The sequence below is a fragment of the Anopheles moucheti genome, chromosome 3 (assembly GCF_943734755.1).
Source record: "Anopheles moucheti chromosome 3, idAnoMoucSN_F20_07, whole genome shotgun sequence".
NCBI lineage: Eukaryota > Metazoa > Arthropoda > Insecta > Diptera > Culicidae > Anopheles > Anopheles moucheti.
This window is the reverse complement of record NC_069141.1, coordinates 51,081,113-51,146,143: the sequence shown is the minus strand read 5'-3', so window position 1 is coordinate 51,146,143 and position 65,031 is coordinate 51,081,113. Positions and strand designations below refer to the sequence as shown.

Genomic DNA, 65,031 nt, shown 5'->3' with positions numbered 1-65,031 from the left:
CCTCCATATACGACCTAAGAGAGGTCGGCTAAAAAATTTTCGTCAACTTTAAGCAAAGCTCACGTCTAGCTGGTGTATGCGAGAACTACTGAAACTATAAATGCTTTGAATAGTTCCAGTCTCGACCGGTGCGACTAGTTGTTTTGAGTGAATAAGTTTCCCCTACACCGTAATTTGGCCTCCTGCAGGCAATCAACCTGAACCTGAACAGTGGAAAAATACCATCGAGAACTCGTCCTGTAAATCGGATAACAAACCATTCCATTCCAGTCCACTGGAGAACTTTCCGCTGCAGCCATTAAAGAACATACTTACTCGTGCAGGAACAATAGCCATTGGGTAACATTGTCCCTAACTCTTTCTTTCGCTGCTAAAAAGGACAACACATTTCGGACTCACATACATTACCCGGTTTTTTTTTCCGCATCCTTTCAATTCCAGCCTGGCACAGTGGAACAATTGTACACTCTTTTAATTATCCTAATGCAACATACTTCGCTGAAAACAAATTCCCTCATCAACGCGTAAAAACAACCCCGGCAAGTTCCGGGGCTGTTGTGCTTTGGCAAACTTAAACCGAAAGGAAAAACAAATTTCTCATTGTGAACAAAACCCCAAACACGGACGCAGGTTGCAACACACACACAGAAGTTCAGTTGACGGCGCGTGAACTGATCGTCACACGCGATTTCTTATTTTATTTTCGGTACATGTCTCACACACCGTTCCCTTCTGTTTCGCCACCTGCTGCCACCTGGCTAGGCTTTTTACACCGCGAAACGTACGTACGGGTCAGTGCAACAGGGGGCGGGGGGCACAACGTCTGTCTGCGCCTTTGTCTTTCTAATTCTCGCGCGTCACCATTTTTCGTGCGTATTAGCACCCGCAACTAATCGTCACCAGCTATCCTCCCTTTCCTCTCGCTGCTCAACAATCTCACCTTTGCCCCCCAGGCGATCGCGATGCACGATTTTTCGCGTTTCCTTTTAACTCACACACGCGTACCGTTTACGCGCTAACCCGCGGGGGGATCGAACGATTTTAATAAAACTAATTTAATTATGCACGATCTGTTGCATGATGTGTGTGTGGGTGTGTGTCTGTGGGTGTGGGTGCACACCTACTGCCTGTGTGAGCTCTCGTGTGTTTGTGTGCGTGTGAGAGAGTATGTGTGTGTGTGTGTGCATCGCTCAATAATTACAATATTAATGATTGGTTTCCAAAAAAAATTATACAAAGTGCAAACCAAATCCCCATCCGCGCTTTCCCTACTATTCGATTTTTGTTTGCGATTAGCTCACATTTCTTTGAAAATCCTACATCACTAACTTTGCTCCGGTTCCGCTTGTCGGCCAACTTCGGCATCCTTGCATACATTATATGCGGGCATCTCGCTTGTGCCGATTACACCGCTCAGCATTGCTGTTTAATTTCGTGCATATCTTGCGTGACCTTGGCAGCTGCTGGTTACGTGTACCAGCGCCTTCCCCCCTTAAACGGATCGCTGTTGCCACTCCTAGGTACCTCTAGTTCTTGCTACAACTTGCTGCTCCTTAAGTTCAACATACACCTGCCGGACTTCCTTTATGCGTCCGGTACACATTGAAATATTTATCAAAATTACACAGTTTATTTGCTACTTCATAGTTTTTCAACCTTATGTTTTGTTTTCTTTAACTCACTATATGCTGTTGTTTTTTTTTTGTTTCTTTGTTTGTTGTTGTATAAATTACTTAATTGTTCTTATTCCTTTTTTTTCGTACCTTTTTCGTCAATGTCGCTTTCTAGTGATTAACACAAACATTTCCTTCCTCCCTCCCGGTTATGGTGACATTATGGGGATGATAAGTGGTGCCGGTAAACGGTGTATTGGCACGGAAAACACATGCAGTAAACATTACTAGCTCACAATAAATTAAACCTAATTTGCGTGTACCTTTTTTATACAAACATATACGTGTGTGTGTGTTGTTTTTTAAATCCCTTCTTCTACAGACCAATTACAGTTTCTATTGCAAATAGTGTATTTTTTTTTCAACGGGCAACGGAGAATTTTTGATCAAAGAAGGCTCTTACAAACCCCTACACCCATGGGATGATACTGAATATATTTGTGTGTTTTTTGCAATACGTAATGATTAACGTCCTGGTTTTGCTGGACGCCAAGCTTTATTGTGAAATCTATGGTCAACGGTTATCGGGAGTTTTCCACCACTAATCATTTGCGCACAGTTTACACATCGACAAAAATTGTATATTGTAGTAGAGCTCACAGTAGTACCTTCGGCTGGCTAATCGGCGCTTTTATTTGGTCATACATGGAGGGGAGGGAAGGGGGGAGGGGGAGGAGGGTAAGTTTTAACGATGATGATGATGTTGATTTTATATTGTTTAACGATTTTAATGCGGATGCGGATTTGATGCGTAATGCGGGCGGGCGCTGGCTGTAGTTGCTTTTCGACATGGTACAATGCATTCGTTTAGCTTTTGCTTGCCAGGTTACATTTTCGCAACGAATTGTAAATAATGCATTATTTGCGCTTCGAAATGAATGTGTTTCCTTTCCTTCTTACCAATGGGACATATAAAAAGCAAATTACCTGGTACATTTTCCTTCAAGAAATGAGGGCTGAGATTCCTTCAAATACAAGACCAAACTAACGAATTGTGTGCCTTTATGCTGAGCAGAACATTGGATGGTTCAAGACAGGAGGCCTTTCAAGAAGGCAAACGTAACTTCACTATTTTGCAAGTTAGGTGCACAACCGATACACGATAGGAGCAGTACAAAACCCCATCTGACCCGTTCTCTCCCGTATAGAAAGATAGAAATTCAATGCCAAAACTCTACCACCTCTAGAGGAAGTTAAGTGTAAACAGAACAATAAGATGATGCACGTTACAGAATTTTACATGCCAATTCAAATGGAAAGAAAAATGCAACAACTCAGAAATTAACTGTGAATTAAAATCTGAAGATTAGAAATAGGCTACGAAAAAAAAATAACCAAGATTTGCACCGGATAACATGGACAACCTGCAGAATAAACCAATCGAAGATACTAATAATCAAAAGTGGACGTTAGCTGGGACGTTGTTCACCTAGAAATGATCGCATCTTTTAGGTCGTCCAAAGCTTTTCCTACCTCAAATCAGCAATAAACATCGGTGTCACACAACAAGGTGCGAACTGGCTGTACTACAGATTGAGAACAAAGGCATATCACCTTATCCAACAGTTAATACACAATAAATTTATAGCGTGTGATAAGTAATTAAGTGTATTTTACATTTTAAATAATATGAAAATTTGCAATAAACTTTGCACATTGATTCTATATACAAACTGATGTTTCGCAAATGTTTAACTCAAGGATCAACATTCAGAAACGAAAACATATTCATAATTGAGCAATCTAGAATTCGTCCATGGCAGGATATTGGAATTCTGAAATTATATTTTATTCCTACACACCTGACGACGATACACTACTCAACAAAACTTAGTGTGTTTTTTTTCTTACAAATTCCCCAATGTATGTTGAAAAAAAGAAATAATTTTTAGATAACGAACGATCAGTTCTTCCTTTTTATTTGGGAGCTCAGCTAACCGTTGTTGGTTTTGGTCTGTGCTATTGTTTCATGACAGATTAGTCAGAACCCATGAAGAGTGCATGAAGAGTATTGTACAGCTTAGACTCAAGTCTAGGATTCAGCTCTCATAGCACATCGTCGTTGTGTCGTTTCGATGCCGACACCAACAGCTGATCGATCCGGTTGATATCGCAGCTCTGAAGCTTAATAACGGCCTCAATAAATGATGAAAATATATAAACAGGCCTTTACCCATCATGAAATCATCGTTTCTCCTATGTTTTACCGCTATGAAACTCACTATGTGTGGTTGTTTTGTGACATGATCGATTGAATGTCTACTGCAAAAAACCTAATAGTCGATATTATAATATATATCAACTACTAAAATTAGTGGGTTCTATCCTAATCCTGATTATGCACAAAAAATCGAGAACAATGGCATTTGATAATAGCTACAGGTTGAAGTCATTTGTCCAGCGTATTATACACCTCTGTATGCAATTAGCTCATCTGAATTTCCTGCCATAGCCGACGAACGATAATGAATAAAGAAAATCTCCCGCATGATGTCATAATTTTTATTCAATCAAATACTTCTATCATAAATGTGTATGCATGTGTACGCAGACACTTCCACTGAGTAATCGAGCACAGGGGGGAGAGAAAAAAAACTGAAATCAATTGCATCCACATGGGAATGATAGTTGGATGGTCTTTATAACAACAGGGTGGTGGTAGGCGGTTGGTGATGGCGTTTGTTTTAAACCAACAGATGCATTCGTTCTTTACACTTGCCTAGTGGAACGAGCACAGTGAAGGTGATACATGAACGTTTCCATATTCTATATTCCTTATGATGATGCTGGTTACTGGAAACTGCTTTTCTAGGATGCTGCATTTCATTCCACCACAAACACTAACATTTTCCTCGTGTTGTCCATCATATGATTGTTGCGGTTTGTTAAGTTTTCTAAAAAAATCACACTCTATAGATTGGCAGTAGGAATGCACAACCCATACTGGAAGAGTTACAAAACGAAAAGACCCAAATGACAATATTTACTCTATCTATATTTCTAGAGCTACCAGCCTGTTGAATGCTGTTCTATTCCAGCAATCATCAATGTTACTTGGGCTTAATATTAATTTTGAATTCCTGTCTTCAACGCTCAAAGTTGAGAAGCTCACAAGTCGCCTCAACATAACTCAAATAAATGAAATATACACACAAAACAAATCACTTTTTACGCTCATCGAGTGAGTGTGCAAGCGATATGACCGGATGCAAGCAGATTTTTCTTTGTCCTAAGCAGTTCTTTGTCCGATGTCTGATTTGGAAGATTATGATTATGTAGAATGTGCGGAAAGATTGATTATCGTGAAGAGAAAAATAGTCTCTACTGTCACCTAACGTCACATATGTGTTGCCACTAAAGCCAAAAAAGTTCGTACTGTTGGTTTATACGATGCACAATCTTAAAGATCATCGATGTTTTCCGTAAAACTACGGCTCCGTTTGATATACATTTCTATCAAAAAGGGTTTGAACTCACCGACCCATAAATCACAGCCAGTGAAACAATATTTATTTGGATTTCCCACTCTTTTTGCAACGAAACAACAGGAATCAGGTGTAATGATTCCTTCCTTTTGGCGTAACGACCTACTAGCTCAAGGCTACCATAGCTGGCTTACTAGACTTAATTTTACCACACGATGCCAGAGAGTCAGTCCTTGCTACAGGGGACCTTTTTTTGGATTTGAAACTGGTTCTGACGTGTGATAACACTGGGCAAACCACTGAGAGCTGCAGTTATTATTATTATTATTATCATTATTATTATTATTATTATTATTATTTCAACCTACGTGATTTCATTAAAAAATATGCTCCTTTCTCGTTTCTGTTCACACTCACGTTCACACGTCCCAAAACGGTGCGTTGGTGATTGAACCGATCGACTGCACGATCGGTCCACTTTTGACGGAAATATTGACAAATCTTCAAGAATGCACATCATGTAAACCAGCAGTTAAGTGTACTGCACCATGCACTCGTATCCCATGCATCTGTATAACGCAACAATCCGCAGATCGACACACCAGGAACACCATTCGGTGAGGTAAGAAGTTGGAAGAAAAGAAACAAACATTTCCTGTCATACAGCTGATCGTCATCGCAAGACCTTCTTTTCTAGTACGATCATTCCAATCGCGTGAGATCAATGCGAAAGTCCTGCAGAGTAGTCAGCAGCTTTACATGGGGCTTCCTGTTTAATTGCGTGCTTTCGTCTTTCGTATTTCCTCCAGGCAGGACGGACTACGTCAGTTGAACTTCTTCTGCGTGTGTAAACGGTAAAAAATGCCGATGGTTTTGCTCCCGTAATTCTTTTGCTGCTATGTGTGCACTCTATATAGTAACTGCAGTTTTCGGGACAGGGAGGTTACTGTTGGTTATACGTAATGAAATGAAAACGGTACGGCACCGAACGAACATGTCGAAAAAGGGCCGCGAAAATTTTGGTTTTTTTCTTCGTTCCAGCTAAACCGTCGGCTACAGGTTTCGCATATTAGTGTGCTGGTGTATTTAAGGGATGTTTAATATACGCGTAACATAATATTTATAATAATAATATTTATGTATAAGATACTACTACACCTGCTCTTCTTCGTAACTTCGCCTCTCTTAGCATCCATATTATCTATTTTCTATAATTCCCTTAAAAATGTTGCTACCTGGTTCTGTTTGTTTAATTATGTAGCGTTCAATTGCTAGTAACGAAAGTTTGTTGCCTGCCCTACTGCTGCATCGAATTTGCTTTTGATCAGTGCGGTGGTGCCACACTTCCACACACCATTTGCGTTTGCACCGTTGTCTTTGCTTCCATCGCTTTCTGTGCTGCTCCGAAATTCTATTGCTGATTGTGATGATACTAGAGGTTCCCATTCCGGTCGTTTGTCTTGCTTCGTTTGAATATGTGAGACAGTTATTTTAATATTCACATTTCATTCGTTCCAATTCCGCTTCTAGTTTGTTAACCAGGGCACACACGGCACATTGATGTTTTAGATTTTCCTTAATTTCCTGCAAAATTAAACTAACATTAGAATGCATGTAAACCCATCGTCAAAATTAGTATTGTGCTTAATGAATCGTTTGAAAAGTGTCGTTCATATGAAGCTTTAGTGAGGAGTCATTCAAATCGGGAATCGACTCGTGTATAAAAAGTTTTGTTATGTCTATTTTTACCAAATGTTAAAAATAATTATTATAAAATTTCGTTATTAAGATTACAATCCTGATTATTTTTTTTCATTTCGTCCGACACCGATGTTTTTAAGCACATTACCAATCTTGCAATCGTCAATGTTGTCATCCTCGATAAATTGCGTTATCCTCAGTGCCAGAAACGAAAAGTTACTACCTGAGTACAACTTATTCTGACTTTTGTCATTTTCGAACTTAGCAAAGAATAAAATGATTCAACATTATACAGTCCGCAACATAATTATAAGGCTACTAGTTTTACGCCAAGCAAAATAAAATGAATAGGTAGATAAAAAGAATGTTCTACAATATAATCCTGTTTTTATATTTTACACATTTTACCACGGATTGTCAGCTAAGCGGTGTCGTGATGGAACAAAACACTTCTTCTGTTGGCCTATTCTGGCCATTTCTGATCAATCGTTCGTTTCAAATAATCTTATTATTGATAGTAGTATTCTAAAAGAGTATGTCCGGGATAAGACAAATTGCAGTGAGGAAGTGCCTTGAAAAAATTGTAAAAAACTAAACGACGACGTTAAAAATACGGCGTATGCCGCCATCATTAATTAAACAAATAGGATAGCAGTGTTCTGCATTTAGTGGTCAACCATAGAGAAGCAACTCATAATAAAGATCTCCTTCTAAACTCGCCAAATAAACAATAGACGTCGTTAATCCTAATGCCGTCCTGATCGTTAGTAGAGGTTTAGCCACCCTTTAATCACGATTGTTTTTCCACAACATTGTAATGTAATATTGTAATATTTTTCACCATCACCTTCCGTGAAAAATTAGTCTTATTGACCCCTTTTAGCTTGTACTTCATATTTAAAAACTCGATCCATGGTCAAGCTAATGATAAATGTTCAACTTTGGTTAAATGGATTAAAACAGTTTTATGGTCGAATTTAACTTAGAAGATGCTAGGACTACTGACATGTCGGTCTCGACATCGACATTTAAGACGAACATTTCTTTTCCCCCAACATAATACGATTTCATACAATTTGTGGGCATTAATCTCCGATACAAAAAGGTTCTATTATCCCTTTACTTTAAGCATTATTGAACGAAATTTTGAATGATGATATATAACAAAAACAACGTTTGTTCGTAGGTGGCCCTTCAGTTACATGGAGCAATTTGTATCCTAACATAGACAAATGTAACAGTATGCGTAGAACATTATTTTTATGTAACTCGTCATCTTTGTCGAATGTTCTTAAAACACGCCATGCCTTGTAGTTATGTTGCAGACTGTACTAGCACATTACACATTTCTCTATGGCCGATTGCATATTTCAGCGCTGTGTGCAAAACATAACCGCTCCCTTGCGGGGTAACAATACGCCAACTAGATTATTTTTAAAAACGGAAAAGCAGCAAGGATGACATTTTAATATACACACAGAATTACGTATACATGCGTACTCACCATCTATTGTTCTAATTTGTAAAGCTGATCGTTTGATGCGGGGATATTGGGATATTATTCCTACACAAACTGCATTAAGAATTTCGGTCTCCACCACTTGTACGTTACATGCTTCTGCTACCATCGCATACCCACTATAAAAACGTTCACACACTGTTACAACTGGGCAACTGCAGCTGTGCACAAGGCGCTGCGGAGCAATTTTCTTCTGCGCAAACACCACCGACGTTAGCAATCATTCCGCACCACGCTGCTTTAACAAACACCAACCATTCGATTGTTCCTGACTGACGAATAACTGAATTTCTGGCGTGATAACGAAGAAAGTGATTGCCGGTAAGAGATGCACCGGTCGGCCCAGTTGTCTGGTGCGAGTGTGTGGGTTGCTTTGTTGTTGTTGTTGTTGTTGTTGTTGAGTTGCATTGTGCTATTTTCTACCGGAAACAGTATTCCAATAATGCTATGACCAACACTCCGTATGTTACCCACCATGATGCTCTTCTTGCATTCCAGTCAAACACTGTTGGCAGTACGCACTTTACTACCACACAACGTATTTTGAGCATCTCATTTCATCCACACTTTCGATTCTTGTTTGCATTTGCTTTTATACTATCACTCGGCTGATGTTTGCTTAGCAATTACGCACACTTCCTTTCTTTGTTTTCACTACTAAACCCACCGCTTGCACAACGCACGTCTAGCTGCATCCTGCACTGCACCATTTCCCACACCGCGTGTCAAGCGTTGCCATGACAACACACACGCAAGCACACATCACATCCGCAATCACACCATCTGCACTGACCGTCCATTAATTTTTTACACTCAATATAAATCATGTCAGCTAGCCGACAGTTAGCAACTAATATCCACACACGCACACGCACGAGAAAAAGCTCTTGCACTCCTCACATAACGCACCTCGTTCTCAACTCATACGCGCTGCCCACTTCATGATACTGATCGGGTGTTTACTGAGGTGCATCTTGCTTGCCACAGCCCGTCATGCTGGTCGGGGCTCAGTGATTCAGCCACGAATGACGCAGACAGTCGGCGGCTGTGGCACGCGTTCGCGGATCATAATCCAGCATCGGTTTGAGGAAATCACTAAACTCGAACGCATCTTCCTCCGGCCACTCGTACTTCTCGATCAGCACATCCACCAGCCCCCAAGGCTTCAGGCCGGAGATGTTTTTCAGCAAACCCTTCGAGTTGAAGGCATGGCTCGAGTTCTTACCCGACAGGGCGATACGTTTGGGGATTGGTCCTAACAGCTCGATAATGTGCGCGATGTGGTCATCGTCCCGGCAGTAATCTTTCCCGGAGAACGGTTCGAACAGATAGTCACCGGTTGCGAGCTCGAACGCCATGCAGGCGGTACTCCAGATATCTGCCGACGTGTCGAACCCGGCACCGATGATGACTTCCAGCGAACGGTACTGGCGCGTCTGGATGTCGTCGGTGAAATGCTTATCGACCCAGCACGCATTGCCGAGATCCGCAATCTTCACATCAATGTCACACACTTCAAACGCCGGATCTTTGCTTTCCTGCACCGACGAGAGTATTTTGCGCACCGATTCACTGATGTCGAGCTTGGACGCTGACGTACCCGAATGCACCGAGGAGGAGGAAGGCTTGTCCGGCGATTTCGGATCGTGCTCCCTGTCACCGTCTATTTCTTTCTCCGTGTCGGGGCCGCCGCTTCTGGCGGGTGATTTCCGGTCGCTGGAGATATCGTCATTATTGTTCGAAGACGTTGCCTCGCTACTCGATGGACTGGAAAGCGTTGACGCACACGGCGTCAGGGTTGGCCGATCTTCTTCCCCGGACGATGGTGTACCGGCGTCACCGGCACTCTCCTTACTACCACCACCGGCTGTTCCGTTCACTAACAGCCGTCTCGTTTCGGTCGCCTCTTTCCTTTCCAGCGGAGAGTTGAGGGTTGTGCCGGCGGTCGTCGTTGTGGTGCTAGTGGCAGTTGTAGAGGTATTGCAAAGTGTCGTTACGTTGCGACCACCCTTCATTCCCGCGCTACCACCAACATCGTCCACATTTCCACCAACGGTCGTTGCGGCCTTACCCGACTCGGTCCCATCGGTTCCGTTTTCCAGCAGCCCCAACGTGGAGGACGACATTCCGACCGTATTGCCGAACTCCAGCTGCTGAATGTGCTCCATTTGCAGCCGAATTAGCTCCGACTGCATTTTCGCCTTGCGCTTCATCTTCTTTTTCTTCGCTTTGCTCATGTTCTGGCTCATCGGTTGCTCCTGGAACTGTGGTGGCGCGGCAGAGATGAGCGAAATTGGTAGCTTGCAACCCATTGCGTGCATCTCCGTAGCCTCGCAGGCCAATTTACGCACGTAACTTTCGTTTACACACACCAACACATTCTCCGGCTTGATGTCCGTGTGGATGATCTTGCATTTCGTGTGCAGATAGTCCAACCCCTCGAGCACCTGCCGGATGATGGACTTCACGTTCGCCAGCGGGATGCCGCGATAGTTTGACTTCATGATGAGCTTCAGTAGATTATGCCCGAGCACCTCGAACACCATGCATATGTGCGTACCGTTCACGCCCGTTATCCGGAAGTCGTTCAGCAGCTGTACCACCTTGTTACGCTTTGTATCGGTCGGATCGGCGTCCAGGATCGTCTTGAGAATGTGTATTTCGTCCTTGGCCGTCTCGCTAAAGTGCTGTGCCGATTTGACGATCTTGAGCGCCACGTACCGTTTTTCCTCGAGGTCCCAACTGAGCCACACGGTCGAAAAGTGACCCCAGCCAAGCTTCCGGATCACATGGTACCGCTGCAGAAATAGGTCACCCAGCTTCACCGGATGATAACCGCCCCGGCAGTAATCTTCGCGGCACTCTTGTTCCTCCTCCTCGCTCGTGTACCCATCGGCATCCCGATCCTGCTCGATCGTCTCGTTCGATGAGCTGGTGGTCGCGTCCAGCGCTGCCACCGTATGCACTGCTGACTTTGAACCACGGCGTACCGTATCCACCGCCACAGCTGACACCGAATGCTGACTGTCGTTCATCGCAACACCAACACCAACACTACCACCGACCACCACCGCGCCACCACCCGACGTCGTGCCCAGGATCATATCGTCATGTTCGTCGTCGTCCTCGTGGAGTTCTGACCCGCCGCCCACGAAAGCACCACCGCCAATGGATGCCGCCGTTGCAGGCGACTGGTGATTCTGGCCGCTCCTGTAACTATTGCTGTTCTGCGCCGCTGCTTGCGCCGCCGCCGCCGCCGCCACTGCTGCCGTCGCCTGCTGTTTCGCCTTCTTTTTCGCCGTCTTATGACGTTTCTTCTTCGCCTGTATCGTCAGTACGTGTCGGTTCGTATCGGGTTTTATGTTCATTGCTTTTTTTGCTGTAACGCCCGCCTCTTCCGGAATCTTCTCACTTGCTACTCCAAAACACCGCGGCGCTGCACACGCACCCCTTTTGCGTTGCCTACACGGCTACCGTATTATTGCTCTCGCCCGTTCTAGCACAAGCGCGCACGTCAACTGCACGCCACAACCGTATCGTGAGGCGCTCTTCTCGCACAGCTGCTCCTGTCAGTCTTCCGTCTCTTTTGGTCGCGCACTATTGTTTTCGTCTTGCCGACGGATTTTTTTTTTTCTTCTGTTCTTTCTTTTCTTTGCCTATTACTTTCTTTCGCGCACTCGCACCGTTCCCGATTTTTCTGCAACTCCGTATGACAGCAGTACTCCGTTCTTCTGAACAACAATAATATTCTTCTCCACTGGGATTACTGCAACGAGCGCACACGAGCCCATGCACAAAGAACCCTCACTGTCCTCGCTTATGCAATTGCTAGTGTTGCTTTGGTTCGGCTTTACAGTTGTTGGCCTGTACTATTCACAGGTCGCCACACACACGGAAGAAATGTTCAAGCCCTTCCTCAATGTACAATACACTATCCTGCGATGGACAGTGGCGTTTTCGAAACGACCCGCGTACGTAATGATGAAGCGCACGGAACAAACGCGGTACGGAGCAGGGAGCAAACGTTCAATCACCGATAGAATGCTTGGTTTCAACGCCGGGACTTCGGGAGGCAACGAAAACAGACTAACTAAAAAAGAATGGAAAAGAAGGAAACGAATCAATCACTTTTTCTGGCTCATTGATTGCAGCCAGGCAGGACAATGTTCCCAAGCAAAAGAACTTAAAAGAAGACTACTACGATCGAACGGGGTGAAGTTTGCTCTGGGAAACTAAACAAGTGGCTATACACTGCCCAAGCAAAAAGGGAAGCTGTCACAGAATCAAAAAGTTGCCGAGCACCGCCGCCGTGCTTTCACTACGCCACCGTTGACCGTATCTGCTACTGCTTCCGCCCTAACCCGTGCAGAATACATCCGGAATGTTCTGCACGCTCGGAAAGTAGCGAAAAATTTTACGACCACACACCACACGCACGTTTTTCACGCCGCTGTTCTCGCTCGTTGCTGTTGCTTGTCGCAGCTGCTTCTTCGCACAATCCAAGATGATGCGCACCGCGAACAATGCGCATCTGTCAAGATGCTTTGCTAGTTTTCCCGTTTTTCTTACGCCGTGGTTCGATTTCTTTGAGAATCTGCAACTACTTACAACGTAAGGGAAGGAAAGCAGGTGCCTCCTTAACTCGCATCAAAATTTACCTTTTTTATCACAAGCACTCTATCGAGAAAATTTGCTTCATAATCGATCAAACCTGCCCAATCGATGTAATGAGGCAAACTCGAGTAAATGGAAGCTCGACGAAAAGAATATTTTGATGCCGTAAACATCGATTGCGCTAGCTCGATAAAATTCAGTGTCGCCGACAAATTGAATGCTCCGATTTCCTGTAGTGGACGCTTGTTATAGCAATACCAAATCATGAATTTAATCAATTATGCCTTTATGAGGAATAATAAAATATAATGGACAAATTTTTGAAATAATTCGTGCAATTCAATTCAGCAAACAATAATTCGTTTTGTTATGCTGTTGTCATCATTTGAAGGGCTCTGTAAATCATGAAGCACTCAACTATTCTAGATAAACCGACCGCACGACGTAAACAAACGTCCCTCCATCGACGCAAACTTTCGTCGATTATGTACAGGAATGCAATTCCTGCGCATCACCAGCCAAGTGCAGTTTCAAATTGGAGGGAAAATCAACTGACAGAACACCATCTTTGCGTGCAAAAGTGGGTGCTGACGCGTGCTGATATCAATTTTCTTCTGCCGAAAGTGGTCCAGTGAAAACAGTGATATCATTAAATAGATTGGAATTCCCCCATCTCCTACAGAATGTCGCAGCCAACGGTAGCGTCTTACTTTAACACCCGCAAACGTGCGGCGTATGATGCACTTGGCGGTGGTTTGGGAAGAAATAAGGTACTGGTACTGGAAAACTCAATAGCGCATAACATTGGCAACTTGACGAACAGTTCGCAGAACTCGGATCACGAAGAGCTACGCTTCGTACTTGCTAACGATAATAACTTTACTTTGAAGAACATCGACACCGCCGGAAAAGACAATGACGGCGACGCCAGCGCAAACCCCAATCCGGCAGAGATGGGACGCCGTATTACGAGGGCATCAAGGGCCATCAAAAGGATTGGTCCGGTCGAGCTGGATGAGAAAACCAAAACCCTTCTATCGTCGGCCCAACCGAAGCTGGTGTCTTTCATAAAGAAGGGCAATTTGTCGCCCCAAAAACGCGTCCACACGGCCAGCCCCTCAAAGCATCCCGTGATACCGGAGAAGAAGCAAGCGTCACCGAAAAAGGTCGACAAGGATGGTACTCCCAGTAGCACTTCTGCTGCGGTCGAGTTTTCTCCCAGAAACAGCTTAAATAACGTGGCCAAAGCACCCACAAAGGCCACCGTCACAAAAACGCTCCAGCTGGGAAAGGGCAAGGATTCCATGTCACTTGCTGATATTCGTAGCAAGCTGCTTCAACATCCCCGCCTGCCGGAGCTAAAAACGAAGCTTAACAGCATTCAAAGCGGCTTGGATAAAATAGACCGTCGGCGAATGGAGCGTCTGGAAGAGAAAAAGCCTGCTGTCTCGCCGATTGTGGCGGCGAAAAATCTACAGCAATTTTCAACCCTTGATTTGGAGGTGATGGTGAGGTAAATATGTCGCCTGTAATTAGCCCATAATGATTTGGCTGTACGCTTCCGTCAGACGTTGCTAATGAGTTTCTACGTATGTTTTTTACAGCCCAAAGAAAACTACTATCTCGCCTTCGAAGTTGCTGCGCACCCCGACGAAAGATGCATCCAACTCTTTGTCCCCATCGAAGAATGTGACACCCAAGCGTATATCGGCACTCATGAGCCCGATAAAGGATCCGTCGGTGGGTACACCCATTTCGGCTAGTCCGAAAAAGTTACCAGCATATCAGCGCTTCCACAACCTGGTTGAAGCGGGCACTCCCTCATTGCACTTGCCGTTCAAGTACCGATCACTGTTGGAGCTGTTCAAGTGCACCGACACGGTCTGCTCCATGTTTCACAATCGCAAGGAGCAGATCACTTTCAAAAAGCTCAAACCAGCCGTTCAGCGGATGGCACGGAAGAACTTTCACGAATCACACCTCGCTCAAATACAATCTCTCTTCCCGAAAGCATTTACCTTGAGTCAGGAAATGACAAAGAACTACGGATCGGCTACAAAATACGAAACGTATCAGCTAGTGATAAGACCCAATATAGAGGAAGCTGCGGTAGATCAAACGAAGAAGTCCCCGGAAGACGATTTCCTACGTACCATCCCGAAGCAGTCCGTGAATCCGCAGGTGTTGATGGAACGTTCGCAACATTTTCGCCATCTGCTGTTAGAGAAAACGAAGGACGCTCATGAAGCATTTTTGCAAACTTTGGATCCACCGTTGAACATTGAGCGCAACAAGATCGTCCGCTGGCATGTTGATTTTGATCTGGAAAGCTGTCCCGACATAGAGAAAGCGGAGCTACCGCAGCCACCAAATGTGGAGAAGTTTTCCTCCGCCAAGGACGTGCTTTCGACGGCAAGAAACCTTTTCAGCTGTGGTACCCCAATGGAGCGTGCGCTAGCCCGTTTGGAGCAGAAAAAGAAGCAAGATACAGCGGCAAAAGCATCATCTGGAGAAACGACGCATGCTATTATTGACAATAAAAACCTAGTTGCAGTCAAAGAAGAGAACACCAGCAGCAGCAACACCCCTACTGTTCCTACAGCAAACACTAAAGATCCTGCGGAGCATCTTCTTAAAAACGTCCCTAAAGCATTGTTAGAAAAGATACGCGCAAAGCAAGCGGCCAAAGCGCTGGATCAGATGACTAGACGTCCGTCACAGGAAAAGGAAGCGTTGAAGTACAGCCGTTTGCCAGAAATAGCTCGGCACTTGCGGAACGTGTTTGTGACTGAACGGAAGAACGTGCTACATCTCGAAACGCCAGTAGTGAAAATCGAAAACAGTTACCGTGGTAAACTAACACTGCAGGAACTGGAAGAGCATATCCGAATGATAGCCCAGTTGGTTCCGTTTTGGTTAACGCTACCGGAGGTTCGAAAGGTGAAATACGCTAAAATTGCTAAAGACTGCGATATGTCCAAAGTTCTGGGAGTGCTGGAGCGAAAGGCTAATGAAGTGGTACAGTAGTGGCACTTCACCCAAATGAATTGACCTCCCGCAGTTATACACTTTTACGGATACAAGTTTTGGTATGTTTGTTTAATATTTTGCAGTATTTTTTCTGCTTTGCAATTTTGTTTTACATATTTTTAGAATTATTTTTTCATCTATTTTCAATCCTATTCTTATACCTCCTTAAGCCCGCGGTTGCAATACCTTTTACTAGCAATCGGGGCTGTTGACAATTGATATTTTGCAAAAGTTAGATAATTTCTTAGCTATCGTAATGGTTTTATTCCTACATAAATCACTGCCGTTTTCGTTAAACCGTTAATATTGAATGTATTAAGACAATCTGTGTGTGCGAATGAAAAATAAACTTAAAATGTAAAACATGTTTTAGATACTATAACATTGAAAGAATCACGGCATTGAATTTACCACAGGAAACTTTTTCTTAATAAAACAATTTATGTCACTTGTCTGTCTTAGTATACTGCAGGAGTTCCGTATGCCGCTGACAGTCTAACGCCAATCCCGTATCCCGTACTTTCAAGTGGATACATCAATGCCATCACTCTATCTTAATTTAGGTCTACCACGGCTCTGACCTAAGAGGACTTGACGAGCTGAGGCGTCCGGTGTCATTCTTATGACATGACCAACCCAACGAAGTTTGACGAGTCTAATTCACTGTACGACAGTGATTTCCAATAACGAGAGTGAAATGACATAGCGACACCTCCATTGTCATTCCACACCCGCAGAATCAAAAATCCGTATGATTTTCTTCATAAGAGGGTACCGTCAGATTTGGACAAAGTCCATGAAAACTATTAAAACTTCTTTCCGGAAATCTTTTTATTACGTAATTTTATAATTCTATTGACAGCGGAATCAGTAGGACCCGATTCTTAATGTTTCGTAGCGTCCACCAACGCCCTAATCTATGTTCCTGTCCAACGGCCACAACCAAAAACCGACCGTCGCTAGTAAATTCGATCGCATTCACGAATCCTTCTACGGGAACTTGGAGCAATGGCTGGATGGTATGTCGTTTGTTTGTAAGCTTCCAAATGCGAACGGTGCCATCGCATGAACCGGACGCAACAATGTCCGAGTTGACCAATACGCCCACCGCGCTTATCCAATTCGGATGACCAGCGTCCTGCTGCCCATGGGCCAGCTTAACGCGATGTAGTGGTTTCTTTTTGCCGCTGCTCCACAGCGAGAACGAACCCTCCACCGAACCGGACACAAACAGATCGTTACTAACAAACTTTACGGCGGAAAAGTCTTCAGTGATTGAGTTGAACACAAGCTGCGACTCTTCTGCCACCTTCCAGATGCGTATTGTTTGATCCATTCCACCCGACGTAACGATACGTTCTAGCGAGAGCGCATCAATGCCCGATATCTGGCTTTGGTGTCCGTACAGCGTTTCGATGTACACCATCTCATCTAAACTCCACACCTTCACCGTTCGGTCAGCACTGCACGAGAACAGTTGATATGAGTTTTGCCGGAACACTACTCCCGTGACGGGTTTCGAGTGTCCTTTGAGGGTGTTTAGCTGTACCAAGCTAATACCATCAAGAACCTTAATCTCTTCCGTTCCGTCCGCCACCACCAGATACTTCATATCGTGTGACACAGCAATCGAGTGTATTACACTATTTTTTGCCTGAAAGTATGCTGTACGTTGTTTCGACTTTATATCCCAACGGACGACCCAACCGCTCTTGCAGCCAACGTACAGGAACGCATCGTCTTCGGACAGTGCACAACAGGTCGGCGAAAGACGTTGCTTTTTCCAGTGAAACGAAACCACATTGTCGAGATCGTATCCTGTGTACTTGCCGCCGAGTGTACGGTGAGATTTGCCCGTTGCACTGAGGAAAGACTCTTTGAGTGTACGGGCCATGCCACTGGCAAGTTCACTCTCGCCGGCGTAATCATCCCGGTCTTGTTCCTCTTCCTGCACCTGTCGCAAATACTGCTTGGCCAAACGGATGCGCTTGTCCTGTGTGGTTTCGAGCGTTGCCACTTCATCGTCAATTTCGGGATGTTTCTGTTGTTCTTTCTCTAGCTCTTCGTCACTATCAATATCTTCATCATCGTAGTCTCGCCGGGATGTTTTGCTCGGTATGATGGAGCCTTTCGGACCGCTCTTGGATCGCTAAAAAATGAGACTGCCCATTGGTACACACGTATTTTTTTTCAGGACGATAGCATTACACAATTACCTTACGGTTTAACTTTTCGTTTTTCTTGCGGCCAGCTTTAAACAACGACATTTTGTTGGTGATGATGAGTGTTTCTTAATTAAAAATCGAATAATTCTGTTGCTTTGCGAGAGAAACAACAAACCGCATGGTACGGCGAAGTGCGCACATTGACAGCTGATTTGTTTGGTTTTGGTCGATATTAGCCAGTGGTTAAGCGTCACTGGCTGTAAACATCAATGTCGGATCTTTTTTGTCGGATCAACGGAAGCATCTAGCTGTTTTGAAAATTACAAACGATTGTAATGAACTACAAAAAATTACAAAAGAAATGCATAATCGGTTTTACTCATTCATATACATGTTAAGCGCGTTTGGCTTCATAAAACCAATTACACAATACAATTGGAACACATTTTTCATTGTCGTAACACAAATATCTGAATTCAATTCATTTTACATATTTCCTCTCCGAAACAGTTCGTTACATTCCACGTGATCGATGGAACAATCGTGTAGTACAGTATGACAGCTAAAATACATGTTGAAGGCTAAAAGTTTTTTATTTGTAGTTCTTCGTAGTCCATTAGTATTCAGACACATGTGATCGCTTTTTTAAAGAATAGATTTATCCGTTGGCGGGATTACCCATGGTTTCCAATGGGTAGAAAATTCGGGTGAGACCTCAATTGAAACCATTGTTCCCATGAATATGTATAACAAAAACTTTTCAGTTCATTTCCGCTGTTTATTTTTATAAAACGATTTAATGTTTTGCTTTTGTGAACTATCTAAAAACATAAAAACGGACACATCCGCATTGTGCTACCTTTTACACACACATACACACACACATCCGCCACTTTTAACTATCCAAACATGGAATACTTACTTACACATCACATTTGCAAAACATGACGTACATTAACTATTATTTATTGGCATGACTAGGAACATTCCGCGGACGACACATGGCGCATTTAGCACGTTCACGTTTTTCACGTTAAGATTTCGCTATCTGGTGTAAACAACGGATCAACTTGTGCTTTTCTTCGTTTACGCAGCAACACCGCAATGACTCTACGAGATAGAAAACGAATTAAATTGGAACAATCACACTTAGACGCTCGTAATAGTGCATCGTAATACTTACCCGACCAGCACGACGTTGAGAGAAAATATTCCCGAAGACACAAAATTAAATACCTGCGGGGCCGTCGCAACGGTCGCATTGTAGATGTACGTAAATAATGGGGCCGACGCTAGGGAAACGGTGTTCGTCATAGCCATCGCTATCGAGTAGAATTTCGCTATTTCACTAGAAGGTATGATGGTCGAACAGATGGCCATCAGTGCCGCACCTTCGGTTGCTTTCAGCGGTGTAATGCCAGTGGCCAGATACAGTTCCCAGCCCTGTCGGGCGAGTCCCTTGATGAGGGCATCGAGCGAATAGTTGAGCACGGATAGAAGGGCCAACCATATGTCCGGTAGCTTCAGCAGCGTTTTAAGCACCGATATACCGATCACATTGCCCGCCACGATCGACAGTAGCTCCACCGCCTGCCAGATGGTAAACTCCTGTATCGTCCAGCCAAAGCGGCGTCGGGTGTAAAGGAAAAACACTGTCCCTCCACCAGCTCCCAGCACCGTGATCACACCGATCGAGATCGTTAACCACACGATGCCACGATCGTACGAGGATCGTTTCTTGAAGAACGTTCTGAGCAGCTCGCACAAATGGCTTAACCGAAAGATTTCCCGAACCTGCCGGTGCACCATGCTTGCGTCCGGCTTGATGCTATCCTCGAGACAGAAGTACAGGAAGGCACTGCTGGCGGCCACGGTACCGGCCGACAGGAAGAACATGGTGGGCACGTTAGTCCACTGCAGGATGAAGCTGCTCGACAATAGTCCGATGAAGGCACCGAGCATGGTACAGGCCTGCAGGATGCCTATCCGCACCGTGCGATTATCTTCCGTCGTCGTGTCGGTGAGGTAGCTGAATATGGCGGCCATCAGTACGGTGCTACCGCCCAATACGGCGGCCGGTATATGTGCCACCACGTAACACCAAGGATCCACCAGGAAGTGTTTGGATAGTAGCGACAGCAAGCCGATCATGAGGTACGTCGTGATAAATCCAACCGACGGTACGATCATTGCCGGCTTGCGGCCATATTTGTCCGACCATGGTCCCATGAACAATGCACAGAGCGCAGGCAGTACGGACATCAGGATCGTGTTCATCATTGAGATCTTGGCCGCGTACGGTTGCACGATCGTTTCCAGTTGGGCGACATCGGTGGAGTTGCTTTTGGTGCCCAGCTGGGCACAAAGCGCTCGATCATATCCCAGCGTAACGACGCACGATTGATAGATTATTTGGTCCGCCAACACCACGCCTAGTGGGAAAAGAATAAAGGTAACGACGAACGTAGGGGATACATTTTGCAAGTCATATTTCGTGCCATTTTAGTAGCACAGCGATAAAAGCAATCAACACAAACGGAATGCGCACTTGCCTACCTGACACACTGAGCCCGAAGCAGAGCAGTACCAGAATCGGTTCGAATGTGCAGAATCGATCTGATATGCTGGACACTCGCGTGCCGGATGATGATGCGGCTGCTGCTGGTTGCGCTGACGTTGAGCCTGCCATCGATGTTATGCTGGGAGCTGCCAACAGCGGAGTGTCTTCGTCGCTATCGCGACTGGGTCGGCGCATATCGCTTCTCATTGTCACACTAATCCCACCTGCCTTTGCCTTACCTCACCTTGCAAAATCCGCACCAAAACTACCGCGGTGCACTCTTTTGGATACCCACTCACACACACGCGCTCGTGCAGCCAAACGTTTGGGTTTGGAGACGCGTGGACACTCGTTTATCGCGCTAATACCTTAGTTATCTTTGCACAAGCGTGAAAGCTTCACCATGCAGGTGCTTCAAGACAGCCAGACAGACAGGGTGGTTGAATTATGACTCACACTACTGCACAGCAGCGTACTGTGAACACCACTGGCAACGCATAGGGCTGCAGGTACGCCCTTTTCACATCAAACACTGCTCCCACTGTGTACGCTCGGTACCGTGCCCGGAGTGTGGTGGTTCTAGTACGAAATAGAAAGCATCCCATTGATCAGCATCTCAGTTCAAATCGACGACGGACGGCGACACACTGAGCATTGCAGGATGCTGCTGCCGACGGTGCCTACATACCTTGTGCAGTCGTTATCGATATCGGAAACTATTTCCCGTACCAAGCGAACCGTACACTGTTTGTGTAAACTTATGTGGCCAAGCACGTCGTCGCACGCCACACAATGTTGCCGGAAAAGTACAGAACCACCGCGATGCTGATGAGATAATGCGTGATTGCGCAGCGGGCTAGTGGCGCGAGTTTTTCTTGTTGATGTGCGCGCCTGTACGTCCAGCGCGATCGTGTGCTGAACCGTGTCTAAGGTAACCGGGTCATAATTGTACTATCATACTCGAAATGCTCCAAAACAAAGCAAAAAAAAACGGTGCTCTCGTACGATATCGATGACGGGTTGTCAGATGTTTGTGCTACGATTTTAGTGCCTGCCACCAGCGCTGGTGAATCACTGCCGCGATACGAGCGTTGCGAGGTTTGCGACCAATCATACACAATTACCTGCCCCCACCAAGATGAGCTTTGGGGCGATAACGGTGCACAGGTATTGTACGTTGATTAGAACACCATCCATACTCCAGCGTGACCGAACTGCTGTAATAGCGATAGGCTGAACCGCTTCCCTATTGCTTGTTTACGAGCTAATGAAGGGGACTTGAGAAATCCGGCGTTAATTTAGTTTGTGTTCATTAGACCTTTGATGGGAAACACCGTCGCGCTGTATGGCATGCATCTTATCTGCTCCCTGTGGTCGCATTTCAAACATCTACAGGGTGCAATTTGTAATCCTTTGATAAACTAACCATCCCAACAGTCAAACAAAGGAATGGACCATTTATATGGTACGCCTACTGGGTACGACTTATAAAACAAAATGCATGAGTATTGTCCATTTGTATCGTTTTATGTTGGTTGATGATTTGTTGATTAACTCAGTGACATTACTCGTTTGCATGTTGTTCATCTACTTAAAAACTTTATCAGGAATCCTCTTCACTTGTGATTTAGGAAAGATGGAAAGGAACTCCCGACGAGTTTGTAACGGTGCTCCAGATGGACTGTTTCTCCATTTTCTAAACTAAAGGGAGCAACAAGTATCTCTTTACTTTTCCTCTGACATCTGGTTCTGGTATATCTTTAGGGCACTTAGCGTGCACTTTTGGGCGTACTACAAGGATGTCTCCAGAGAAATTGGTACGTGGAAACTTCGTAGCAGTTGCCTAGGTTCGAGAAGGTTCGAGCTGGCGGCGTAAAACCTCGGGTTGAAGATTAACGAGGCAAAAACCAAATTGATGGTGTCATCGTCGGCGGCCCTGCTAACAAATCTTAACCTACGCAGGGTTGACGTATAGATCCAATCGTCCAAAATCTTAAGTCAGGAGTTAGCACTGACAACATCATTGATGTTGAGATACGCGACAGGGACGTGGCTGCCAACCGGTCTTTCAACAGTCTGAAGAAACTTCTCTACTCAAACTGGAACTACTCGAGAACTCATATAGGTCCAGTAGTCACATACGCTGCTCACACATGGGATTTGTCTAAATCTAGCAAAACCCTTTTATGAAGAAGCGCCAGAAAAACCGGGAAGCGGTTTTAGCACCAAATAAGCAATTAAGTAAGCAAGTGGAGAAAAGTCCGGAAGTCCGCCGAGGTGAATACGGGTCAGGTCACGAGGAACGCGATGTGACTGGGCGCCTCCATTGCGTCGTGTCGAAAACACAAAACAGAGGCTCACGAGTTGCCATATCGATTTGAAAGTTTAGGGGTTGACTAACGCTTGGCATACGTTTAAGCCTATCTATCTCATCACCAGCTCCAAGCGACACAGCGTACCGTAATGCAAACGTGTGTCAGCAAAAATGAGGCTCATTACTTTTGGGTTATGTCCTGTATATCGTAGACTATTGAGGAAGTCGATATGGTATTTCCGATATATCTCGAGGTTCTGCCACAAAAAACCCTGATATCGTTGGACAACATCTGCAGAAGAGTCGTCGAGATCGGATCCTATAGTGTATTTCTTCCAGAAATCGCTTTGAGGTTTACATTCAACAACCTATTAGCAAATAATTAGACGAGTTCCCGCATCATTTACCATAGAACAGAGCCACCGAGTCATGCTTCTCATCGGCTTTTTATAAGGCAATAGCGTAATACACTCCAGGCGCTAACGATATGGGATTGCTGGAAACAGCTGGAGGTACTGTAGCAGAAACACATGAAGGGAGTGACCTTCGGTAGGCCACATTAAGGAGGGTCCGATTGGGGCAACACACCCGATGGCTGAATCCCTCACATATAATGCCATCAGGGAGGTTAATGATTTAAGATTAATGCTTTGCAAAAGAAGGAAATCTTATAAATAAAACTCTACGTAGTGTTGAGAAAAAAAGGTATGAAACGATCTTTGCACATGAGCCAAAGCACCCAATGAATCTTGGGATTGTTTTGTTCTCAGACGATATTAAAAGAAACAAACAAAAATCAATCGAATACAGTATGTGTGGTAAGAGTTTGATAACAGCACCTCTCGAACAGCACATGCAATGCAATTCTGATTTCTTTTCGACACCGGAATCAGTGGTACAGTGATCACCATGGAAGAAGGACGCTCCGATAGTGTGTACTCCAGTGGGGAAGAGGACCAATTCGCCAAACAGAGCCTGGCGAGGTTGCGAAATTCAGCCCGTTGGCGTGAGCAGGCTCAGTACATTAGCTTCGAGCCGGCACTGTTGATGCTCTGCTTTGCCATGAGTATATCAGGTGTGATTTCATGATGCGATCTTGTGGAACACCGTGGTGTGTAATTGTGTCCTGTATTCGGCAGAGATCGTGCTGGCGAATCATATCATCCTGCAGACTTGCATCGTGGAAGGATTCGATAATAGCGACTGCCAACTGCTTAACATGGATTCGAATTCGTCCCAGCGGGCGATAATCGAAACGAAGGTGCAACCCATAGCCGCCAATGTAACGATGGTGATAGTGATCATAAAATCGGTCCTGCCCGCACTGAGCGCCCTGTTGCTCGGTGCATGGTCCGATCGATATGGTCGGAAGCCTACGATGCTGATCGCGAGTGGTGGTGCGTTTTTTTAGCAACTGCTGTACCGATAGGCAGCCGTGATTGCAAGGACACGTTCAATATCGTTCCCTCTCGTTGTAGGTGTACTGTGTTCCTTTCTTCTTCTAACGATGCTAACGTTCCTATCGATGCGGGTCACCGTGACCCCGTGGTATTACACCGCGGCTTATCTTCCGTTCTCGCTGCTGGGCGGTATGACCGTGATTACAGCTGCCGCCTTCAGCTACCTTTCCGATGTTACGAACGAACAAACCCGCACGATGCGCATGGGCTTTATGGAGGCGTCCATGATGACCGGGGCTCTGCTGGGATTCCTTTCCAGCAGCTACATCCTGGAATGGTTGAACGTGCCGGCTACCTTTCTCATTGCTACCGTACTGATTGTGCTAGCAATTGTGTACGTTATCCTCTGCACTGAGGACAGCATCATATTAAGTAACGATAACTCCACGAAAGAGAAACTGCGTGACCTTTTGTCTTGCGAACGTGTACGGGAACTTTCGGGTACATTTTTCATGCGCCGATCGGGCTATGTGAGGGAAATTCTGTGGGCCATTGTGCTTTTGACCGGGCTCACGGAGCTTGCTGGTGGCAATGGGGGTGTGTTTTACATGTTTACACGACGGAAATTCGGATGGGATTTGAAGCAGTATAGCTACTTTCAGTTTACGGACATACTGATTATCATTTTGGGTAACGTTGTAGGAATTCCGATACTTAAGCAGGTTAGTGTTGGGATGCAAAGTTTTCCTTATAAGTGTTCTAATTTATGTGGCGTTCTTCTGCAGCTACTGCACTGTTCGGATACTACCGTAGCCATAGTATCGATCGCCAGTTACATTATCGATTCGATGATCATGGGTTTTGCAACCAGCGGATGGATGCTGTATCTCGCTGTATCGATCACCGTTTTGAAGGGAACCGATGGAGCTGCACTTATGACGATCTGTTCCACCATACTTCCTACTGGAGATATGGCCAAGTTCTTCAGTATGGCCCTTTCATTGACTGCGGTCGTCCCGCTGATATCGGCACCATTGTTTACGTTCGTGTACGACAGCACCATACAATCTGCTCCGGAAATATTCAACTTCGTTGCTGCCGGGTTCTTTGGCGTGGGACTGTTGCTGATGTTGTAAGTATGAAATGCATGTGGCAATCATCCAATAACCCTTTAACATTATTTTGTATCTTTAATTACATTGTTACAGTGTTATAACGAATCTCATTCGAAGATTTTATCAGCCAGAATTGTTATTGTAGATAGCGAAAACAGAATTCCAAATGAGATGCACATTGTAATTTTGAGAATATTTTTGGAACACTTTGTAAAAAATCAATACCAAATTAATTTCAAAATGTTTGTGTTGCAAAAAAGAAAATATATAAAACACATCACATAACGGCAAACAGATTTCGACTGTATGTTCACTTATTCCTACGGCCATCACTGTACGCCGATCAGCTGTGGCTTGTCAGATGGGATTACATTCCATTTAACGCATTTGTTTTGAATCCTTCGCCATAGCAGCGGGAGTGTTGTGATATTGTGCAAATGGTAATGATAAGAGACGGCTAAGCAACATTATTAGCATCAACGAGTATCAACGAAGGGTGATTTTACTATCATACACTGCGCTGTACGGTAAGGAGTGCTGCGTGCTGTTGGGCTTTATACTTTCATCCGAGCGTTGCAATAACGGAACCGAGAGACGTATTTGTCACCTTGCAGTTTCCAAGCAGTGCGGAAATTGTCGTAAAACTGTGTACTGTGGAGTGTGTGTTCGTGCATACACATGGTTTAGAACCTCTTTACAGTATTAACTGGTTATTGGAATAGTTCTTTGTGTTTGACCGATGAGTCAACAATAGGCACAAATGTATAATCTACTGTTGCTAAGAACCGGAACGAAAACATACATTAAAAGATTAGAACTGTGGAATTGTTTTTAACTCAAGGTAACACACAGAGCAAAGGTAGAACTTTATCCGTTGGATGAGAAGTGTTTTTTTAGTTAAATGTGATATTATCTGGCCTAAAATGGATGACAATGAAAGTAGAAGTGAAGAAATCTCGGTCGTAGATCCCGTGATGGAACGAACGCCTCCGGTAATGGAACGGAAGTATCGATATGTAATACTTGAACCAGCTGTGCTGCTGATATTCTTCGCCTGGAATGTTGCGTGTAAGTATGCGCAAAACGCTGCGTAATTATGTGATCTTACTGCTTAGTACTGTTGTCATTTTAGCTGCTGTCTTCGCAAACCAAATCGTGTACCAAACGTGTACCGCTGCCTTCGGTAAGAATGAATCGCTGTGCGATCAACTTGGTACGGAAAACGAAACGGAAGAGATCCAGGAGCTGGAAAAGACGGTCCAACCATACGCGGCTAACATCATGATGGCAAAATCGTTGGTGGAATCGATCGTGCCGGCATTGTGCAGCATGTTCATTGGCCCATGGTCGGATCGATTCGGGCGGAAACCGGTGCTACTTTCTTGTTATACGGGTGCATTTTTAACCTACGCTATTGTCGCGCTGATTAGCTACCTTTCCATGTACTACACGATCAACCCGTGGTACTATGTGTTGGCCTCGATCACGACGGCACTGTCCGGTGGAACCTGTGCGCTGATTACCGGGGTGTTTTGTTACATTGCCGATGTAACTCAGGAGAAAAATCGCGCTACAAAGTGAGTTACACGCGTGATGTGTTTTACAACGCGCTGTTCTTATGTCGGATTCACTCAATGTCATGTAATTGTTTGTTTTCCAATCTAGAATGGCTATCGTAGAAGCGGCTGTATTTAGCGGACTGTTGGCGGGTACCTTGAGCAGCAGCTATATTCTCCGCTGGACAAATGGTGCCACCGTGTTTACAATTGCAGCAGCGTCAGTGCTTCTAGGATTGCTGTACATTATATTTTACATCGAGGAAAGCATAAAACCGAATGAACTGAGTGAAACGAACAGCAAATTACGGGAACTGTTCCGGCTGGATTTAGTTTCCGAGCTTATGCAGACGTGCTTTAAGCGACGACCGAATTACGATCGCTTGATCATTTGGCTGGTAATTTTGGCACTCGGAGCTAACATCTTCGCTATGGGTACGTAGACCTTGGATTACATTGAAATTATACTTTTTCTATTTACCCCTCTACTCTATATTTCCTTTCAGATGGGTCGCAGACGGTGTTTCTGCTCTTCTTGCGAGAACGGTTCGATTGGACAGTGAAAGACTATTCGTTTTACGATGCAAGCAGCATTGTTTTCATGATTTTTGGCAACACGGTCGGTTTGTACGTTATACGGAAGCTTTTCAACTTATCCGTCACTATGCTTGCCGCCCTTGGGTTTTGCTTCTATGCGATCAACAGCTCATTTCACGGACTGGCGTCCGAACCGTGGCAAATGTACATGGGTGCAGCGATTTGCTTTATGAAAGGAATTGCGGGTCCTATGAGTAGGACCGTTATCACAAATACTGCACCTCCAAATGATATTGGAAAGATTTTCTCGCTGACAACATCGATCGAATCGATAACTCCGCTGTTCTCAGCACCCCTGTACACCTTCGTGTACAAGGGTACTTTGTCGTGGTATCCGGGCGCATTTAATTTAATCACTGCCGCCGTCTACTTTACCTGTTCGTGCCTAATGATGTAAGTAGATCATTTTCCAGTTCACCCATTTTCTGCTATAATTTATTGTTGTAAATTGTCTCGTTCCAGATTTGCAAGAATTTTCCAAAGTATGTATCAAACCACTACATACACATCAATTAATTAACTAGACATTATAGATATTGTACAACACAGCTCTATCAGTTCTAACAAACTCACGGGATATGGTACCACTTACACGCATCTGTTAAGATATTTGGAATGTGATAAATAAATTATTTTAATACAGAATGTTGCGTTACTAAATAGGGCAGTAAAACGATTGCTAAATGAAAGAACTTAAAATTGTGCAGGTGCCAGGAAAGGCAGAAATAGGATGAAAAAATGACTACAGATACTGAACGATAATAATAACAAAACACACTTTCTTCTAAATATATGTTCGCGTCCGTGGTATTTCTCGAGAAATAACGAAGAATTTAAGACTCCCGCAAACTTTTCTCCCCGCTTCGCACCAACATTGTACACAAACATCAACTGTTGATGTCAAGCTAAAAATAAATATGGCTTCCTGTGACTGACTTTGGCCTAACCTCTCGTTCGTTGACATTGACTTTGAGCTCGACAGATGACGCATTGGTCAATTGTTCGCGAGATCGCAAAAACACACAAGTTTCTTTCGGTTTAGAATTTGTTATTTATTATCAGTGATCGCTATCATCGCAGGTGTTTCTCGATAGTACACTCAGTGAACAGCAGTACAGTGAAGATGAGTTTCTTTGGGAAGTTATTTTCGGGGAAAAAAGGCGAACCAGCGCCGACCCCGAGCGAAGCGATACAGAAGCTGCGGGACATAGAAAATATGCTCACAAAGAAGCAAGAGTTCCTAGAGAAGAAAATCGAGGTCGAAATTGATACAGCCAGAAAAAATGGTACCAAAAACAAACGAGGTATGTCCAAGCGTTGGTGGACTGTCAGCGTGGTAGGCCCGTTAAAGCATGAGTCATAATCGTGTCGTTTTGTCCACAGCGGCCATCCAAGCACTCAAGAGGAAGAAGCGATATGAGAAACAGCTACAGCAAATTGATGGTACACTTTCGACAATTGAAATGCAGCGAGAAGCGTTGGAAAATGCGAATACAAACGCAGAAGTACTGAAAACGATGAAAAAAGCATCCGATGCGCTTAAAGTTACCCATAAGGATATGTAAGTTTTTGGCTTTCCTCTGTGTGACTGTGGTGACTATTACGGCAGCCCATGAATTATGATGTACCTTGATACTTTCAGGAATATTGATGATGTACACGATCTAATGGACGACATTGCTGAACAGAACGACATTGCAAACGAAATATCCAATGCCGTATCTACTGCCGTTGGCTTTGGTCAGGATATCGATGAAGATGAGCTGGAGAAGGAGCTCGAAGAACTCGAGCAAGAGGAGCTTGACAAGGAACTGCTTGGAGTGCAGCCCGAAACCGACGAGCTACCAGAAGTTCCCTCCACTGATTTGCCAGCCAAGGCCAAGGAGAAGGAGAAAAAGAAAGGTAGCTTACAACTGTGATTGTTTAGTGCATTTGTGTTCCCGCTTCGTTGGCTTCACTACCGCGTCGTTTGCTATATACATTAACTTCCTGTATTTGATACACACAGTCGTCAGAGTCGTTGCGGAATCAAATGTTAATCAAATCGTTGATGGGCTTTTCGTTTCTTCCATTCTGAAATTTGTCTACGTCTATTTGCAGGAAGAACCCACTCAAATCTGGTTATGCTTTGATTATTAATTAGGTATATTATATTCTTTTTAGCCGCTGTTGCCGAAGAAGACGATCCAGACATGAAGGAGTTGATGTCGTGGGCAAACTAATTCTGACTGGATCAGGAGCATTGATACACAACCAGAGCATGGTACTGCAAACAATGTATTCTTTGCAGTCAACTTATGTTAGTGATTAACCGTTGTCAAATAATCCACTTACTTTCATTTACTGGCGTTCGATGCTGTAGGATTAAAACCGGGTTCATTATTTCGCGCTAATAATTGAAGGAAATGTCGCGAAAACCCGTTTCCCAGCGGAAACAGTTACAAGGTGTTTTGATATTTATGAGTTAACGCTTCGAGACGCGTTCCAAATGATTTGCTTTAGTTGCTGCTTGTGTTTTGTATAAACTGCAATCATTGAAAGTGCATAGTCCAGCAAAAAGTGTCGTTGCATCAGAGGAAAAGAGTACCAGAATGCTCGTAAGGATAAAATTGGATGAAAAAATGTGCCGCTATGCGTTTGTTAGACGTTGGATGAATAATCTAGCGACAAACTTCAGCAAATAAACTACGATAAACAATGTGCAATTCACGTCCTGAATATTAAGACCATTAGGAAGGAAATGAAGCTTTATGAATGAACGATAGACCAATCCAACCATTAAAGCGGAAAGACTGTGACCCATATCTTTATGAGACGATACTTTCCTTAACCTTGAGTATTAATACGAAAAAGACGAGAAAGCATTATATGCAACGTGCTTGAAAAGCTTTTGGTTGTATGGATCATGTTGGTAATGTTGAAACTTTCGATTCCATTCATTACGTCACGTGCGCAATGTATGGGACATCGGTGCGTATCGAAAGTGGGGTAGCTCATGACTTTACCCGATTGAACCCGCCGAGCATATCAATTAGATTTGTTTTATAATCTACATTTGCCGTCCACCGGGATAGTATTGACTATTGTCATCATGTGGAGCTCATTTCATCAGTCGAATTGAAGGCGATAAGTTGTATCGTTGTAACACTTTATCATAGGTGCTCTCAACATGAAATCAGTAAGTTGTGTATGGAATTCATAAAACAAAAGCTTAAAGAGATGTGCTTAATCTTTGTTCTACAGCTCGTAGGCTGGATTGTACTGTTGGCCGTGGTACAACAAGTGTGTAGTTTCTACAATCCGTTTGATTACAATTTGAATCTTCAAAAATTTGAATATTTCAAATATCCTCCTCATGGCAAAAGACTTCCGCACCGAGACGCATCTGTAGCACAAAAAGCGATTGCCGTTGTGACTTATTTTCACAATTTGCTTGCGGGACATCCAGTGCAGGAGAAACGATATTACATTCCGTTTGATCCCGATCGTGCGTTAAAGCTTCGGGCAGCTTATCAGCGGCAGTTTGGATATCGTGGAGAAAATTTGATAGCCCTGATAGGTAACGGCTATTCGCCGCAGGCTTTACGATACTACGGTGCGATTGGGAAGAATTTTGGGAAATATTGAACATAAATGTAGTGTTAAAAGATAAAAAATAAAATAATTTATTGTACATTATTCTTGCGAAGAGATGTTCAACGGTGTTCGCAGTTTGTGTGATCCGAAGTCTGTCCTACTGGTTCGAAAACTAGCTGTTATACGTTATTTTGTTATTCTGGAATGGAATGGGAAAACAATATCACCGAAGCCATCAGTTTGGTATATTTGTAATGAATAAATTTGTGCTTAGTGAATTGACAGAGTTATTAAGTGTTGTAAAATCGTTTGTAAAAACGAAACGAAAAAAATTCGAAGAAAACATTCGAATATGCCAAGGAGCTTCAAATGTCAAACCATGTGTCAAATCTTCCGCTTGGCATTTCTATTGTTTACAACAAGCAGCAAAAGACCGCACTTTGCAAACGAAATTAAACAAGATCTGGTTGAGAATCAAACCCAGGCGAAAGGTAAGAAGGGTACAATTAATGTGATTAATCTGTGTAGAAAAAGAATTTGTTATCGACGGGGTCATATTCCAACCGGTTCAAACCCAATCGTTTTAATTGAACTTAAACTTGTTCCGCCCCATGTTGATTCGTTCTTCTAGAAGTCACGGAAAGCTATTGTGAAGAAACACTTGTAGCATACTTTTCACATAAAACTGGAGTGTTTATGTAGTGTTTCTGCTAGTGAATCATTTGACTATTTGACTGACAGCTTTCCCTATTCATAGATTCACAATGTCCCGCAAAGAAGCGCTTTCTCAATTCATTAACCAAATCCATGGCCGGCCCGTTGTCGTCAAACTGAACAGTGGAGTCGATTACAGAGGTAAATGCACGAACGTGATACGTAACTCATATGCCAACATGTTTATGCCAATATGTCAATATGTTTTTTTCTGGACTAAGGTGTACTTGCCTGCCTGGACGGATATATGAACATTGCGCTAGACCAAACCGAAGAGTACGTAAATGGACAGCTGAAGAACAAATATGGGGATGCCTTTATCCGTGGAAACAATGTGCTGTACATTTCGACGCAAAAGAGACGAGTGTAAGGGGGGTCAGCTATCGTAAACAATAAAAAAGGTGGATCTGTGTAAAAAGAATTTTTCTGCTTTCTTTATTTGGTAACAAATTACTTTTATGTATCAACACAACATTTCCTATTTCTCATGTTCAGCTCCTCCTAAGCTCGCTTAGTTGTATTAAGTTAAAGAAGGCTTGACCATTAAAGAAGTCGAATATCAGTAATCCGACCGCTAGACTGTGAAGGCAGGATGTGTGAAACAGTCGCGGACTAATGCGATGCCACCTTCAAAAAATGGTATGATAATGCGCCGACGTGTCGTTCCATTGCTTTCAGAACGCAAATGAATTTAATGAAAACCCAAGGGGCTCAATGAATACCGTCCAAAGGAGAGAAGCTCTTGTATTGGTACAGCTCCGGTCCTCCATAGCCGTAGAGTAGTTTCCCTTTTCCGTTTTCATCGTAGTAAGGATACCTGTACTTTGGCCTGTGAAACGAAATCCATTAATACGTGTTAAAAGTATACTACATTTATTATTCCTTGAATAAATTGTTACCTTTCAAAATATTGGAAATTTGGAGCTTTAGGTTGCAGCGTTGATCCCGCGATAGGGAGAAGCGTTGCTAGCACAAAAGCCAAAATCTGTAAATATGGTTTACTGTTAAAAGTGAGTTTGTTAAACCCTTTCGACCCATCATTAAGTACTAATTTGTAACGTAACGTATAACGTATAGTAAAATCACCTAAACAGCGATATCGTTAGTGTCCGGGATCATCTTTACATCATTCGCAAGATCTTCAACATCACGGAAAAAACATTTAATTTATCCTAAAGGTCGCAATACGCAAATACGGTAAGCTCCAACACACATACACACTCATCAAAACACAAATAGTGACGCGAGTAGGTTATGCTACCGCCCTCGAACACCTTTCCACGTGGTTATGCAACAGTGATGTTCGTTGTTTGGTGGGGTCGTTCAAGGAAATCTGCAAACGTGCAGCTCGGCAGGTAAATCATTCGATCATTTGATCGCGCCTAAACGCAGATCGTTCGCGCGTTTCAAATTCAACAGCGCTTTTCGACCGGGATTGTTGTTGTTGTTTAACGCACTGTCCCCGTTCTGGAATATTCGGCCACTTTCTACAACCTGCTTCAACCCGGCCTGGTCGCGCACAAGGGCGTAACACTTTCCCGGGACCCAGTTCAAACTACGAACATGCCATGAGACGATATACTGTATGGTTCGTTAATTTCTCCAGCATTTTTTTCCCGCTACGTACCGTGAAACACAATGCAACACACTTATGCATTTTGGTGGTGGCTGTTTTTTTTGGCACTGCTGTTGAATGAACGTGTGTTTGTGTGTGTATTCGTTTTGTTTTTTGCGCGGAACAATGTTCGATTCCCGGGGCGCAAAACAGTTATTTAACCGGGGTACCGTAGCTCCTTTTGTGGCACTGTAGCACTTTTGCTGCAGAAGCTGAAAGATACAAGCTCAGCATCAGTTAAACGAGCGGTTCGCTGGTGATGATGGGATCGGATCGTTTTAGGCAGCAACCCAACGTGTTTTTATGGTGCAACCTTCACACTTACTCTCACTCGCACACACGCTAGCAGCGAGGTAGGTCACCAGTTTCTGTACGCAATTGTACACTTAAGCGTCTCTGTCCGACCGCGTTCACAACAAAACCTCCGGCGCGTAAGACTTCCCACCATAAACTGAGATTGGGAATGATCGTCTTACCGTGTACGGTCGGTTAGCGCAGGTCGTCGTTCGGCCGGGGGTGGTCGCATTTCACGGATACAATGGCAGAAACGATGTGCCGTGGGGAGGGAGGACAATCTAGCAGTGGCCTCGTGTCGGGTGCGCGGTACTTTCGGTTTTTACCACCTTTGGCGATCTTGGAAGGAGTGGGAAAACGAAACGAGCTGTTCGTGTTTCCCGATCGTCACGAATGGACCGTTAAATCGATCCACCAAAGACATCTTTATTTTATTATTTTATGATAATTATTGGTTGTAAAAAGGTTAAATATCATCGAACTAAAAACTTACATAAACTACATGAAAAATGGATTATAGTTCAGTAAAAGTGTTAACGTGTTTTAATGTTACAGTAAATACATTTAGTTTAACATAATTTAGTTTTCAAAAAAAATCTACTAAACGAGTTGCACTGTTGGTGATTTAATGTACATGAGAAATAAATCGTAATTAAAAGTAAAATTCCTTTCGATAAACAAAACACAACCTCTAAAACGTATAGCGGAAGCGAAGTTGTGATGGTGACGATCAACAACATCGGTTGAATGTTTCCCTCCAGCCCAACCGAAAGGGGTGCAAGGGGTGGAAAGTGAAAGTAGGAATTGATGTTAGTGCGTACGACGGCACGAAGATCGAACCGACCGACAACCAGGCGTGTACACCTTTCCGTAGTCTGTGTGTTTTGCGGTTCCTCTTCGGCTTGTTATCACAACACCAGCACCACGCTACAACAGTTTCGAGAGTGTAAGTTACAGCTTTACCTTCGGTCGGATTCTTGTAATGAATGGACCAAAAGTGCAATTGCAGTTTTTTTGTACGACGATCTTACCAACAGCGCACACCCAGTGACACAGTGCGTATAGTTTGGCTTGGTATTGGTTATAAAACAAGCGTGCGATCACGAGCGACCGCAACGAAAGAGCTGGTCGTGCGTATAAGCGACGAACCTTCGTGTTTCTCCGAGGAAACCGTTGGCAGGAATGATCGGACATTCTTTCGGTGAAGCGGTGATCTTGATGATACAAGTGACCAAAAAACGTGACGCAGATTATGTACGCACGTGTTTAAAGCTGCCGGTTCATCTGTGTATGATTGGTTTTTTATTAAGATGGTTGAGACCATTCGTTTTGGAGGCTGATCTCATAGCATTAAGTGAAGGTTAGCATTATAAAAGGATGTTTTTGGATAGACGAACGTTATTCACGCGGAATTAAATTTAACTATTCTCTAGTTGAAGGACACCAAAGGTTTAAGGTAGAGAGTTTTAAGACATATTTGTAAGGACGCATTATTGCGAAGGAAATCTGTCAAGTATATTAAAACAATCTTCGATGAAGTATACCCGACGAAATTTAAAAGACTGCTCTTTAAAATGCTTTTTTTCAAATATTAATAGTGACCTCCTGGTCATTAAAAATGGTACAATTTTTGCGTAATTGCAACCAAAAATGATACGAACCCTGAACTACTTCCATTCATTAGAGACATCAAACACTAAACAACAGACCATGTAATGTGCGAACTGTGGGTTAGTTTACGGAAGTGTGAAGCATCTTCCCTAATGGGATCCGTCGGTTTGTGTGCTGGTGACACAGATCACATGCGTGATCGTTCGTAGGTCGCGACCATCGCTGGACGCGATTCGAAATGAAATTGCATCATCATTGAGGGCGATTGGAAGGGGTGTTGGATGTGATTAAATTTCACAGTTTTGTCCTAAGCGCTGTGATGTTTATAAGATTCGTAGCTGGTGTATTCAAGATTGGGTTTCGAAGATCAGTCTCGATGTGCGTAAGATATTCGTACGACTGTGTAACACTACCAAACGGTTAAGAAACTTATCTCCGCATAGATCTCATCGGCAATTCCGCAGGTGGTAGAAAAATTGGGTCAAATGCTCAATTGCGATCGCGTTCCACCTTGCTGGGTGTGGGTCACCTAGTGCCTAAACCGAAAGCCTTCGATAGAGTGTCCAGCAAACAGATTTGGGTTGTACGTGTTTTTTTTCCTCTCTTCATGCTGCTTGGTTATTGGCTCTTCATCATCTTTCTTGGTGCTTGGAACGGTTGGAACCCATCGTTTGACTTGCCGTCGTCTGTTACCGTGCGGTAGGTGATTTAATCGTCTGCCCCATAATCAACCGAACCGTAGCGTAGTGCAGTTCGTTCATTTCACCCATTCCGCTGTGTTCCGCGTGCGCATTCAACTGTTGCTGTGCTGTTTCGGGAAGCAGACGGAAAGATTTTGAGGAAAACTTCGCTGTGAATTTCCTCGTACCTTTGTTTGCATTGATCGTGCCAGGAACACGATCGTTGGTGGTGCTTTTGTTAATGTATGTACTGCTGAGGTTACCAATCTACCGACCGGTTTCGTTGGCAACGCGAGCCCATATGTGCAAGTTGCATTACGGTCCGAGAACAAACCACGGAGGGAGTTGGAGTTAGAGTCTTGTTTGGTGGGTTTTCCACCATAGCACTACGGATCGGGGCGTCGAGCGCACTAAGACTGGGTGGGAGCACTGAACTAAGGCTTCGGAGGTAAACGACTGGCAAAGGAACGTTTAAGGTGGCAGTACGAGCCGTATGTTCTGTGTGTGTGGTTAATATATTGGAGAGTTCGTGTTTCGTTGTCGCTAGCTAAATTGTTGCGGTGAAACCATGACCAAATTGGCCGTTGCTGTAAGTGTAGCATGTAGTTTGGGGCTATCGGTAGCGTGTGCTTACGGTGTATGTTTGATTCATTGCACAGATATGCTTAGCCATTCTAGTGGCTTCGGTGGAACATCGCGTTGAAGCAACCGTGGTAAGGTTGTTAACGGATTTCATCCAAAACAATGTCGCTGGCATACCGCTCATTCACAAGACGGAGGAGTATGACTTCGATCCGGAGATAAGCAAAAAACGAAGAGAGCTATACTATGAGGTAGGTATTGACTAGATAAGATAGAGTGTTTTGTGACGTATGCAGCTAACCATAGTCCCGAGTGGCTTATGCATCGAGTGAACGATCATTGGCAACATGTTGCCTTTTTGTATGTTGCGCAACAGTTTAAGCAACTCCTCGCTACATCAAGTACCAGTTCGAGATAATGATTGAAGATCAGACTAGTAACCACTGCTCATGACAGCTTCTACTCATTAAGCATGCAAATTGTGTTGGTACAATGTGATTAAACGTGTCGTGCTTAAGAGCTCCACTTTACAGCTTCAATAACGGAAAACCTGTTGCGTACAACAGACAACTACAATAGTTTCTTCTGCTTCATATTAAACAAACTTTGCCTTGTACTTTTCAGCTCCATGGATACCGTGGCGAAAAGATAATCGAACGAATAGGTCTCGGTATTGATGGCAAACACCACGAACGGCTTGCATTCCAGCGGCAACGCGACGAGGGACATCTGCAGGGTCTCAACTATCTGCAGCCTTAGAAGGAAGGCCATATTTTGGGGGTAAAGAAAATAATGAATCAATCTTTAGTGAAGGCTACATGTGAAACTCGCGACCAGTGGGAAGCACTTGGTGCCTTTTGTGCTTTGCCCGGCCCGGTACGTTGCGGTAGTTTGGTCGTTTTTGCAAGCACAACACGACAGTTTTTGTGGACGAAAATCAACAAGGCCGCCAAAGATTGTAGCTCATAAAAGGGATGTGCCGAACAGTCTGTTCGTGTAAGTAGGAAGTGTAAAATGCCTAAGTAAAAAGAGAGGATAATTTTCTGTTTAAAGAACGAATTTATACGATTTGAAGTAATGTATTTTCAGCACACGTGCAAAGCACCATGTGACAGTTGATGATAATAAATAAAACTAAACGCTATTTTTTGGAAGTATAATTTAACAGAATAAACAAAAATCTGTGTAAGGACAATTAATTGGTCCTAGTGACATTAATGACAAAAGCTTTGCTTGGCGGGATAGGAGCAAACAATACTCTGTCTTTCTCTCCCGTAATAGTACTGTAGCAGTTAATCGGAATTCAAGTGAAGCATTAAGTTAATTTTAAATTTATCAACCCAAGAGTTTGCTCGGGAAGCGGGCCCCCTCCCCCTTAACCACCCACCGTACCAGCCGCGTTGTTCCTGTATCCGTTCCATCGCCGTATGCCGAGGTGAAAAAGCCAACCATAGCCAAACAGAGTGGAGAGCTAAAACAAATTTTAATTAAATTCTACCTTATCGTCTTTCAGCGCAATCCCCCCGCACGGACGGTGTTTTACGTTTCCTCATCTGAGCTGAGCTGCGGATCGTTAGTGTCACCGGAAAGCGGCCACCAAATCAAACAGATTGGAGAAAGTTTAAAAAAATGACCTACAGCTCAACACACCCGCTACGGACCCGCTGTTCTACGCGGCTGTTCTACGTGAAACATTTAGGTTTCACGAAGCTAGCAGCAGGAAGGGTTTCTGTTTTGCCCGGCAAGCGTTCTAACGTAGCCTTACAGCTCGATAAACGAAGGAGAAAGTTGACAAAGTGACCCCACGTGGTAGCATAATGTGGTGCTACGCGAAAGAAACCGCGACAACGTTGGGTCCGGGCAATCGTGGAAACGATAATTTCGGAAGCTAATTTCGTGCTCAAGCTAAATAAATTGCACACCAATCATCTGCACCTCTGGTGGAGGGAGCAACAGTCACAAACCTGCAACGGTTGTGGAGGATACGCAACGCCAAGGATCAAAGGACCTCCGGCTAAGGGGAGTTGTGTTTTTTATTTGGTGGTTGTAAAAACATTGGCAGCAGTTTTATTTTATAGAATAATTAATTTTATTTTCTGTTTGCTTTTCCCGTTAAACCGAGATTCAACTATATTGAGCGCAAACGTCAAGGAATGAGCTGAAAACCGTACGTAGTGAAAGTATTCCGCAGTGCTGGGTTGGGAACGAATGGTGCACCGGGATCAATATACGAAATATTGCAGAAGTTTTGCATTATATGCTGCGCGATTGTAGTGTATATTGATTGACACGATACCGTGTGGGAAAATCAATTCGGAATTAAAATCAAAATTTGATTATTTCGATAATGTCTGATTGATTACAATAATATCTGATTGATTGTGTTTCGAATAGAGAGAACTTAAAAATGTATTTTGTGACTAATTTACTTTGGATGAAAATTTTTTACCAAACAAAAGTATGTGATAATTGTTTTGCCATTTACTTGTAAATGAAAATTCCTATTAGGACTGTCTACTCATTACGTAACGCAAACTAAACGTAACACTGGGATAGTACACAGTGGGCAGCTACCGGGCGAAAACTATCAAAGAGTAAAAATTGTATGTAAATCACAGACAATTTTAGACTCTAAAAGCTAAAATTTGGAAAAAAAATCACTAACTGAAGCTATTTTTGCTTTGTTTGATATGAGCGTCCAAAGAAGAATATGTAAAAAAATGGCAAAACCCGGTTGAAAAAAGTATGAATTTTAAACAGTTACATCTGAAAACCCACAAGCTTTACACTTTTATGGAATGGTTTATATGTCTGCTTCATGTATAAGTGAAGTGTCGAAGGTTTTATCATTACTTTCAAATACACTGACATAATAAAAAAGTTATTTATAACAATTTATAACATTCTCGTTTAAGACGAAACTGCGAACCTTTTTCTTTTTGTAGGTTACAGTCCTTCAGGTAGGTAGTTTCCTCCAAATTTCGCAAAAGAAATAACCTGCTAGAATTTGCTACTTTTAAAATTATCACATATTTTGTAAAACAGCTTTTAGCATACGCTACTGGGCGACTCCATTCGCCTTATAACGTGTAATAATGGTTGAAAAAAAGATGAAAAAATACTAAAGACGTATACTTTTATTTTAAAAAAATCATTTTAACATGGTTGTTATCTATTCTTTTAGAGATTTCAGTAAAATAGAAAATGCGAAGGTCCTTGTAGTGCAAAATTTGCACCATACAGCAGTAAAGGCTCACGCGGTATGATCTACCCATTCATTCGCCAAATAACTAAAAGGTCAATTACTCATTAAGGTATGTTTGGGAAGAGCCAACTAGCGGAAAAAATTAAAACAATGTTGTAATGTTTTTTTTATAACGTACAATATGGTCCATCTTGAAAGTGTCAAAGAGTCGCATGCAGCTCGCGGGTCGTAGTCGCCTAAGAGCATGCCATGAGCAACGCTTGTTTATTTTGGCGATGGTCGGCACTATTGTTTCAGGCTGAAAATTATTACAGAGAGGATCTTGAGTTGGCAGTCTTTCCAATATCGTTTATGTTTGCCCTATAGATTGCAGATAAACCCATAAAATCACATACCAATTTACGTTGATCGTGAACGTTGAAGCCATTTCATATTTAACTCTTGAATCAATAGAAATTTCGAATAGTTATACATATTTAAAGTAACATTTATAGTAACATTTGATTTTCGCTTATCGTTAGCCACAGAAAAACTTTCTACGGGTGAGGGAATCATCAACGCTTACCTGGAGAATGGAAGTACTGTGGTCTCGGGTCAATCTTTGTCATCCTGTGCATCATCTGCCAAAAATACCAAATAGGACAAATACAACGTGTTTTACGATGTGCTTTCTACGTTGTGGATCTGTCGTTGGGAATCACCCATTACAGTTGTGTGATTGCTTTAAAATAGCTGTTTTAAACTTATAAATTAATTCATAAACTGTAGTATATATCGCAAGAAAATCGCTACCAATAGGAACATTTGTGTAAATATAATTATAGGTGACAGAGGAAAATCTCAACTGAAGAATCGCTAAAATTTGTATTTGAACTGATATTTAGTGTTATTGTGTGTAACACACAGTTAAATCCCCCACCCGCACAATATAACAATGATCCTCTCCAAATCCCCAACGAGCGTTTCGTAATAAATGGATGACGCATTGCTTCGCCTGTACAATGCCTACTTTTGGGCGTTGAAAACCAAATAGGGCGAAGAGTGGGGTCCAAGAATTGATGATGTGCGTTACATAGACGCAGGCGTATATAGAGGAAGCGTTCGGAAGTGGTTTAATTATTTGTAAATGAAATACTCTAGTGCAATCATCATTTTTGTAATACCGTTGACATCTAAAGCTAAACTGAGTACTAACTTTTAAATAATTCTCTTGAATGTCTCAATAAAGGTGTCATCAAATTAGATACACAACATGCTTCGTGAGCTTAGTCGCTACGGTACGATCTTAAACATCGGCATAGTTTGGTATTGTACGTTTCTTTTTAATTTCATTAATTTTTACGGTCAAACAATTCTTAATATTCTAAAATATTAACGCACTTCAAAATTGCTTAAAAATAACCACCAATATAAAAACTAAGTGTAAGAAGTTAACATTAGTTACAGTATTACATGCAGTTACATGTATTACTTCCACAGGAGAATGTTTCTGTAATTGAAATTTGCACTTCCTAAATAACTTGCATGTATTACAACTCTATAAAACATTTGTTAATGTATTGTTTACATTAGCATCTCGTTTGGTGTGCTCTATTTTGCTGATAGATTTATGATTTAGTGTTTCTATGAAATGCGATTACATGCTTAGCTCGGCTCAACCTTACTAAAAGGTTAATAACCATTTCACCTTCAAAAGCGCCCATTGAAAGGAAGAAAATTACAAACCTGTCAACTGCTTCGGATGATTGCCGGAGCACTAATTGAAATCCATTACAAAGGACTCGCAACTAATTCATGCGAAACTATGCGAAATCTATGTGCGCCACACTCGTACGCGTCCGCCCTCACGCGTTGGTAACGTAACGTGCTGTCTCCGCACCGAAAACAGCAATAGGATCCGTACTATCGCAGCAGGTAAGTGTTCTGTAAAATGGCAATCTGTACCAACAAAGCGTTTCCGTTCGGGAGGCCCGGATGGATGGAGCACTTCAGCGCTAAACCGACTGAAACTGTCACACAAATTTGTGTCCGGGGTTAGGTGCGGTCGGATGGCTGTGAAAAGGGGACCCGCAATGGTAGGAATTAATAACTTTTGAGGAAAAATTGAGTGTAAAATGAGGGCAAATTTCTACAGTTTCCCGCCGATTTTCTGCCCTCTTCGGCACTTCCGCCGTCGGGGAGAGCGGCTAGATAAAAACTCATAAATAACCTCATCAGGAAAATCGACCAAAGGTTAGCGTAATTGTCCCTCGTCCACATCCCTCCTGCACCCTCGCCCGGGTTACCCGTGGGTCAATAAATAAATGAAAATGAAACATTTCCCCGGTAGGCGAACCGAAGCCGGTGAGGTGCGCCCATCGTCTGCTGGGAAGGCAAGTGGTTCCGTTACGTTGTAAGGACCCTGTCCCGCATGGCTGCACTGCCAATTGGGTTCCTTCCGCAGGCCTCGCCGGTGCGAAAAACAAAGCTCCATGCGGCAGACACAAAGACACGGTTTCTTTGGTTGGTCCCACCGGCGCCCACCGGGCCGGATGTGCCGACATGAAAAGAAAATGTGAAAAATTGTCTTCCCACCGGGAAGGAGATGATTTCGCTAGCTTGGCCCAGCGCACTGTTCGCTTTTTGATACAGCTGGCGAGGGGTAGGTTGAATTGGGGTTAGACTTTTGACCGAGCTGTTTGTGGACGGTTAGCTGGTCGGCGGGCCCCTCTTTTCGACTTGGTCGGCTGGAAGGTTGGAAGAGAGAACAAAAGAAATTAAATTGCTTAAGTTATTATGCGAATGACGCGAAGGATGACGAGCACGGTGGTAACGACACAAAGGCGTCCCCGAAGACGACGACCATATTACTGGTGATATCGATGCCATGGCGCATCATGATACCAGCGGCGGATGCTGGAAACCTGCCTGCCGAGTCGGTTTGCCCATCATGTTGAGCGGAAAACAGTTGACATTTAGCAGCAATCTTAAGGCCAACGGAGCAAGGAATTATACGCATAAGGATGATGTGGTTTAATTTAGATACCGTTTTGCTGTGAAGGGTGAAACTTCTTTTTTCTATCGTTGGTTTGAACTACAACCATTATTATGTGGAGCTGTGTCGTTGCGATTTGTTTTCCTGACATGCACACACACACGCGCGCACGCAAACGGATAATTTGATGCACCCTTTTTGCACCTGTTTCATCGCTACTGTGATGTCACTGAATGGGAATAATTATTTTCAAACTAACCGGCTTATTAAACCACCGGATGGGGGGCCTGCTTCGATCGAGCTTGAGTGCTCGCCTGCTTCCGGCGAAGAATACGTATCTTGCCAGCAAACGATTAGCACAAGCGTTGCATAAACCGCACCGGACTATGGCAAAGAAGCAATAGAAACAACAGCAATCGTGCAGTCAAAAGTTTTTCAATTAACAAACTGATCATAATAATAAAAAATAATGGAAAAATCAGCAGGACATCGGTGCACTACCCGGATGGTTTGCGCTCTGTACCGACTGCATCCCGTAGCTCACGCGGGACCAAGATAGTTGGGCAGGGGCTGCCACCCTTTCGGCTGTCCCGGATTGTGCCGGGCGTGTACGATGGCAAATGTCAAAAACATATCCATTTCAAAGCAGTACGAACGAGCCCGGTGCGGAGCCCCGGTGGGTGGAGGAAACATTATTGTGTGAATAAAACGAGATAAACAATCATTTGGCTGCAATGGTCCTGGCGAAGTCATAGTTATTTGTTTTACTGGCAGCACTGGGGCATTGGACAAGGGTTGTATAATGCTTTGTAAGCGTAAATAAAAGGAAAAGGGCGCTTTTTTGTTAGTGGTAAACAGCATTTATAACGTGAATTGGTCTCATTTCTAGCTTGTTTTAAGCATTAGTAGCTAAGACAGGATGAAAGGAAACAAAAAAGAAAATGAGTTTAGGATCATTGAAAGAAATTTCTTTCGGAATCATTTAAACTTTTAGTTATTAACGATCAAACATAGATGAAAAAAACCTGAAAAATGCATAATATTCTTAAGAAACTACTTTAAAAATTTTAGATTAATTGATTTTGATAACCTTTTATGTCTTGTCGTATGGAAATTTATCGATTGGCTCGATGAGTAAGTCTTGATGTCGCTTGTTCTTCACACCACAGACATGGTGCCAAATCTCGCCCGTTCTCCCGTAGACAGGGTTTTACCTATCCAACTCTGAATGTATTGAAAGAGTCTCAAGATCAAATTGCTGAAAATCCTCCATACATATTGTGCTGCAAATGAATGCATATTAGTGTTGTACAAAACTGTCATTAAATTACTGCGTGCGCGATATAAATTGGTTTTCTGATCCTTCCGGCAAACATTTCTTTCCCAGGAAATGATACAAATTTCATTGGGTGTTGTGCCCTTGCAATGCTTCTCCGTGCAAACGCCGCCTCCCCCGACAACCTAACTAGCAAGATGAATGTCAAATTTCGTTTCATTTATTTGCAAAGTAGCGGGGAAAATCTTTTGAATAAATGTTCTCACACTCCCAAAATGTACCAAAATGGGTCCCGAAAAGATAGGGCGACCGGATCAAGAATCAAGTGCCGCGTCAGTTCATTCCGGTTGGATGTCACGCAAGGTTTTCGATAGAGATTAAAAGGGGGAAATAATCGAATTCAAAAGGTTACACAACAAGTGCGCTGGTGCGTGGTGGAAGGTAGCGGCGGGAAGCGTTTGGCGTCTTGGTAAAGCTCTGCGGCAGCCCGATAATGTTCAGCATCTTATTGGAATAACGATTTTGTTTCACGTGACAGCAGCAGCTTCCGGTGATTATCCGTACGATCCGAGATGTTAGTGGATGTCGGTGAAGGAGAAGGTGTAGAAAATCTTTATTTTATTAAAAATTTTCACCTTCTTGCTGGAGCAGCTCAGAACCGTTCTGCTGATCGTTTATTCAGCGCAGTGTAAACTCCACTTCCCAAAGCCATTGCTGTAAGACGTTCGAATGGGACTTTAGAAGGCAAGCAAAGCGGCAAAAAAAACCCACAGCAAGAATGAAGAGAGCAAAGCACATCCACAAATCGTTGAAGAGATTCGCATTCTTATGAAGTTGCATATTCCCATATACCTTGAGGTGAAGCAAAGCTTTTAAGGTTCATTTCACTCAATTTTGAATTTTTATTTGACTTCACCCAATATGTATCCTTACGATTGGGATTGGGGTTTGGGTTGCGGGTGTCCCCATCGATGGCAGAAACGTAGCTGAATCGCTTTGCAACGACCGGGAAAAGTAAGCACACTAAGCACCTTCAGGGCAGATCGATTGGAAAGGATGACCCGATGGTACAGTGCTGAACAAAATAAGTGCAAATTTGGTTTTAGGTTCTAAGTGAATTGTAAAGTATTTTCAGACAAATTTGGCTTAAGTGTAATTTTAATTTGGAGATTTAAATTTTTATTTTAATTAAATTTATACAATTTTAAGTAGTGGAACGCTAAGGCAAACGTGGACATGCTCTTTTTCCGACGCACACTGTGCGGTATCTTTTTCCCAGCCAGCTCATTCCGGAGGAAACGGCTGAAAGCTGAAAAGAAAACTCAATTCCCTTCAATATATTCGATTGCTCGCTCCCACTCTCGCTTGTGCAGGGAAAACATTATTAAATTTCCAATAATGTACAACCGTGTTGAGTGAATTGACTTCAATCTGGCCAAACACATACCGAAGAAAATTGTAAGACGATAGCGATGGTGCTCACCCAACCGGTGGTGACGAGCTGGTAGGGAAAGGAGGACGAGGGAGCGTGTGGCTTGGGAGGTGGTTTTGTACAGCGTATTAAGCCAGTGCCATTGCCAGCGCCGGAAACCTGAGCCGGTGCCTTTTTATTGGCATCCCAATCCTTTCCAGCGCACCGATTACACCGGGACAATATTTTTACCGCTATTTAGCTACAAAAGGGCCGCTCATCTTAAAACGGAAAATCCATCCGCCGTGTGCACGTATGCAATTTAATAAGCGTTATTCATTCCACGCGAAATTCCGTCCCGGTAGTGTCATTTGAGCATAGTAGTGAGCGATTGCCTTTCATGAGGCATAATAAAATAAGGTGCGCTACAAGGGCGTAAAAGGCTGGGACCCGGGTGCATCGGGTGCCATGGATGGTGTTGTGTAATTGAAATTGTTACAGCTTTCTTCCTTTCTGCGAAGCGAAAGCGGTAGAAATGTTATACCATTTTTTCCGTTCGACATGACATGTGTGGATGTGGTTGAATAAAATGTTTTTTGATGAGCAAATATGCCAATTGTTGTTTTCGGTTTCATAACGTTGCAGTCGGGTCATTAAATTAGATTCATCGCTCGTCTTGTGCGTGCGGTACCATACAGGAGATACAATTTTCATTTAAATATTTTATTAAGACGTATCAAAAAAGTTAAAAAGGTAGTCTAAATCACTAAAATGGAAAATTCAAACAGGTTTTTGAGAAGTTGTAAAACTACGTAAAAGCTTAATTTTGTTTGAGTGAGGTCATAACTAGTCCAATTGTTGCTGTATTATTATATTCTACTGTATATGTTATAAAATCTGCCATAAATGAATTACGTTTTTCAAAGTTTTAAATTAGAACTATTTTGTATCTTATAAAAGCAAATGTTACAAATATGAAATAAAGTTGCAGTTTGAATACTGTATTTCCAATGATCCATTTATGAATGCTGGATCATGTTCAGGTTGATCATCAAAACAAAACTGTATGATTGAAACTTCCAGAATACTCAGAATATGTTCATAATGTTATCGGTGATGGGAATCGTAAGTCATCGTAAGCGGGAAGTTTTTAAAGTCCTCAGCAATTGTCGTACCTCTTGGCCGGGGAATTCTTAATATTTAATACTGTAGTTTAATACACGTGATAGCGTACCTTATATGAAGATAATGATTTTGCCCAATAAAACGTAGTTTATGCATTTCTCTAGCTTCAAGGATTAAGACTTTTATTTCCAACAAATCCTCAATTTAATTATGATCGGGCTTAATTTCGATAAAATATATTAAATTGATAGTAAAAGAGTGATTAGCTACCCATACAACTTCTCAAGAAGGTTTATCGAACATGTAACAATCTCAAAAAGTCTTTTAGAAGGTCCTGAAACACCTTAAAAGCTTAATTTTATTTCACTGATTGACTGATTCAATTATTGCTATTATAACTATTATTATAACTTTTTATAACTATTATTATTATAAACTATTATATTACATGATAAAACGTACATCAGAAGCTTGTAGGACGGTTATTTTGATTTTTTTAACCATTGATAAGTAGGTTTGTTACAAAGCAATTAATATACACCACTAAAGTATGTAACTATGTTGTAAGATTTACATTCTCTGAAGTAGATAAGATCATCTTCTTTGAAGGGAGTATTGATGATTTTGAAGGAACTAGTAATCAAGATTCTAAATATCTTAGTAACATTGGAGTAACTTTAACTTTACGCTTACTCTGTCGATACGACACCGCTTATTCATATATCAAGTATTATATCAATAAACTAACTATAACACTACCACTTAAGGGGTTCTAATTAAAGGCCAAATCCACATCCTAATTCCAATATAAAATTCCAAAAATCACGAGGTTCTGTCAGAAGACGCGATAAAATGCAGTCATCGTAAAATAGTTTCCTGCGCATATCCCTTCTCTATATGCCTTTTTAGTCTTCAAACATTGATTATGAAGAAAGAAGTGTTGCATGATTTGAGGTCAACAGTTTGTTAGTGCGATGTTTCGTTGAAGGTGTTTCGCACAGAAGTGTCACGCAATCTGGCACTACTTCCATTAGGACTTATTTGTTTGTGAATTTCCACTTCACGGTCTAGCTGAAGCGTTCGCTAACATCGTACCATATTTTAAGCCTCTTCCGTTCGTTCATACTGTGCGATTTTACTTTGTGTATTTCTTGCGACACAAGCCAGTACTGTGGGTGCAATGCAATATACAACAGAAAAGCTCCCACTACACGTTAATGTGCACCAGGATCGGTTTGAATGCAATTTTTAATTCAGCACTTTGCTTATTTTTTTCCACCACTCCCACCAGTTTAACGAATGCGATATTGAATTCGCAGTCGTCTTTTAGCTCCAACCGTGCGACTCATTCGATACTCGCCATCACAATTCAAGCGCATTAGCGATTCCAGTTCGTCGGGTTGTTTTTCACGTGCCGTTCAACATCAGAGGAGACGGAAAAACTTTGCTTCCGTTTCCGACCGCTTCATCGGGCACGATTTTATTTCACCTTGCCCCCTTGTTCCACGCTCGCCCGATAGGCGGAAAAAAGTTTGCTCCCTCCATTCTGAGCGGCTTGCAGGGACACGAAGCAACAGAACGTCCCACAATCACGCGAAAGGCACGACCAAGATGCTGCAAATCGAGTGAAAAAGTGGAAAAGTTCAAGAGGATTTACCATTTACAGGCTCTTTATTTCGTTACTTTGTCTAGGTGGTGGAGCGCGAGACCCAAGCCCTTGACTGCATTCATTTACGAGTGCGAGAGTCGACGAGAGTATCGGCTTTGCCTCATTTGATTGTCACTCCCGAGCGGTGCGCGTAGGACACCGCCATTAAAAGGCACCGCCGAGATCAGAGGGCATCTCCTTTTTTTTGCCGCAAGTGTTTGATGGAGTGGCAGGATTTGGTTGGCTGGAATGTTTTGTACACCGGTTCGTCGTAATGGTTGCCTAAGCCCGAATCAAGTGCCAAGTGCGGGGTCGTGCACAGTCCGGGAGACAATTGAAAATTTTCTCTGTTAATTTTCCATTCAGCCGAATGGTACCAGTGGAGTACAAGGCGATAGGGAAGGTTTTTGAAAGGTGATTACAATTTTATTCGAATGAATATCTGATTCCCATTTACATTGAATGGATAATAAAAAACAAAGGCATACCTCTTTGCTATGTCATTTGCACCATGAGCATCTATGTTTTGTGCATCCGATGAAATATTTCTGTAGTTCAACAAAAATGTTTAACGTAAAACTTATTTAAAAATTGCACCAATAACAAAAAGTAAGTATTATTAATTATTAATTATTATTTATTACAAAATTGCATCTAGATTCCGGTTTTTGCATACAACGTCTAGTTACTACACTCGCGCCATAAAACTAACATGCTAGAAGTGCGGTATCGCGATCAGTGATTAGATCACTGACCCAATATACACGTAATATTCGTAGTTAGGCACATACATACTCCATATACAAGAAGGTAGATAAGCTTGAGTGCAGAAATTACAGAGGCATTACGTTATTAAATACCACCTACGTCTTGTCAAATTCGTAGAAAAGATAGCTGGAAACTATCAGAGGAGATTAAGAAACATTACATCAAGTATTGATCAGATCTTCACCATAAGATCTTGGAGAAGATGGCTGAGCAATAGGTCCACTCTTTTCATTGCTTAGTTTACTTCAAGGCTGCTTACGGTCAGGGTAAAACTGCAAGTAGTATGAGCAGTTTTAGAATCCGAGCAAACTTAAACAGTGCGAATGACAATGTCTAATGTCTAGGTAAATTTGGATGGTAAACTCTCAAGGTTCTATGGTACTACCAAGGGTCTGCTTCAAGGAGTTAAGCTAGTTTGTCTACTCTTCAAGGTCGGAGGTGACAACTTCGGGGACCATCTTTTATAAGTTAATCTAGAACCTGGTCTACGCTGATAACGTAGACAGCATTGGTTTACGATTCTCTTAAGTAGCGGTTGGTTACCGAAGGATTGAGCTGGCGATAAAAAACCTTGGATTGGAGATTAACGAGGTAAAAATCAAGTTGATGGTGGTAGCACCAGCGGCCCTGCTAACAAATCTTAACTTACGCAGGAGTGACGTACAAATAGGTGAGCGTATTTCGAAGTTTTTCAATTGAGATACGCGCTAGGGTGCTAGCTGCTAACCGATCAATCTACTGTCTGAGGAAACTTCTCTACTGTATAGAACTCATATAGTTCCAGGACTCAGAATAATGTTATACGCTGAGCTTCTACGGCAGACCACGTGAAGGACTGGTACTTTTGCTGAAGTCACAGGACGGTAACGAAGTTTTCTCGGTGAAACAGAGACTATGGGTGATCCGTCCCGCTTACCAGACCTTCCTGCTATTTGCTTCTTATCCAAAGCTTGGGGAACCTATTCAGTCAGAACCTTTCAGGGGAAAGGTGTCGAAGACCAGAGCTCTGTTAAAGAAAACTAGATGTTTCTTTTTCAACTCATTAACCAAAAAACTTCTTGATTCGTCCATTGCTTCCGCTTATATAGTCATTTTTAACAAATGTCATGGCTTCCTTGATCTACATTCTACCGCGGAGGACCATGGAGGAACCGCTGTAATGACAAGCGCTACGAGCTGAACGACGAACTCACTGACGTACAGACACCAGGCTCCGGTGTTCTGGTCACGTCATGAGAATGACAACGGACGACCCAACCCGTAAAGAAATGTAAAAAATATACACTCCATACTCTATATATACTCTCCAGTTATCAATACAAAGCTTTTAACATAAACGGAGGAGATGTTCAAGTTTCCACAATAGTTTAACGGACAAATCTTTGTTGAACTTTTAAAAACAGTCCCAATTTTAAAACCAATCACTTTGCCAAATCTTGTACAGAAATTATTCGATACATGCGGATGTCATAAGACATAGCAGATATAGATATAGCTTGCGACAGTTTTCTGGGACATTGATTGTCAGTGACGAAAAAGAGCATGTTGTGTTTTTGTTCCGCTTTTTGATCATACCATCTGTTGTTATGGTCACGAAATTATTGGAAAATAATTTTCTCTTCAAACTGACCAATTGACTTCGAGAAGATCGAGTTCGCCCGTCCATAACAAGCACCAGGAGCGCAATAAAATCGTTATTCACCAGAATCTTCGACCGTTTTATAGACTGATCATTCTAATGCTGATCATGGGTACCTGGCCTTCCGTCTTACATTTGAGATTTTGATGACACGTCCGACAGTTCCAGGTTTCCACTCGATGGACTCTCGCTTTTTCCGCAGAGCCAGAATTTTGTAGATGTTTAAGTGATCGTACTCAGACGACGCGAAGTGCTCTACGATTGAAGACTTGTTAATCCCGGATGGAGCAACAAGTACAAGTCATAAGGGGTCGGGATTATTAAAGTGTAATTGCCATACCTGTCGAATACTAACTGACGAAGTGAATGTTCGCAGTATGTAGTATTCTAGTATATATATAGGCTAAACACATGAAATATCTAAAAATTTGGTCCCTGCATTATAATGCATACGATAGTCATTAGTGGTATACCAAATTGCTACTCTAAGCTTCAATATGTTCAATATTTTCTTCTGAAATAATTTGAGACCTAGTAAAAGAGATAGCACATTGTTGTAGGCTGCAATCTGTACATCTCCACGTGCAGAATTATCCGCAATGAACCTGATACACCTTCGCACATGTAAGCAATCGTACGGCAGCTGCTTGGCACGATGCGTGTGTCGCTGCATGCGTTCCATATTATTGTAACTATTTTCCAAAGCTCACATTTCACCCGCTCCACACAATAGGGGGCGCTGTGTAGATGTGGGCCGGTTTACAGTGACCGGCAGCAGACAGTGACGAACGTACCGCACGAGAAGGAGAGCCAAAATCCTAAGAAAACATATCCCTTTACCGTAAGGAAAACATTGTACACACACGTAAGACGAGCGGGGCACCGGATCGGCCCATGCATGCCGAGCTGCTCGGCTGCTCCGCCGGGTGGTATGCGTTCCAAGAGGTAAAGCTCCGGTGCCACCGAGACACAATGAAAACAAAGCATTATGTTTGCAAATAGAGTGCATTGTCGTCCTTGGTTAAGCTTAGCGGGCAGCAACCATTCGGCCAGGGGATGCGTAGCCGGGATTAGGTTGATTAGGTTGGTTTTGTGGTTGCCCGTCGCTACACGTTCGCTCTGTTTTGAATACTCATTTTCCGCTGATCCGGCTAGACTTTTCTCACTTGGTGGTAACATTGAAGCGTTTGTGCGTTAAGTTTTGTTCAGTGAAGAAATGACGATAAAATTTGCTCGAACGGATGAAGTATCAATTGTTTTTTAGGTGGAAAAAGCCCAATCTGCTAAATAGTTGTAAAGTTTAGTCGCAACATCACTAACACACAAATAATGCTAGTAAGTTAGTGCACGTCCATACAGTCTACACTGACTGCAACGTAATGTTTATGCTGTTATGTTAAAGGATTTGCCTAATCCGTACCCCGGTCTGCTTTAGATTATGATCTGTTTTCTTTGCCTTGTCCTCGCTGCAGTGGTGTGCCATCCTTCGGGACGCATTTCTCTTTTGTGCCGTGCGATAGGTGCTTGATTTTCACAGCACCGCCATTGTCCGATTTCTTGGAGACTTGGACCAAAGTAATAGATACGCATCTGTGTATTTTGCTGTCCGTTCCCGCAAAGCCACATGCATCGCTAATCTCTCGAAGGATATGGACCAGATTTGCAAAAACGGCACAAGCAAGCATGCAGAGCTTGCGTTCTTGGCCCAAGGCCGATGGAAACAAATGAGGTCGGCGTGGTGAAAAGCATCTCATGTGAAGATTTTTTCGCCCACTTTTCCCCTAGCGGCAGTGCCATTATGATGTACGCTCAATTTAGTTTGCCGCTTTGTCCGCGGTCGTCGGAATGAAAAAAGGGCAAATCTTTTTTTTTTTCTTCTGTCGGATGATGAAAAAGAGTATTAAACAAGCTGTGAAACCACTTGAAGTTGTTGGTTTTTTTATGCGGCAATGAATGGCCAAGTGTGAAGAAAGCAAGTCTTGGAATTGATGAAAGGATCTGGATCTCACATGTCCTTCAGGAGCGAGTGGAATTAGCATGCATTTTTTGTCGATCGGTTACGATAAACTTGGGCGAACCGAATGTCTTGAACAATGAGCTACGCACTCGTAGAATGCTCATATGGAGGGCCTTCAGCAGCTGCAGGAACAGCCTCTTGGTCAGCAGCACAGCATAGATTGTTCATTTCGAGGGCGATATCGTGCTACCGTACCGTCACTGCGCTCTTTATTAGGCTGGTAAAATAATCGGGTTGTGTTTATCGCCTGTCGCCTCGACACAATTAGAAATCCTACCGTATTTACTCGGAAATCATGGCAACAAATTGGCCCTAATCCCATTGCTTGCGTTACGGTCGAAGCAGGCCAGTGGCAGCAGGGGTTGGTGATGCTGGAAGAAACATTTTAGACCTGACAAAAGTTCATGTACTTTCATGGGAAACACCGCGGCACCGTTTGCAAGCTGCATCCCTTTCGCTGAGCGAACTATCCACAATGGCCATTAATGGTCACGGAGCGCAGCGGGAAAAGAAGAAACAGTATCGGAGATGCGCGATTAGCACTGCACAAACAAAAGCGCAACCGAAGGGGAAAACGAGTTAATAATGGGAAAATCAGTTTTATTCGATTTGTTGATTCGGTTGTTTGGTGACAGAATTGTGGGTGGGTGAATGTTTGTGAATGGTGGATTTTCTCATCAGGCTGGTTCTCACTATTCGTGAGTGCATTATGTTTGCATTGGCGAGTAAATTGGCTTCAGTGCACAAATAAGATCTGGTTCGATGGTTGATGTTTCCTGGGGGGGTTGTGTGAACCGTTAGTCCGTTTTTAATTAGCAGAGGATGGACTTCAATCCCTATAGAATTGGTTTGAGATACAATAAATTTTAAAAATCAAAGTAATCTTACTTCTCACTATCGCGCTTTCGTTCAATTAAAGTTTAAAATTACTACAAGTATACTGTTAACTATATTTAATTTAACATTATAATACTTTCAAAGCTTCTTCAAACATTTATTACTATTTTTGACTTAACTACATAAAGGCAGAAGAATAAATTGAAAATAAATTAAAAATTCATTCTACTGTTGGAAGTTGTCAATAAATGCTTCGCGCTTATAAAGTAGCTCATAACATTACGATCTCTCAAAATAGTATAACGTATAATATTTCACGAAACAATAGGACTTTTGAAAAATGGTTTAATAAATATAAAGGACTGCAAGGACAGTTTGACAAAGTGCATGACAATATTGTAATCCGTTCTGTGTAATCTCGTCTAGATTGAGTCTGGCAAAATGGTTGACATAAAACCATAAAACGTAGGAAAAGCTGCTCTAAAAACAGCAACAAAACAGCACATACATACGAATGCCACTGCCCAAGAAGCTTTAATTAAATCCGTATAATTGAATTTTCGAGTGCACTTGCCGGATGCTGTAATACGCGCTTATTAAAGATGACTCCTTCTGCATTGGCTGTGCGCTGATGGATGGTTTTCCCCAAGCTTTGACCTATTGCCTCTCTCACTGTGTGCGTTTTCCCCTCTTACAGACAGAACAGAACGGAACGAATAGTGAAAAAGTAATTATATAGAAGAATATGCATAGAGCAGGGAAATGATATTAGCTGGTGAGCTGTCGTGAGTGGATTTAACTTTCAATATGAAACTTTCATTGCACATGTACCACACGATGCCGCATCATTTTCCACACGTGATCGCGCGACGCGTACCAGGGGGGGACGGATCATCTTCGTTGGAGATATCATATTTTTGTATGAAGCACATTTTAACCACTTAACATGATTGCAGTCATCTCGTGAAGAAGCCATCTTGAAAATGATTTAAAAGGGTAATTTTCAGGTTTTTTTGTGTATTTTGTAATATTTTCTCATTCAACGTCTTTGTGGGCGGGGAATTGCATCTTTTAAAAATGGTTAAATATTACAGAGTAGACTTCTTTGAATTGGATTGGAGAACTTCATTGGATAAATTAGACATTAGCTTGAGCGCTCAAAATAAAATATTTAAATTTACGGAGAATATTTTTTATTGCCGTGTTGCATATTGCAATCTTTCCGCTATTGTGCATCCCCTAGCAAAGGGATTCTTCCCTTAATCTTTCTCGATTCGAACAATTGTCACAGGCAGCCAATCGATCCAAAGGGGTAGCTCGCTCCGCGTCACGGTACGGCCGTGTGCCGCATTGCCGAGATTGGCTTCCGAAATCGAAACGATAATATTGACTGTCCAAACACCGGCACCACCACGGTGGCACGGATGCGTGCGAACGCAAAAGCCACAAATAACTTTACAAAAATCAATTTAATACAAAACTGATTTACTCTATTTTCGTCCACACACAACCTAGGGCAATGCAGGGCTCGTCCCCTACGACCAGGCTTGCCGTCGTTCGATTCAACCGTGTTGAGCATATCCGTTCGGCAGGCAGACAGGCAGACACACAGAGTCCTCTTCAATTGCGCTTCGGTTCGGAGCTCGGTACAGCGGAGTCCTTCAACACGGTTGCACGATCCTGGCAACGTGTCCCCGCGGCTGTCGCATAAGGGGTTGTTGATGGGGGTGGTAGGGTGATAAGGGCTACCTACGCCCCAGATAAAGCAGAAGCTGCAAGAGAAACGGCACCGAACGAATGGCCGGATTTGCAATGGAAAAAGCAGAAAAAATAGGATGTCAATCGACGACAGTCGCTACGTTGTTGATTTTTGTTTGTTTACTCACCCGACGAACCGGCACAGGGACATACGTTTTACTATGGGCACACACACACCAACACAACCCCATATCGATACGTCTCGAACACGGGCAAAAATGCTGAAAGTAGGCAGGAAAAGGACATTTCGCTACCAGCGCTCGAAGGCACCGAGGCCGACGACTTGAAATTCTTCGCCTCATCACAACTCCACAAGGTGCAAGGATAATGCTTGGGAAATGTCGTGCCAGTCAGTGCGGAAGGTTTATTGAATTTGATTTTCTCCCCGGCGCTTCCCCGGCGGTTGGTCATCCCGTCGCAGATAGGCACCTCGGGGACAAAACAATTCAACCGTGAGCCGTGTTTTGGGCGCGTGTCGCTGTTCCGTGCGAGTGGCGAATGTCCTTTTTGCTTTAGTTTGGAATGGAAATCTAAATGGTAAACAAAACGACCGAAAAACTAAAACTAAAGCCCAATCGTATACGCCAGCGTGGATTTGTCCCATTTCATACTGGGTGGTCCGGTTATTTTTTGTTACCTTCTCCCTCTCGTAGCAAACCGTACGATGCAGACGATGGCATACATGAAACGCATAAATGATATTAACAGTATAGAATAAATAAAACTTTATCGATATCCTAGCCCGAAGGCATAATAACCGATTTCTATTGGCTGGGAAAAGTTGGTTCGAGGACATGGGATTGTTGCCTTCCCTTCAGTGAATCGATTTGAAAGGATTTTCCACATCTGTATGGGTGTGTGCGTGTGTCAAAAAGTGGTACGGCAAGTGTTTGAAATTATGGTACACTGGTACTGTTGTTAGTCTTCTGAGTGTGTGTTCTGAGTGTTTTAGTAGTTTATCGTTTAAAGATCTTTTCCTGTTTATGGCAATAGGTAGGATTTGCAGCTAATTATCCATCATGATAATGAAAAATGTTCTTCTGTTATTAATTTAAGTCAGTGATCGGTAAATCTCCTCTAGCAAAGAGCCAAATATTATGAAAATACGCATGCAATGAGCTCGTAGCGGTTAAACTCCAGCAACTATAAATATAAACGTAAACGTAATGTAACTGTCAGTCAAGGAAACATTTGACAGTACAGTGACAGTGACGGAAATAAAAAGAGTGGACGCACAGCGACATCAACCATAGGCGAATTCACGTGATCTTTTATTAATGCGCAAAGAAACCAGAGAGTATCGCATTAAGCTTCAAAGATCCAAGATATGAACGAAAACGTTATCCTGACAGAAGCTACACAAGGTGAGAAAGAACCAGATAAGGCATAATATAGTTTTCTAAGAGATCGATTACTATTACTACGTGTTAAAAATGCCGACGAATTGCAAAACAGATATACGATTCCTGTCAGTTCACAATACGGCGAATAATCAGAAAGTTCATTTTTCAAGTCAATGAGGATATTTGAGTACTAAAACGTCCTGTTTCCACCGATTGATGATGGAACTTCATCATTTTTAGTTTTTGGTTTATTTTTGTTCTTGTGGATAATTTTGTTTCATTTTCACATTTTTTCAATTAAAGCTATCCGTTAAATTCACAACAATATTCGTTAAACCATCCGATGCCTTATATAGAAAAAGCAGGACGAGCCAATCATTCTGGGATTCTGTGTACAACGTATATAGAAAAATTTAAAGTTCGCAAAGAAAATTTAACAATTTTTTGATTTTAATAGAACATTCTCACAAAAATGCTGTAACAATTTGTGGTAAAATCCATCCATGGGATCGATCATTATCGACGAAATGAATGGATTCCCTTGAAAGTGGCAGAGTGAAGAGTCTTACTTTGACGACAACTGACCTATGCATAAAATAATACCACAATACCCCATTAATATATAATGGCAAAATTCTGAAAAGTTTCCGCAACAGTAATCTCCCGGAACTAATGTAGATTAATGTTGAATTACTTATCGCTTGTCCCATAACGGGTGTAATAAATTCCCTAACTAGTGCGCAAAAAGAACCTCCCAGCGAGCGCTTGCTGAACTTTCGGTTCCAATAAAATCTAGATCAATAGTTTCCGAACGTTCGTTTGAGTTGGCAAGTTTGATCAAACAAACCCCTGGCGAGCGTACGGACGATATGTGCATTTTCCAATTCGAACTTAAATTACACGTTCCGTATGAATCGGCTGCTGTGTGTACCACTGCCTTGGCCGCTAGCCGCAGCTCCACCGGGAGTGACCGTAATAAAGTTTATTAGAAAATTATTTTCTGTATATGTTTGATATTAGGTCGATTGTTGGTAGTTTCCATTTACCGGTCGCTCTCCATTCACTGGACGGTGGCAGGAAAAGAACGACGAACCGGGTTTGGTTGGTTGCTACTAGTGCACGGAAAGGGCACCAATGGACGCCAATAAAGGGCCAAACAAGATTGGGAATTTACTTGTGCTTTGTACGAATTGGAAGTTTATCGTTTCGTTTGTGGCGGCGAACTTTGTGTTGGTTTGGTGCTGGAGCCTGTTGGATCTGATATCTGACCGGTTGGATTGTATTGCGTCTTGCTGTGTGGCGCGTAAGTCGTAAAGACTCTAGGGATATGCGGTGTGGTTCTCGGTATCCTTAAATTGGATCTTGTTTACACTGAAGCAACTTGGGCCTGTACGAGTGAGTTCGGTCGCTTTGGTAGAATGAAGTAGTTTATAGAACTTGGAATAGAAAGCTGGTTTTACGTATTGTGGGAATCACTAATATTCTTTTACTGGTAGCAAAGGTTTCCATTTTTATTCGTATATCACACATATGCCATTAGAGGTATGTTGTTGAACTTATTTTACACCTGAAGAGAAGCAACTCGTTACGCATTATGACTCAAGCGCACACATCGTATTTTCAGCCATAGCAAATACAAAGAACAAAGTGATGTAACATTCTTTCTGTGCTAATGGTACGTGTCACATAATGATGGATAATTTCGCCTTCACTTCAAATGGCATCCTTCCCCTCTGTATCGGAAATTGTTTATCACTTTTAACGGCTTCCCATGCATGATTTTAAACTTTGCTCACCGACCGACGTTCTGTCACGGTTTGGTTTTGAACATAAATTAATTGAAGCGTATGAAATGGCACATACTTTACATAGCTTCATGTGATGAAAAGTGCAACGAGTTTTGAATAGAATGCAGACACCTTTCCGGAGGCATTCATCTGATAACTGATGGATTTTACGTTGCTTCTTCAAAGTTATGGTATGGTGTATGATTTAAATAATTAAATTGTGCCCCTCAAATTCATTAATAAGTTAATGGTTTGATAAATTTGTAATTGTTGGTCTTGTATATGTGGAAGGGCAAGAGAGTAGAGTGGAGTCGTTAGAATGGCGTGCTCTATTAATTGAACGATAACCTCGCTAATTGTATAACAAACCCTTAGACATATCATTAGAATGACACCAGACGACCCAACCTTTGATGTTTGTTTAGGGGCCGTGAATATACGCCGACTGGCACAAAATGGAATGAATTGACACAGGAAGAAATAATTGACAATAAGCAGCAGGCTAAGACCGCTAATCGGTTGAATGCTGAACTTTCTAATAATTGTAATAAATTAAAGGATTTGTAAGTTATAAATATAATCGATAAACAAGGGCCAATACAGGTCCAATAGCTCAACCGCGTTCCTCCTTAATTGTTTCCATCCAATTTTCAAACTGCTCTCGCTCGTTTTTGCAGGAATAGATCATTCAACTAAAACTTTTCCTTCAATGTTTAATGTGAAGCAAAACACCATTTTTCTGTAGAATTTTTAAATATTCCCCCTTTTAGAGATTTATTATGATTCAATTGTAGACGTTACGTAGTATTTGAGTTGTGGCGATTATGATGTTGTTTTCCTTTATTTGCAATCTTTCTCCCATTCTAGCATTTATTGCATTTTCCTTCATTTCACACCGATGTGCGCACATATCCACTTCCGATTTGCCGGCGCTCGTGTGCGCTGGCATTCGACGGCATAAGTGGACCGATTATTGCTCATCTCCTATCTCGGTGTGCGCGAATGCCATATTCCTGGCACATTACCATCGATTGACGGCACTTTTCCGGTCGCGTAATCGTCCTCGAAGCCCTCCCCCCCTGGTGCTCCTCCACCCGGCACACTTTCCACCTCCACCTCCAGCTTAACGGATTGGCGCGATCCAATCCGTATCCTTACTGTCATCGAAATGTATCACGTTGGGTGGAATATAAAATGGAACGGGTGCCGGTTCAAATCGAGACGAACGTCACGGCATTCGAGCACTACCTTCCATCCCAGTCAAGTGATGGGGCCAACGGGTCGTTTGGGGATTCTTTTCCAGTTTTTTTTGCTGCTGCTCACTCCTCTGATGCTCTTGTTTTCCGAACCGATGCGATCGTTTCGTTTGGCCCAGGGAGATGGCATTAGGGGTACACCACACCACACCACACCACACCAATACCGATGCTTTATCGTGGGGTTTTTTTTTGTGTAACAATGGCGTAGAAGTAGATGCTGCCTGCCGTTTTCGATGCGAAAGAAACAACAGCATTCAGACGGCAGCAAGGCAAAAAGGAAATTGAAGATTTGTTCGCGATTTTCGATGATTGTGATTGAAAAGTTGATTGCCTTTTAAGACCGTTTGAGTGCGAGGATTCGGCCGGTGAGCGACGGGACCACGAGCGAGGCAAATGGGCAAATGGGCCGAATGAGTGTTTAGTACGCCCGGAAGACGAAATCGAATAAGTGATAATTGCGGGGTAGTATTATTGATATAGGAGTTTGTGTTTGAGTTACAGGCTCGCCAGGGATGAAATATGATTAAATTTTCTGCAATAGTAGTGTGCAATGTTTGGTTTGATTTCGGTGCTACTATCGTTCTCTTTTTAATCAAATTTTGTTTCATTAAGTTATATAATTTATGCTTGTTTTTAGGTTGTTTTTCATTGTCATGAAATGAATTTTGTTAGAATATTGAAATACAATAAAAATTTAATTTTTAAACAATTTTGCCATTTAAACAAAATGTATAATTTTGTTAGTTAGTTGTACGATTAACCGTAAGATCAATCAGATTAAAAATAAATTATTTTTATTTCAAATACATAAATTTATTAATATTTTGAATTTTACATAATATTATTACTATATATAATATTAATATAATTACTTTTTTTAAATTGTACTTCTTAATTAAATTATACTAATTAAAAAATAACAAAAATCTTGCTTGTTTTAGAACACTTATTCTTGCAATTGTAAATCCCATCAGAGCATGTGCTACATTAATAGCAAATCTAAATATCACCAACAGTTAATATAATAATTCAATAATCTCCAGACTATTGACATACAAGTGCCTGGCCGTTCTTCAGGAATTAAAGAAGCAGTGGAGATAAAAACGCTTTGTGAATTAACCCCTATCATAAATGATGTTACAAAAGAAACAAATGATAGTGGAAAGTATATTCTGTTAGCAGCATCCTTCAGGGAACTATCCTGTTTCGTTCGACAAATTGCATCTGTATAAATTAACACCAGCTGATCGGCATCATCAATCGCCCTCCGTACCTATGTGTTGGTGTGAACTGTGTGCAATCTAGCGCTACAGAAGTACGCAACGGGCACAGCATTCCTCACGCCATCCAATCAAAGCACAGTATCGATCTGCGCATGTCCTGCCGAACGGGGATATGTTTGATACCCCTTACAAGTGGGCTCGTTCGGGGGTAAGAAAGTTAACGCGCAATGTCCCATCGTGCACATGCCCGAAATCATGGTTTCATTTTACGTGACTTTTAAAGACCCAACGCTAAGATGCTGGTACGGTTTGTTACAGCAGTGATTGAAGGAAGGGTTTGCGGTTTCTCGGGTCTAACCGCAACCTAACGCTGCTGTGCCAAAACAATGTAAATTAATCCGATTCCATGCTTCGTTTGTGGCGAAGATCATTATTAGTCTTATCATTAGTGTCACCCGGGTCAAAGTGAAAGGGTCTGTACAGGATGAACTGCCGTGTCGTTAGGTTCGGGCTTTCCAAATTGCTGTTAAGCAGGAAGTTTCCCCGATCTTGCAGCAGTCATATGCTGGATCAGATTTGTCCTCGAAGTAATCATTTGCCAGCCAGTACGGAAATCTTTTTTCGCACCAATGAAAACAAAGGATTACCCCGAACTGGCTGAATTTAGTTCGGGACCACCAGCACCCACATTGCTCAGGCACCTCCCAGCGATACGATAAATGCTTAAATTTCAACAAGCAAATCGTGTGATATGTTTGTGAATGAATGAATCTTCACTATGTACGCTTGCTCGACACTCAAAAATGCTACCCGACCGTCCAGAGACGTTCCTTGATCGAAGGATCATCGAGGATCAACGGAAGGAATAACAAAACCACAGCTAAGCACGGTCATAAAACTTTTCCATGGCCTCCTTCGCACCGATGGTCCAAATGCACCCGTTAGTTCGTGGCGTGCCTGCAGCAAAACTTTGTTTGGCCACCGCCCGGTGCCTTCTGGTCTAAATAGTTGTAATCTTTTTGTTTTGACTACTTCCTCTCCTGGTCCCCATTCCACCGGCCAATGGAACCCATCGCAGAGCGTTCCAGGTGAGGATGCTGGCTACTTATACTGGACGCTACCTATCGCTACAGTAAAGGTTACGTTCGTTTGCCCGGCTGTCCGCGATTGGCCTTGGTCGCGACATTCTACACGCTGACCACGTTTGGATGTTACTGAATGGAATGGTTCAGCTCTCCAGCACGCACCAAAACCGGGGTGCCTGTTCGGACAGGTCGAAAATTGAGTGGGGATTTTACGGGATCAACTCGCAGCGGGGTAGAAGTTGGAGAGAGTTAAGTGTACCTTAGGTTTTGATGAATGAAGAACAACTAGCTGAACGAAAGGGGGTACAGAAGCTGACCATCGTCTGTAACCCTTTACCGTGTTGTACCGGGGTAGGCTTGCCCTGTAAATGGCCTTTTTTTGTTTTTTTTTCTTCGTCCGCAGACCATTTGAATTAGTCGTCATCTTTTGCCTGGTTTTGCATCTTGCGAAACAGTGCCAAAACGAAGGTGTACGAACACACCACACCTTTTGTGTCGATCATTAATTGCGGGGAAACTTACGAAACGCTTCTCTCAAAGATCTTGGTCCGGAAAAGTCTGTTACCCGGAAATGGATGTTGGAATTTCTATTTAAATGTTTAATAATGTCCAAACAAGAATGCGTTGCCCGGAGAGACACAATAAATTGCTAATTTACGCATAAATGTTTTAAATTTCACAATGAAAACAACAATTATGCCTAGTGGAGGATGGTGTGTAGCTAATTAAGTTATGATTTAAAATTAATAATATTTACAAATACTTTTGTAATCTAATGACAAATAAAGGAACTTTATAAAGTTACAATGGTTGTCATGATGTTTAAATTTGGGAATCCTGAGTTCTAATATTATCATAATTGTATTAAATATTGATTAATTTGTTTTTGGTTAACTTCAGACACCAATAATTATCGCAAATTTCAGTATGTTTCCCCAAATAAAAATACCAACAAAAAAGTGTATAATTGATTGCCGTTCGTAACACCACTCGTCAAATAAACTACCCATAAAGATGACTCTATTTATGTCTCATTTGTAACAATTGCAAACTAACGCGAGGGCCTATTAGTACAACATTAGGCTTTGGCCCACACACTTGTTGTGTCCTCCTCCAATCACGCGCGTCTTCGGCTGCCATGCTCCAGTGCCACCCGCTCCACGGACGGTCTCTTTCCCGCGTCACCATGTCAACGGGCAGCGTCCATTCGCGGGATGCTCTCACAAGCCTCGAAGCACAGCACAGGTTAGGGAAGGGATGATGAATGAAGCGCGCGTGTAAGTGTGGTGGGAAACACGTCTACCTGGCAGGTTGCGAGAACGGGACGACACCAGTCACGCACGCACCTCGAGATATCGAAGAAAACTACCCCTTATTTTCGAACCGTGCCTTCTCTTTCCATTCCGATTTTCCGACTCTACCCTGGCATGCGCACTAGATGCATTAGGTGGTTGCAGTGGTTGTGTGTTTGTGTATGGGAGGGTTACCTTCATGGCACAGGTTCAGCAACTGCAACGGTGTTTGTAACCGCTCGAAGGGAGGAAAACTCTATTTGGAATGTTTTTAATATTTATTCGACTGCTTCGCACTGCTTCACGTTCACTTCTAGCCAGACATTCGAGTAGATCGCTTCGGACGGCCAGTGAAATAGGCAGTGCTTGGGTTGGTAATTGTGGTTTGCGATTTATGTTGAACGGAACAGGACCTGGTGCTGGATGTGATTACGTGAAAAGGTCGAAAACGGCATGAGGAAAACACAAACAAACCGCACGGTTTAAAATTGAAAGTGCTTGCAACGACATATGAAGTGATCGTACAAATCCCCTACGGTGTACAAAGTGATCGAACTATCTTAAGTGAGTGGTATAGCGTTGAAAACTTACATAAAAACACCTCAGTAATATAGTTTAAGTTAAAAACAAGCCAATACGAAACGCAGGACTAAGATCTTCCAGCTGTTTAGTGTGGTGCGAAGTGTGTTAAAGTCATTCATCATAACTGTTGAATCAATGTTGAAGATGATGTCAGGAGCTGTGCACGCCGAACGCGTCATCCGCGCACCGCCACAGAGCAGCGCAATATCGAAACCGAGAGCGGTCTACAGTATAGATCAAATATTGGGCAATCATCACCATACGCGAAGGACTAATGGCAGCAGTAACAACAACAATAATAACAACAACAGTCTTACCATTAACAACAACAACAACAGCCTCGGTATGTAGTTTTTTTTTGTTTAGTTGGAGGGAAATGAAAGGGTCCACGATTTTATCGCGTGAATGCGAGCGATCACTACCGCGCGTGTAGGAGTTACACCCTCCCGAACGGGGCGCGATTTACCTCAAAAAGAGTGTCGTTTAATTTTTTGTTTCCCCCGCCCGAAACGATGAGAATCGAAACATTTGGCCGTGGGTAATTGAGTATCGATAATCTAATAAATCAATTAATGCCATAACCAACGATCAACGACGTTGTGTGTGCTTGGGGGGTTGCGAGTTGGAATGAATATTGAACAGACACGGTGCCGAGTGGTGCCGGAGAATTAGGGACCCAAGCATTTTGTGCATGGGAAAGATGTCGGTGTAAATGGTGCGTTTACTTACGAGCTTCAGATTGTATGGGACGAACCGTACGTAAATGAGACATTCACATGCATCCAGTTCCGAAAGGGGGTTGACACGAGCAAAACCTACACCTGTGTTTTCCGCGTCGAAAAAAAAACACACACAGGAACCCCTTTTTTTGGGTGTTGGTTGGGGTTGCTTTGTTGAACATCATTAGCGAGTTCTGCACCGAAGTAGCCGCCTCGGGATGGGCGACCGGCAGATGATAAATAACATGTGCCCTTGTGCCCCAATCAGCAGATGTTTATTTGTACCACGATGAAGGAATATCCTTTCGGTGTCGGAACACAATAATGAAATGATAATAGCCA

General features: G+C 42.8%; 11 protein-coding genes across 18 annotated transcripts in view; 7 read left to right on the top strand and 4 right to left on the bottom strand.

Annotated features, from left to right (window-relative positions):
- Positions 1–4,635: 4,635 nt before the first annotated feature.
- On the bottom strand, positions 4,636–13,023 carry LOC128300976 (SRSF protein kinase 3). Of its 6 annotated transcripts, none has more exons than XM_053037252.1 (3): positions 12,977–13,023; positions 8,304–12,408; positions 4,636–6,682 (listed from the first exon to the last, which is right to left on the bottom strand). In XM_053037252.1, the coding sequence occupies exon 2, from the start codon at positions 11,684–11,686 to the stop codon at positions 9,326–9,328; it is 2,361 nt and encodes a 786-aa protein (XP_052893212.1). In that variant the 5' UTR covers positions 11,687–12,408; positions 12,977–13,023; the 3' UTR covers positions 4,636–6,682; positions 8,304–9,325. The 6 variants fall into 6 exon arrangements, with proteins under 6 accessions (XP_052893212.1, XP_052893211.1, XP_052893215.1 ...); XM_053037251.1 differs by lacking the exon at positions 12,977–13,023 and adding an exon at positions 12,927–12,965; XM_053037255.1 differs by lacking the exon at positions 12,977–13,023 and adding an exon at positions 12,756–12,838 and having other exon boundaries at positions 4,636–6,695.
- A 592-nt stretch (positions 13,024–13,615) lies between these two features.
- On the top strand, positions 13,616–16,257 carry LOC128304113 (DNA replication factor Cdt1). The gene is made up of 2 exons (XM_053041248.1): positions 13,616–14,445; positions 14,537–16,257. Exons 1-2 carry the CDS (start codon positions 13,616–13,618, stop codon positions 15,957–15,959), a joined length of 2,253 nt encoding a protein of 750 aa, XP_052897208.1. The 3' UTR covers positions 15,960–16,257.
- A 530-nt stretch (positions 16,258–16,787) lies between these two features.
- Positions 16,788–18,319, bottom strand: LOC128303722 (U3 small nucleolar RNA-interacting protein 2). The gene is made up of 2 exons (XM_053040774.1): positions 18,179–18,319; positions 16,788–18,111 (listed from the first exon to the last, which is right to left on the bottom strand). Exons 1-2 carry the CDS (start codon positions 18,227–18,229, stop codon positions 16,807–16,809), a joined length of 1,356 nt encoding a protein of 451 aa, XP_052896734.1. The 5' UTR covers positions 18,230–18,319; the 3' UTR covers positions 16,788–16,806.
- A 628-nt stretch (positions 18,320–18,947) lies between these two features.
- On the bottom strand, positions 18,948–20,894 carry LOC128304107 (proton-coupled folate transporter-like). The gene is made up of 3 exons (XM_053041241.1): positions 20,684–20,894; positions 19,311–20,559; positions 18,948–19,237 (listed from the first exon to the last, which is right to left on the bottom strand). The coding sequence occupies exons 1-3, from the start codon at positions 20,892–20,894 to the stop codon at positions 19,156–19,158; spliced, it is 1,542 nt and encodes a 513-aa protein (XP_052897201.1). The 3' UTR covers positions 18,948–19,155.
- A 3,016-nt stretch (positions 20,895–23,910) lies between these two features.
- Positions 23,911–25,721, top strand: LOC128302799 (proton-coupled folate transporter-like). Its single transcript, XM_053039652.1, has 5 exons — positions 23,911–24,076; positions 24,141–24,398; positions 24,480–25,123; positions 25,187–25,533; positions 25,610–25,721. Exons 1-5 carry the CDS (start codon positions 23,911–23,913, stop codon positions 25,659–25,661), a joined length of 1,467 nt encoding a protein of 488 aa, XP_052895612.1. The 3' UTR covers positions 25,662–25,721.
- Positions 25,722–25,949: 228 nt separating this feature from the next.
- On the top strand, positions 25,950–28,295 carry LOC128303607 (proton-coupled folate transporter-like). The gene is made up of 5 exons (XM_053040607.1): positions 25,950–26,584; positions 26,649–27,093; positions 27,182–27,507; positions 27,579–28,062; positions 28,132–28,295. The coding sequence occupies exons 1-5, from the start codon at positions 26,395–26,397 to the stop codon at positions 28,187–28,189; spliced, it is 1,503 nt and encodes a 500-aa protein (XP_052896567.1). The 5' UTR covers positions 25,950–26,394; the 3' UTR covers positions 28,190–28,295.
- Positions 28,296–28,671: 376 nt separating this feature from the next.
- Positions 28,672–30,998, top strand: LOC128301448 (charged multivesicular body protein 4b). 2 transcript variants are annotated; one of them, XM_053037937.1, is made up of 4 exons: positions 28,672–28,973; positions 29,053–29,230; positions 29,312–29,571; positions 29,833–30,998. In XM_053037937.1, exons 1-4 carry the CDS (start codon positions 28,793–28,795, stop codon positions 29,889–29,891), a joined length of 678 nt encoding a protein of 225 aa, XP_052893897.1. In that variant the 5' UTR covers positions 28,672–28,792; the 3' UTR covers positions 29,892–30,998. The 2 variants fall into 2 exon arrangements, with proteins under 2 accessions (XP_052893897.1, XP_052893898.1); XM_053037938.1 differs by lacking the exon at positions 29,833–30,998 and having other exon boundaries at positions 29,312–29,588.
- A 648-nt stretch (positions 30,999–31,646) lies between these two features.
- Positions 31,647–32,358, top strand: LOC128304592 (U6 snRNA-associated Sm-like protein LSm6). 2 transcript variants are annotated; one of them, XM_053041794.1, is made up of 3 exons: positions 31,647–31,736; positions 32,003–32,100; positions 32,181–32,358. In XM_053041794.1, the coding sequence occupies exons 2-3, from the start codon at positions 32,010–32,012 to the stop codon at positions 32,327–32,329; spliced, it is 240 nt and encodes a 79-aa protein (XP_052897754.1). In that variant the 5' UTR covers positions 31,647–31,736; positions 32,003–32,009; the 3' UTR covers positions 32,330–32,358. The 2 variants fall into 2 exon arrangements, with proteins under 2 accessions (XP_052897754.1, XP_052897755.1); XM_053041795.1 differs by having other exon boundaries at positions 31,691–31,736; positions 31,987–32,100.
- A 49-nt stretch (positions 32,359–32,407) lies between these two features.
- On the bottom strand, positions 32,408–33,616 carry LOC128304562 (uncharacterized). The gene is made up of 3 exons (XM_053041760.1): positions 33,587–33,616; positions 32,859–32,944; positions 32,408–32,788 (listed from the first exon to the last, which is right to left on the bottom strand). The coding sequence occupies exons 1-3, from the start codon at positions 33,614–33,616 to the stop codon at positions 32,671–32,673; spliced, it is 234 nt and encodes a 77-aa protein (XP_052897720.1). The 3' UTR covers positions 32,408–32,670.
- Positions 33,617–36,727: 3,111 nt separating this feature from the next.
- On the top strand, positions 36,728–37,500 carry LOC128304852 (uncharacterized). The gene is made up of 3 exons (XM_053042092.1): positions 36,728–36,748; positions 36,819–36,992; positions 37,366–37,500. The coding sequence occupies exons 1-3, from the start codon at positions 36,728–36,730 to the stop codon at positions 37,498–37,500; spliced, it is 330 nt and encodes a 109-aa protein (XP_052898052.1).
- A 26,605-nt stretch (positions 37,501–64,105) lies between these two features.
- LOC128303962 (retinal homeobox protein Rax) overlaps positions 64,106–65,031 on the top strand; it is a 13,747-nt gene continuing 12,821 nt past the window's right edge. The window contains exon 1 of the mRNA XM_053041070.1: positions 64,106–64,313. Within this exon, the coding sequence (XP_052897030.1) occupies positions 64,106–64,313 (208 nt within the window). The remainder of the gene's footprint in view (positions 64,314–65,031) is intronic.

Excerpts from the sequence above, each read along its gene's own strand:
- LOC128300976 (XM_053037252.1), bottom strand. The coding sequence starts at position 11,686 with ATGAACATAAAACCCGATACGAACCGACACGTACTGACGATACAGGCG.
- LOC128304113 (XM_053041248.1), top strand. The coding sequence starts at position 13,616 with ATGTCGCAGCCAACGGTAGCGTCTTACTTTAACACCCGCAAACGTGCG. Across the intron at positions 14,446-14,536 it reads GATTTGGAGGTGATGGTGAG|CCCAAAGAAAACTACTATCT; the intron begins GTAAATATGTCG and ends TGTTTTTTACAG.
- LOC128303722 (XM_053040774.1), bottom strand. The coding sequence starts at position 18,229 with ATGTCGTTGTTTAAAGCTGGCCGCAAGAAAAACGAAAAGTTAAACCGT. Across the intron at positions 18,112-18,178 it reads ACGAAAAGTTAAACCGTAAG|CGATCCAAGAGCGGTCCGAA; the intron begins GTAATTGTGTAA and ends CTCATTTTTTAG.
- LOC128304107 (XM_053041241.1), bottom strand. The coding sequence starts at position 20,894 with ATGAGAAGCGATATGCGCCGACCCAGTCGCGATAGCGACGAAGACACT. Across the intron at positions 20,560-20,683 it reads CTTCGGGCTCAGTGTGTCAG|GCGTGGTGTTGGCGGACCAA; the intron begins GTAGGCAAGTGC and ends TTTTCCCACTAG. Across the intron at positions 19,238-19,310 it reads CTCAACGTCGTGCTGGTCGG|AGTCATTGCGGTGTTGCTGC; the intron begins GTAAGTATTACG and ends TCTATCTCGTAG.
- LOC128302799 (XM_053039652.1), top strand. The coding sequence starts at position 23,911 with ATGGAAGAAGGACGCTCCGATAGTGTGTACTCCAGTGGGGAAGAGGAC. Across the intron at positions 24,399-24,479 it reads GATGCTGATCGCGAGTGGTG|GTGTACTGTGTTCCTTTCTT; the intron begins GTGCGTTTTTTT and ends CTCTCGTTGTAG. Across the intron at positions 25,124-25,186 it reads GAATTCCGATACTTAAGCAG|CTACTGCACTGTTCGGATAC; the intron begins GTTAGTGTTGGG and ends GTTCTTCTGCAG.
- LOC128303607 (XM_053040607.1), top strand. The coding sequence starts at position 26,395 with ATGAGAAGTGTTTTTTTAGTTAAATGTGATATTATCTGGCCTAAAATG. Across the intron at positions 27,508-27,578 it reads AGCTAACATCTTCGCTATGG|ATGGGTCGCAGACGGTGTTT; the intron begins GTACGTAGACCT and ends ATTTCCTTTCAG. Across the intron at positions 28,063-28,131 it reads ACCTGTTCGTGCCTAATGAT|ATTTGCAAGAATTTTCCAAA; the intron begins GTAAGTAGATCA and ends GTCTCGTTCCAG.
- LOC128301448 (XM_053037937.1), top strand. The coding sequence starts at position 28,793 with ATGAGTTTCTTTGGGAAGTTATTTTCGGGGAAAAAAGGCGAACCAGCG. Across the intron at positions 29,231-29,311 it reads AAAGTTACCCATAAGGATAT|GAATATTGATGATGTACACG; the intron begins GTAAGTTTTTGG and ends TGATACTTTCAG. Across the intron at positions 29,572-29,832 it reads GGAGAAGGAGAAAAAGAAAG|CCGCTGTTGCCGAAGAAGAC; the intron begins GTAGCTTACAAC and ends TATTCTTTTTAG.
- LOC128304592 (XM_053041794.1), top strand. The coding sequence starts at position 32,010 with ATGTCCCGCAAAGAAGCGCTTTCTCAATTCATTAACCAAATCCATGGC. Across the intron at positions 32,101-32,180 it reads CAGTGGAGTCGATTACAGAG|GTGTACTTGCCTGCCTGGAC; the intron begins GTAAATGCACGA and ends TTCTGGACTAAG.
- LOC128304562 (XM_053041760.1), bottom strand. The coding sequence starts at position 33,616 with ATGCATAAGTGTGTTGCATTGTGTTTCACG. Across the intron at positions 32,945-33,586 it reads GTGTTGCATTGTGTTTCACG|ATTTTGGCTTTTGTGCTAGC; the intron begins GTACGTAGCGGG and ends CCATATTTACAG. Across the intron at positions 32,789-32,858 it reads AATTTCCAATATTTTGAAAG|GCCAAAGTACAGGTATCCTT; the intron begins GTAACAATTTAT and ends TTCGTTTCACAG.
- LOC128304852 (XM_053042092.1), top strand. The coding sequence starts at position 36,728 with ATGACCAAATTGGCCGTTGCT. Across the intron at positions 36,749-36,818 it reads TGACCAAATTGGCCGTTGCT|ATATGCTTAGCCATTCTAGT; the intron begins GTAAGTGTAGCA and ends TTCATTGCACAG. Across the intron at positions 36,993-37,365 it reads GAAGAGAGCTATACTATGAG|CTCCATGGATACCGTGGCGA; the intron begins GTAGGTATTGAC and ends TGTACTTTTCAG.